General features: G+C 40.3%; 2 protein-coding genes across 3 annotated transcripts; both read right to left on the reverse strand.

Annotated features, from left to right (window-relative positions):
• Window positions 1–4425: 4425 nt before the first annotated feature.
• On the reverse strand, window positions 4426–12692 carry zgc:56493 (Thioredoxin-like). Its single transcript, XM_051703040.1, has 5 exons — window positions 12529–12692; window positions 10085–10189; window positions 9815–9880; window positions 4783–4848; window positions 4426–4612 (listed from the first exon to the last, which is right to left on the reverse strand). The coding sequence occupies exons 1-5, from the start codon at window positions 12550–12552 to the stop codon at window positions 4550–4552; spliced, it is 324 nt and encodes a 107-aa protein (XP_051559000.1). The 5' UTR covers window positions 12553–12692; the 3' UTR covers window positions 4426–4549.
• Window positions 12693–30600: 17908 nt separating this feature from the next.
• faah2a (fatty acid amide hydrolase 2a) lies at window positions 30601–52267 on the reverse strand. Of its 2 annotated transcripts, none has more exons than XM_051702948.1 (11): window positions 52003–52266; window positions 51310–51392; window positions 49734–49870; window positions 48919–49128; window positions 48487–48606; window positions 44740–44875; window positions 44334–44451; window positions 44148–44267; window positions 33544–33655; window positions 32868–33056; window positions 30601–31272 (listed from the first exon to the last, which is right to left on the reverse strand). In XM_051702948.1, exons 1-11 carry the CDS (start codon window positions 52189–52191, stop codon window positions 31085–31087), a joined length of 1602 nt encoding a protein of 533 aa, XP_051558908.1. In that variant the 5' UTR covers window positions 52192–52266; the 3' UTR covers window positions 30601–31084. The 2 variants fall into 2 exon arrangements, with proteins under 2 accessions (XP_051558908.1, XP_051558909.1); XM_051702949.1 differs by lacking the exon at window positions 30601–31272 and adding an exon at window positions 32065–32542 and having other exon boundaries at window positions 52003–52267.
• Window positions 52268–57639: the final 5372 nt, after the last annotated feature.

Below are 57639 nucleotides of genomic sequence, written 5' to 3' on the forward strand. Positions count from 1 at the left end.
AAAGATGATTCTGATTCATAATACATATTATCAAATCACTACTTCAGCTCTATTAAATTTGTCATAGGGTACATTAGGGGAGTGAGGTAATATAATACATTTTTGTTACAACTTATATTTAAATTTTGTATTTATTGTTTTTACATGTGTTTAGAGTAGGTCTACTGTTTAGAATTACAAAAATGCCATTGTTTGTTCTATAGAAATCATGTAACATCTATCCATGGTAGTGAAGGAGATCTGTGCTTCCATGTGCTTACTATGGTCTTGTTACAAATACCAGTTAAAACTATAAAAATAAATAATGAATTAATAAATTACAACTTTCAAAATGGCAAATGCAAAAAAAAAAATTTTTTTAAGATGAAATAGAAATGCACAAATCCTAAAAAAAATAAAATAAAATAAAAATAGGCAAAAATATTTTTGAGTATAAGAAAATATAACAGGTTTACTTTTTATGGATAACCTTACTGTTATTGATACAAGTAAATGTACATCTGCATCCAACTCAAAATCAATGCTGTAATGTAGAATGAGCATTTCAGTGGGACAAAATATGCAATATTATTGGTCTTCACTTATTTTTTAAATATATTAACAATATCACTTTTATTATTAGTTTCTGTCATCACATTTTCATTTTATAGGCCCCAGATATAGCCCTCCATCTGCGTAAATTTAAGAAATGCAAGGTTTGGTCTCACATTCATGATGCATAAGCCTGCTGAATTTATTAACAAAATTCAGCAATCAAGCAAATTAAACAAATAACAGAAATATTAAGTTTTGTCCTTTTTTTGGGGGGGGTGCTGCGGTTAACAAAGTCTCCGCTTTCAAATTATGTCACATAATTGGGGGGTGCTTGGGGTAAGGGAATGAAATAGGGGGGCGTTCATCAAAATAACCACTGATCTAAGGCATGTTTACATAGGCCAATCATTTTAAAAGGCGCAGTGTCAATAACAGCATCGATATTCCCATTGGTGAAGGTCATTAAACAATCAGAAATTACTTCTGTTGTCACACTTGACAATGCAAGACATATGAAACATATGTAACAATTGTGGGATTTCGTCTATTAGAAGACTGTCTAACATTATAAATGTTTTTTTCTCTTGATTAAGATCTGCAAAACATTCTTGTTATTGTATTATAGGATAACTGTAAATCAACAGATAAAGTGCCACAGACATTCTGTCACCTCGTGTGAAATTTCATGCTTACTGATAGTGGCACCTGGTGGCTGAGATTGGTAGCAAGAAAAAAACAAAAAATTCACAAACAATTTTCAGAGGAAAAAAAAAATTGAAGGCTCATGAAGGCACTAAGACACCTAGAAAAAAAATTCACCTAGTGAATTTTTTCCACCTTGTGGAAATTACTTTCAGGTGGGCCTCAATAAAAATGGATGAGCCAAGTTTTCATCCCAGTTTTTTATTTTTTTTTTTTTTTTTTACATTTTACCAAATTTTCCTTAACAACAGAAAAGCGGCATATTCAAACAGTTCTTTCACACTTTCAGAAATGAGAAAGTATGCATTTTTTGAACAGTTTTATAAATATATATTTGAAGTCAAAGAATAATCTGAAATATTCTGTGTGGGCCTAAATATTTGGGTGGGCCAGGCCCACCCCAGCTCACCCTTGGCTATGTCAGTGGTCTGAAGGCTCAAACAAACAACCCTGACTAGGCAAGTATTAGCAAAGAGTGTGTGGAAAGAGCTGGGGGACAAAATGCAAAGGGACTGAAGATATGAAGAACAGGCAAGGTCCGAGTGTGGTACAGGAGGTATAGGAGTGTGATAAGACTAGATGCAGATGAATGCACTTATATCAGTGCAAAAATATTTAGAACAAAGATAAATAAATCACCTCTACAAATATGTCAGTTCTGGAAAATAAATTGTCAACTGCATTCTTAGTTGCCTAAATAGCTCACACCTATGTCATTTTCTTACAGGCAGTGTAAAGTCTCGTCCCTAAGCAGAGCTTATGTCACGGCACACTTCTGCAGTCTTGCGTAAGATGGCGATCTGAGTGATTTCCTGATGAGTGAGGGAGCCATTAGAAGGGATGATAGGAAATGCTGCAGCCTTGAGTGGTTGAAATAGCGCCTCCCAGAGGGCAACTACAGCCAGTGAAGCCATGACTTGTCTTGGAGCTGCAGGAAAATTCACAACTTGGGTAAAAATCATCTATTTACCCCAACGTTGAACATCAATTGGATGGTTCAATGATTCATTTTCAAAATCATCAAAACGTATGTTTTGTATGAAATATGATGTGTTGTCTTTTTCTTGAATAAAACTGTAGTAATGTCACAAATCTGCAGTTTAAGTCCTCAAGTCTAGTCTTCAGTAAAGTGCTTGTCTACAAATTAATTCTTACTATACTAAACTATATGCTATAGTCCAGCTCCCGGAGATCAACATCTCTCTAATCAAACTCATCAAACACACCTAAACCCCCAAATCAAGGTCTTTAGGTTCACTTCAAAATGGCAGTAGGCTACACAGTCATGCTGTTTACCAGCTAATACAATTCTGATCAACCAGCATGGTCTTTATAATGAAGCTAATTTATCATGGAACTGCTGGTTTAAACACCTGGTGGGGACACCAGCAAACCAGCATCCAAAACACAACATATGTTGTTGACCAGCAATGCTTCTCAGACAGATAGTGGGGTTGGTCGTGTTTGATTAAACTCTGGACTCATCAGACCACATGACCTTTTTCCATTGCTCCACAGTCCAATCTTTATGCTCCTTAGCAAATTTAAGTAGTCTTTTCTGATTAGCCGCACTAAAAGTGGCTTTCTTGTGGCCACACAGCTGTTTAGACTCAATCCTGTAAGAAATGCTCTTTCACTATTAAACATAGCCGTGAGTTCTACTGTTGATTATTTACAATGTAGCGTCAAGTGTTTTAGTGATCTCCGATCACAATCATTCAAGATTTTTTTCCGACCACATTTCTTGCATGAACCTATCATAGATCTGCTTATTTGAATCCAATCGGCAACTTATTTGGAAATGAATGAAATTGGAATAGGGTCGATTTTGGTTTCATGTTGACTTTTAAGTATTAAATTCTGTTAAGTATTCTAAAGTGCTGCCATATAAAAAAGCACTGCAACCTCTTTAAACCAAATTCAAACAATATACTACACCAAATATGAAAGTCAAGAAACACATATTGATTTGATCATGAATAGGTGTGGCATTACCAAGTAATGTACCTGCTAGCATCATGAATAATCATTGAAACAGGGACACAATGAATTGCGTTTAGGGACATAAAGGCAAGCTTTTATGTACTCTAAATCATGAGGGTGTTTTTATGCTTTTAAGTACAAAAATGTATTTCTTGGATGTGCCAAACTTCAGGTACATGATATTGTGTGGCTAATTAGGTGTTTCCCATGTCTACCTGTCAGTGGATTACCAGCTTTGACAGACAGGCAGCAGCTAGTGAGACAGGGTAAATTCACTTCCAGCACCTGTACAATCAGCACAGGTGCCCCCCAGGGACGTATGCTCTCCCCACTACTCTTCTCCCTGTATACAAATCACTGCACTGCCAAGGACCCCTCTGTCAAGCTCCTGACGTTTGCAGATGACACCACTGTCATCGGCCTCTTCCAAGATGATGATGAGTCTGTATACAGAAGGGAGGTTAACAGTTGGCTGTCTGGCGCAGTCAAAACAACCTGGAGCTGAACACACTCGAAACGGTGGAGATGACTGTGGACTTTAGGAGGAAAACCCCAACACTGACCCCCCTCACCATTCTGAACAGCACTGTGGTAGCAGTGGAATTATTAAGGTTCCTGGGCACTACCATCTCACAGGACCTGAAGTGGGAGACACACATTGACTCCATTGTGAAAAAGGCCCAGCAGAGGTTGTACTTCATTCGCCAGTTGAAGAAGTTCAACCTGCTACAGGTGCTGCTGATACAGCTCTATTCAGCAGTCATTGAGTCTGTCCTCTGCACTTCAGTAACTGTCTGGTTTGGTGCAGCTATGAAACTGGATATCAGAAGACTACAAAGGACAGTTCGGGCTGCTGAGAGGATTATTGGTTGCCTTCTGCCCTCCCTTCAAGAACTGTACACTTCCAGAGTGTATACAAGTCTCTTTTTAATTTGAAAACTTTTAAAGCATAAAAACCAACATATTCTTCAAGAGTTCAGGTTTCAGAAGACTTATAAAATTGTATGGAGTAACACATTTTCCGAGACACAATAACAAATACATTAGGATATTTTTATCATTGTGTTCATTTATTGACCTTGATCTTTTAAAAAAAAAAAAAAAAAAAAAAAAACATTTGCTAAGTTGATAGTGAACACAGTTTAAGGAACATACAGACAGAGGTAATAATTAATTATGGAAGTGATGATGACTGGGTAAGGCAGATTTTACAAGCTAAAATAATTCTAAGAAAACCCTTCATTAGAAAATAAAATTCAGGGGGTTATTGTTAGTAAACTTGGAGATTGGGCTGCACAGGAAACTTATGAGGGTGTCTCATTAGGCCTGATCATTTGTAGTTGTTCACCATCTCTTCCAGTTTAGCTTGGTTGGACCCAGAGAAATCATCCACCTATGAAAGAGACAATGATATCAGTCAAACAATAATTGGAAGGAAAATAATCACTGCATATTGATAGAGATTCCTCAAGTTATCTGTATCTTTGTTAAGTTGAAATTGTGTGACAGTTATTGGTTTAAACTGGAGGCTTAATGCAGGACTGATTAAACAACAGAACAGACCTTTTTCCCATTCTTGTAGAAGTGGAATGTTGGCATACATTTGATCTCACAAGACTGGGCCACATCCTGCAAAGGATAAAACACAGAACATGTTTAAAGTTTAAAAAAAAAAAAAAAAAAGGTTGAAGGTAGGTTAGGAATTAAGTCAATGGAACATAAGAATATGACTCCATGACAAAAGGGTTTGCAAGGTGCATTAAGAGGAAGTAATCAATATCAAATTATGAAGGTATGTCAAAATCAAATCGAATCAAATCACTTTTATTGTCACACAGCCATATACACAAGTGCAATGGTGTGTGAAATTCTTGGGTGCAGTTCCGATGAACATAGCAGTCGTGACAGTGATGAGACATATACCAATTTACAATAACATCAAATTAACACAGCACAATTTAAAGTCTAATATACACATAATTACACACAACACAATATACAAATAATAACATACACTGTACAGTATACAATACACACAATATAGATACACATTATTCAATAAAAATAAAAAAGTATATATAGTAGTATATGTAGAATGTACAGTAGGTTGTATTGTACTGTATTGACATTCAGGCTGTCGGTTGATAGTAAGTTGTTAAGAGAGAATATAATATAATAATAATATAATTTATGACAGTCTGGGGTGAGATATAAGAGTAATAAGTGCAGTGCTGATGTATTTTGATCGTGGGAGATCAAGAGTTCAAAAGTCTGATTGCTTGGGGGAAGAAGCTATCATGGAGTCGGCTGGTGCGGGTCCTGATGCTGCGATACCGCCTGCCTGATGGTAGCAGTGAGAACAGCCCATGGCTCGGGTGGCTGGAGTCTCTGATGATCCTCCAAGCTTTTTTCACACACCGCCTGGCATATATGTCCTGGAGGGAGGGAAGCTCACCTCCGATGATGTGTCTGGCAGTTCGCACCACCCTTTGCAGTGCTTTGCGGTTGTGGGCGGTGCTATTGCCGTACCAGGCGGAGATGCAGCCAGTCAGGATGCTCTCTACAGTGCAGGTGTAGAACTGTGTGAGGATGTGGCGGTTCATTCCAAACTTCCTCAGCCGTCTCAGGAAGAAGAGGCGCTGATGAGCCTTCTTCACAACGACTTCAGTGTGGATGGACCATGTGAGTTCCTCAGTGATGTGGACACCCAGGAACTTGAAGCTGCTGACTCTCTCCACTGGTGCTCCATTGATGGTGATGAAACTGTGTTCTCTGTCTTTTCTTCTGAAGTCCACCACAAGCTCCTTTGTCTTACTGACGTTGAGGGAGAGGTTGTGCTCCTGACACCAGTGTGTCAGAGTGTGCACCTCCTCTCTGTAGGCTGTTTCATCATTGTCAGTGATCAGACCTACCACCGTCGTGTCATCAGCAAACTTAATGATGGCATTGGAGCTATGTGTTGCCACACAGTCATGTGTGTACAAGGAATACAAGAGTGGGCTGAGAACACAGCCCTGTGGGGCTCCAGTGTTGAGGGTCAGTGATGAGGAGATGTTGCTGCCTATTCTAACCACCTGGTGTCTGCTTGACAGGAAGTCCAGGATCCAGCTGCACAGCGAGCTGTTTAAGCCCAGAGCCTCTCATCTAGCTTGGAGGGCACTATGGTGTTGAATGCTGAGCTGTAGTCTACAAACAGCATTCTCACATAAGTGTTCATTTTTTCCAGGTGGGAGAGAGCAGTGTGTATTGTAGATGCAATGGCATCATCAGTGGAGCAGTTGTTGCGGTAAGCAAACAGCAATGGGTCTAGAGAGAGAGGCAGCACAGAGCAGAAGTAATCTCTGAATAGTCTCTCAAAGCATTTGCTGATGATGGGGGTCAGAGCAACAGGACCCCAGTCATTTAAGCAAGTTATTTTTGATTGCTTTGGAACAGGCACAATGGTGGATGTTTTAAAGCATGTGGGGACTACAGACAAAGAGAGAGAAAGGTCGAAAATGTCTGTAAAAACACCAGCCAGCTGGTTGCGCATGCTCTGATGACGCGGCCCGGAATGCCGTCTGGGCCCACGGCTTTGCGGATATTCACCCGTCGGAAGGATCGGGTTTCATCCGCTACAGAGACGGAGAGTGAACTAACCTCTGTAGCTTCGGCCGCGAGAGCTCTCTCCGCGAGGGCAGTGTTATTTCCCTCAAAACGAGCATAAAAAGTATTTCGCTCAACTGGGAGAGAGGCAGCGGTGTTCATGGCAGAGTTTTTATTCCCTTTAAAGTCCGTGATGATGTTAATTCCCTGCCACATGCTTCTAGAGTTGGTGGTGTTAAACTGTCCTGCAATCTTGTTCCTGTACTGGCGTTTTGCTGTTCTGATTTGCTTGTCTTTTCAGAGGGCATAACTGACTTGTTTATGCTCCTCCACGTTCCCGGAATTGAAAGCGGAGGTCTGCATATTAAGTGCCGCACGAACATCGCTATTTATCCATCGCTTCTGGTTCGGATAGATCCGTGTTGTTCTGGTCAAACGACGTCCTCCATGCACTTTTTGATGAAACACATTACGCTATCAGTGTAAAGCTCGATGTCGTCATCAGAGGCGGACCGGAACAACTCCCAGTCCGTGTGATCAAAACAGTCCTGTAGCGTAGAGTCTGATTGGTCCGACCAGCACTGGATCGTTCTGAGGGTGGGTGCTTCCTGTTTCAGTTTCTGCCTGTAAGCGGGCAGAAGCAGAATGGAAGAGTGGTCCGATTTGCCAAATGGTGGGCGAGGGAGGGATTTGTAGCCATCCCGGAAGGGAGAGTAGCAATGGTCCAAAACCCAGTCCCCTCGTGTGTTGAAACTAATGTGCTGGTGGTATTTTGGTGCGACTGATTTGAAACTGGCTTTATTAAAGTCCCCGGTCACAATGAACGCGGCCTCAGGGTGCGCGGTTTCCTGCTCACTTATACTCCCATACAGTTCCTTGATTGCCCGGTCTGTGTCGGCTTGTGGGGGGATGTACACAGAAGTGATAATGACCGCTGTGAATTCCCTCGGTAGCCAGAATGGTCGACACAGAAGCATGAGAAATTCCAGATCAGGAGAGCAGAAAAACTTGATAGAATGTACGTTCCTCTGATCACACCAGGATTTGTTGATCATAAAACATACACCACCACCTCTGCTTTTACCTGAGAGGTCTTTCACTCTGTCCGCTCGGTGCATGGAGAACTCCACGGGTTCAATGGATGAGTCTGGAATCTCCGCAGACATCCAAGTTTCTGTTAGGCAGATAATGCAGCAGTCCCTCGTCTCTCATTGGAAAGAGATCCGCGCTTTCAGCTCGCAGAGCTTGTTATCCAGAGACTGAACATTTGCCAGTAGAATACTGGGTAGCGGGGGTCGATTTGCGCAGTGTCTTACTCTGATGAGAACATCGGCTCTGTTTCCCCTTTTCCTCCTGCGTTTCCTCGTCCGGACTGCCCAGACAAAGGGCTCCGCTTGCGTGTTTGTAAACAGCGGGTCGGCATTGAGGAATTTGAAGTCCGGTTTACGGTGTGAAATTGCTGAACCAATGTCCAAAAGTGTTTGTCTGTCGTAGACAATAAGGCAGACAACATCCAAGACAAAAAAACATAAGAATTGTGAACAAAACAAACAAAACACTACCATGTTGTGTCGGAGCTCGCAACGCAGCAGCCATACTCGACGCCATCTTGAGTCCCTTGAGTCCCATGTTTGGAATGTACTGACAATATTTCTTACACCATGTAATTCTACTGCCCTCTACTGGCATTTCATGAACTAAAACAGCAAATTAAACTTAAGCACACAAACACAAGCGAGACATTTTCTCATGTTCCTACAATATAAAATTCTCATCTTGTGAATTAGTGCCAATGAAAATGCAAGGTATCCATTTAAACAGTATTACTGTTTTCATTTCATTCCAATTTGTTCCCTGTGAACAAGTGGGCAGAGTAGGTGTAGTAACTGATTCATGATCACCATTCTGCCAGTTAGAGAAACCTTCAAGTTAGCACTGTGTCTACCGCAATTGCCAAGTTTCCTATTCACACATTTTTCATTGTATTGCAAATAAACAATATCGGTTTTACTATACAGTCAGTATTTGCCAATCTATGGTGCAAAAGGGAACTGACTGACTAAAGTCCTGGGTATACTTCCAATTTGACGCAAAAGTTCAGCATCTGCGTACAGTTGAACACAAGCCTTTCAAAGTACACTCTATATACAGTAACTGTGTGTGCATACACAGGCGGTTGGTGCAAATAACTCCAGGCGCACGTGCATTCTGCACGTTCAAAGACGTGCAGTTACAAAAATCAGACTGCACTCCTTCAGTGCTCGAGCACTCTACTGATGACGAGATCAGCATCACGCATTGAAGTATACTTTGGGCTTAAAATCCAGGAAAGCAAACATGTTTCATCTAAAGGGATTAAACCATGCTTTACTCTGTACAATCACTTCAGCTCTATATTCAGCCTAAAAAATTGGACTTCTTAAATACATGCCGAACAAGAAAATGCAGTGGGTTTCAAGAAGGCCTTCCCTCAATATTACAAGATGAATTCTGACTGGTGACCAGTGATTCAATTACTGTGAAAAAAATCTTGCTAAATACTTGCTGGCTACAGCAAATTGTCTCAGTTTTAGCTTTGCTGGTCTGTGTTTTATACAAAAATACATTCTAATTGGTTTTCTTTCATACCAGCGCTGTATGATAAGGCAGCAACAGCAAGGTTTTTTCATACTGTTGTGATTCAACAGAAAATAATTTTGAGGAAGATATGCCTAACCAAAAACTGTTAAAAAGTGCATCATGAAACACACAGTTTTCAAACCATGAAGATGTACTGTATATCACAATTTTGTATTTGTTTTCATAGGCCTCAAATTGAGTTTACAACACTACAGTTGCAATACAGATTTAAAAGACAGACGGCTTTAGTCATTTTAGCACTCAGGTGCTGTTGTGTCTAGGGATGGGCACGAGATCCCAAATACTCCAATTTGACTAAAGAAATGAGCGGATCGAGTTTGCAATACTGCATACTAGGAATCAATTACTATATCTAAAACAGAAATCTCACCTGAGCATCATCCACGTCTACTTTGAGGAAGACCACATTAGAGTTGGCAGGATTTTCAGACAGACCCTTGTAGTGAGAGAGGACAATGAGAAAGTCGGTAAAATGACTAAATCCCATGAACCAATGAATACAGTTACTCAGATGTCTAAATGCTAAAAACAAAAAGGCAGTAAAAAAGCAGACTCCACAATAAAAAATTAAGTGTAAGCAATTACATTACCAGTAATAAAATTGAGCACAGTCTTTAAGATAAAACAAATGACCACTTACTTTGTAAAAAGGAGCTATGCTCTGACAAGGCCCACACCACGTAGCTGTAAAGTCGACCACTACCAGCTTATCGCCTGCCTCAGCCAGAGCTTTGTTAAAGGCATCCTGTAAACACAGGAGTCAAAGATGTTTCTGACATCTGATGGAAACAGAAGCCTGTTTTTGAAGCCTCATTTTGAACAAATCTTTTATATGACTTGGAAAAAACTAGCAGTCTCAGAGAGTGATTCATTCATTCTGTTGTGGCTAGGCATTAACATAAAAATGTATAGTTCGTCTTTAATTCATTTGACTCTGTTCCCTTTGAATTTACGTATAGTCATCAAAGACCATTTTACACTTATTATTATACACTTAAAAACATCTTGTAAACACTTCCTGCATTAAATACATGAAAATAAGTAATCGTGACCATTAGTATGATTTAAAAATTTTATTTTGTGTCACTCATGTGTTGATCACCACACAAACAACTGCAACACAATTAACTGTAAAGATTTTTTTATTTTATTTTTTTATAAAGACCAGTAATTGTCACTCGTAAATGAATCATTTGTCTTCTTGGCAAAGCCTAGTAACGGTCACATGACAAATTAATGAAAGACTCAGATCAAAAGACCCAGTTGGGAGGTGAACTAATCAGTTCTGTATCCTGTAGAGCCTATGCAGCAAAATGATTTGAATAAAGATGTTCATATTGCTGAATCCAAATCAGTAAAATGATCTTCCCATCACTACGGTTTTCGTTTCTTGTCTCCAGTGTTCACTCGCATCAACATAATGTTTTTAGTGGATAATGTGATGTTTAGCTTAATAAAATTTTAAAATTACATAGTGCTGAACGCTGATACTTTGAGTCACGTGACCAGCTTTTGACAGTGTTTCATCAGAGTGGGAAGATGACATGAAGCCATGGCCCAAGGTTAGTTACGTTGATATCATTAACTACTTTGAGTTATGACAACCAACAACTGCACAGGTTGAGCCTGCACTTATATTTACTTCAACTAACTTTGAAAAATGTTGTTGTTCTCCATCTAGTTTGCTCATCTTGTTAGTTTTGCATTGCTATTTATGGAGACTGTGACCAGAAAACAGTCCAGTGGCAATCATGGTGCCGCCTAGTGGTTGGTCAGAAAAACTGGGTATAATAGGATATAACAGTTAGTTTCGGTCCTCAAATCTGATTGGTTAAGAGATGTTCAAAGAGTGCTGATATACAGTCCAACAGCACTGGGATGCTTCACTATTTGTATCACTCCGCTTCTCTTGTGTTCACAGCTTTCTATACTGGTGAGGATTTTGACTGAACGAATCAGAATCAAAATGAGCGATGAGTGACCATTTATGGAGATTGCATATTTCTGCCAGTAGGTGGCGACAAATGAGCGACTTATATAATTATATTAAAATATTATAAGTCATTCACAAGCGACACAACCGATTCACACTTAAAAGATTTGTTCAAAAACACTCATTCGCTTACAAATGAAACTCCACTAGTCAAAACCTAGCTTGATGTTTTTTGCAACTATTTTCACTGGAAATGCACAAACTGCATCGTAGCTGCACATTTACTGACTGGAAACCATGCACACTGACTCCATCGCGGAATGTGAAACTGGTAGCTGCTCTGCACTGTTGATACTTTTTAATGATTACACATCATTTAATTGTAGCGTACGCTATCACAACGGAGGGTCTATCATCTGTCCCCGACTCGCATTAGAGTTAATGGAAAACATGCATAGTAAGTGCAAGTCAACGTGCTGCTGCTGAAATCTAAAGATGTCCTTCCATCTTTCTCTGCATTAAATGGGCAAATGCGGCTGTGCAAAGAGAACTCACAAGTCTTCGACCCGCGTGATGTGATGGCGCGCTTCAAGCATGTCGCATCGGGCCGTGAACACCAAGATGAGCAAATTAAATAGGAGTGATATAATGTTGTCTAAGTGAAACCTGTTAATGAGAACGCATCCTGTTCGACGGTAGGTTTAGACCACATTGTGTTCTCGTGGGACTCAACTGATGTAACATGTGGCAGCATGAACATATTTCACTACCGATGCAGTGGGTTATGATTTTACAATAAAACAGTTCCAATCCTAACAACCTGCTGTAGATTACGGGATTTTATTAGCTTAATCATTTTAGCTCTTTCTGCTGATAGTTAATAGCCGGTAGACGAAAATAATTGGTTAGCAGATACGCTAACAAACTAAGTCTCACCAATACGCCGCAAAATCACAACCTAAACTGACCTAATAAACACTTAAATGTCTTGCTGCTGCTTTGGGAAACGTCATACACAATTGTTAGATTCCTAACTAACTTGGCTTGCTTGAAAGCTACAGTTTTTCGTACAGTCAGCAAAAAGTGTCCATCGATCACTTTAAATAGAAAATTTGAAATGAATGGATGGTGAGTTAAAGCAGGGCACTCACCTGATCTTCAATGACGATGATCATTCTGTCGCTTTTCTGTTGCCTCGAGCTCAGAACTCAAACCTTCCTCACGCGCACTCGCCCCGCTCGCCCAGAAATGGATCTCCTCGCTTCCTCTAAATCAAGCTGTTAGTATAGACTAGAGCACAAAGCCCTTCCCCTAAACGCGTACCACTGGAGAACCAGAAATGGCCCCTATTTTGTAACTTGCCTAAATGTGGGAGTAACATTATGACGCATTGTAGACATTCTTGCTAAAATAAACTGCTGCAGCTTTATTCCTGGGAAAATACGGTCAGATATTTTATTAATGCGTTTGCTTAGGGCCAAGGGTAATATTTGTTAAGTGCAGATGTACTTTTGCCTAATTCAAGCAATCCTTCAAACCTGTTATTGATATGATATTAATTTATTCATTTTATTCCTCCCATTTGAAAACACCAGGCTCACATCAGATAGGTAGCATGAGGTAAATCCTAAATAAGCCCCTTTAGTGTTCAGGGGTGAGACAAATGTTGTTTTCTTTTATATATATATATATATATATATATATATATATACAGGTGCTGGTCATATAATTAGAATATCATCAAAAAGTTGATTTATTTCACTAATTCCATTCAAAAAGTGAAACTTGTATATTATATTCATTCATTACACACAGACTGATATATTTCAAATGTTTATTTCTTTTAATTTTGATGATTATAACTGACAACTAAGGAAAATCCCAAATTCAGTATCTCAGAAAATTAGAATATTACTTAAGACCAATACAAAGAAAGGATTTTTAGAAATCTTGGCCAACTGAAAAGTATGAACATGAAAAGTATGAGCATGTACAGCACTCAATACTTAGTTGGGGCTCCTTTTGCCTGAATTACTGCAGCAATGCGGCGTGGCATGGAGTCGATCAGTCTGTGGCACTGCTCAGGTGTTATGAGAGCCCAGGTTGCTCTGATAGATGGCCTTCAGCTCTTCTGCATTGTTGGGTCTGGCATATCGCATCTTCCTCTTCACAATACCCCATAGATTTTCTATGGGGTTAAGGTCAGGCGAGTTTGCTGGCCAATTAAGAACAGGGATACCATGGTCCTTAAACCAGATACTGGTTGCTTTGGCACTGTGTGCAGGTGCCAAGTCCTGTTGGAAAATGAAATCTGCATCTCCATAAAGTTGGTCAGCAGCAGGAAGTGCTCTAAAACGTCCTGGTATATGGCTGCGTTGACCTTGGACCTCAGAAAACACAGTGGACCAACACCAGCAGATGACATGGCACCCCAAACCATCACTGACTGTGGAAACTTTACACTGGACCTCAAGCAACGTGGATTGTGTGCCTCTCCTCTCTTCCTCCAGACTCTGGGACCCTGATTTCCAAAGGAAATGCAAAATTTACTTTCATCAGAGAACATAACTTTGGACCACTCAGCAGCAGTCCAGTCCTTTTTGTCTTTAGCCCAGGCGAGACGCTTCTGACGCTGTCTGTTGTTCAAGAGTGGCTTGACACAAGGAATGCGACAGCTGAAACCCATGTCTTGCATACGTCTGTGCGTAGTGGTTCTCCCCCACATTTTTGAATGGGTTTTGTTTCACAGTCCTCTCCAGGGTGCGGTTATCCCTATTGCTTGTACACTTTTTTCTACCACATCTTTTCCTTCCCTTCGCCTCTCTATTAATGTGCTTGGACACAGAGCTCTGTGAACAGCCAGCCTCTTTTGCAATGACCTTTTGTGTCTTGCCCTCCTTGTGCAACGTGTCAGTGGTTGTCTTTTGGACAACTGTCAAGTCAGCAGTCTTCCCCATGATTGTGTAGTGTACAGAACTAGACTGAGAGACCATTTAAAGGCCTTTGCAGGTGTTTTGAGTTAATTAGCTGATTAGAGTGTGGCACCAGTTGTCTTCAATATTGAACCTTTTCACAATATTCTAATTTTCTGAGATACTGAATTTGGGATTTTCCTTAGTTGTCAGTTATAATCATCAAAATTAAAAGAAATAAACATTTGAAATATATCAGTCTGTGTGTAATGAATGAATATAATATACAAGTTTCACTTTTTGAATGGAATTAGTGAAATAAATCAACTTTTTGATGATATTCTAATTATATGACCAGCACCTGTATATATATATATATATATATATATATACAGTTGTGCTCAAAAGTTTGCATACCCTTGGAGAATTGGTAATATATGTACCATTTTTAAAGAAAACATGAGTGACCAGGCAAAACACATTTCTTTTATTTCTTATGGGATTCATATTCAGCTGTATAATCTTCTGTTATAACAGAATGGCACAATCATAAAACAAAACATGGCAACAGAGAAAAAAATGAAATTACCCCTGTTCAAAAGTCTTCATACCCTTAGTTCTTAATACTGTGTATTGCCCCCTTTAGCATCAATGACAGCATGCAGTCTTTTGTACTAGTTGTCTATGAGGCCCCAAATTCTTGCAGGTGGAATAGCTGCCCATTCGTCTTGGCAAAATGCCTCCAGGTCATGCAAAGTCTTTGGTCGTCTTGCATGAACCGCGCATTTGAGATCTCCCCAGAGTGGCTCGATGATATTATGGTCAGGAGACTGTGATGGCCACTCTAGAACCTTCACCTTTTTCTGCTGTAACCACTGGAGGGTCAACTTGGCCTTGTGCTTAGGGTCACTGTCGTGCTGAAAAGTCCAAGAGCATCCCATGTGCAGCTTTCGTGCAGAAGAATGCAAATTGTCTGCCAGTATTTTCTAATAACATGCTGCATTCATCTTGCCATCAATTTTCACAAGATTCCCCATGCCTTTAGAGCTCACACACCCCCAAAACATCAGTGAGCCACCACCATGCTTCACAGTGGGGATGGTATTCTTTTCACTATAGGCCTTGTTGACACCTCTCCAAACATAGCACTTATGGTTGTGACCATAATGCTCTATTTTGGTCTCGTCACTCCAAATTACAGTGTGCCAGAAGCTGTGAGGCGTCAAGGTGTTGTTGGGCATATTGTAACAGGGCTTTTTTGTGGCATTGGTGCAGTAAAGGCTTCTTTCTGGCAACTCAACCATGCAGCTCATTTTTGTTCAAGTATCGTTGTATTGTGCTACTTGAAACAACCACACCGTCTTTTTCCAGAGCAGCCTGTATTTCTCCTGAGGTTACCTGTGGGTTTTCCTTTGTATCCTGAACAATTCTTCTGGCAGTTGTGGCTGAAATCTTTCTTGGTCTACCTGACCTTGGCTTAGTATCAAGAGATCCCCGAATTTTCAAGGCTTTGGATATCTTTTTATATCCTTTTCCATCTTTAAAAGTTCCATTATCTTGTTACGCAGGTCTTTTGACAGTTCTTTTCTGCTCCCCATGACTCAGTATCTAGCCTGCTCTGTGCATCCACGTGAGAGCTAAAAAACTCATTGACTATTTATACACAGGCACTAATTGCAATTTAAAAAGCCACAGGTGTGGGAAATTAACCTTTAATTGCCATTTAAACCTGTGTGTGTCACCTTGTGTCTGTAACAAGGCCAAACATTCAAGGGTATGTAAACTTTTGATCAGGGCCATTTGAGTGATTTCTGTTATCATTATGATTTAAAAAGGAGCCAAACAACTATGTGATGATAAATGGCTTCATATGATCACTATCCGTAAATAAAAGACTTTGTTTTTTTTGCATGATCAGTCATATTTTCAAAATCAATGCCATAATTTCACAATTTCTGCCAGGGTATGCAAACTTTTGAGCACAACTGTATATATATATTTATATATATATATATATATATATATATATATATATATATATACAGTACTGTGCAAAACTTTTAGGCACTTGTGAAAAATGTTGCATAGTGAGGATTTATTGACATAAATGGTTTTCATTTATCACTTAATGTCATACAAAGTCCAGTAAATATAAAAAAGCTAAATCAATATTCGGTGTGACCACCTTTGCCTTTAAAACAGCACCAATTCACCTAGGTACACCTGGACACAGTTTTTCTTGGTTGTTGGCAGATAGGATGTTCCAAGCTTCTTGGAGAATTTGCCACAGTTCTTCTGTCTATTTAGGCTCAATTGCTTCTGTCTCTTTATGTAATCTCAGACTGACACGATGTTCAGTGGGGGACTTTGTGGGGGCCATGACATCTGTTGCAGGGCTCCCTGTTCTTCTATTCTAATCTTTTCTATTTGCAAAAGTAATGTTTGGAGACTAACATTTATATTTCATATTGACACACTAAAGCTGAAGATATAAATAACCATCTTAAGACAAATGCTTTTGTGAAACATCTTATGTGCCTAAGATGTTTGCACAGTACTGTATATATATAGATATATACACAGTGCATCCGAAAGTATTCACAGTGCTTCACTTTTTCCACATTTTGTTATGTTACAGCCTTATTCCAAAATTGATTAAATTAATTATGTTCCTCAAAATTCTACAAACAATACCCCATAATGACAACGTGAAAGAAGTTTGTTTGAAATCTTTGCAAATTTATTTAAAAAAAAAAAAAAAAAACAAAAAAAAAACACATGTACATAAGTATTCACAGCCTTTGCTCAATACTTTGTTGAAGCACCTTTGGCACCAATTACAGCCTCAAGTCTTTTTGAGTATGATGCTACAAGCTTGGCACACCTATTTTTGGGCAGTTTCTCCCATTCTTCTTTCAGGACCTCTCAAGCTCCATCAGGTTGGCTGAGGAGCGTCGGTGCACAGCCATTTTCAGATCTCTCCAGAGATGTTCAATTGGGTTAAAGTCTGGGCTCTGGCTGGGCCACTCAAAGACATTCACAGAGTTGTCCCGGAGCCACTCCTTTGTTATCTTGGCTGTGTGCTTAGGGTCGTTGTCCTGTTGGAAGATGAACCTTCGCCCCAGTTTGAGGTCCAGAGCACTCTGGAGCAGGTTTTCATCAAGGATATCTCTGTACATTGCTGCATTCATCTTTCCCTCGATCCTGACTAGTCTCCCAGTTCCTGCCACTGAAAAACATCCCCACAGCATGATGCTGCCACCACCATGCTTCACTGTAGGGATGGTATTGGCCAGGTGATGAGCAGTGCCTGGTTTCCTCCAGACATGACGCTTGCCATTCAGGCCAAAGAGTTCAATCTTTGTTTTTCATGGTCTGAGAGTCCTTCAGGTGCTTTTTGGCAAACACCAGGCGGGCTGTCATGTGCCTTTTACTGAGGAGTGGCTTCCGTCTGGCCACTCTACCATATAGGCCTGATTGATAGAGTGCTGCAGAGATGGTTGTTCTTCTGGAAGTTTCTCCTCTCTCCACAGAGAAATGCTGGAGCTCTGTCTTGGTCACCTCCCTGACTAAGGCCCTTCTCCCCCGATCGCTCAGTTTGGCCGGGCGGCCAGCTCTAGGAAGAGTCCTGGTGGTTCCAAACTTCTTCCATTTACGAATGATGGAGGCCACTGTGCTCGTTGGGACCTTCAATGCTGCAGAAATTTTTCTGTACCCTTCCCCAGATCTGTGCCTCGATACAATCCTGTCTCGGAGGTCTACAGACAATTCCTTGGACTTCATGGCTTGGTTTGTGCTCTGACATGCACTGTTAACTGTGGGACCTTATATAGACAGGTGTGTGCCTTTACAAATCATGTCCAATCAACTGAATTTACCACAGGTGGACTCCAATCAAGTTGTAGATACATCTCAAGGATGATCAGTGGAAACAGGATGCAACTGAGCTCAATTTTGAGTGTCATGGCAAAGGCTGTGAATACTTATGTACATGTGATTTTTTTCATTTTTTATTTTTAATAAATTTGCAAAGATTTCAAACAAACTTCTTTCACGTTGTCATTATGGGGTATTGTTTGTAGAATTTTGAGGAAAATAATGAATTTAATCCATTTTGGAATAAGGCTGTAACATAACAAAATGTGGAAAAAGTGAAGCGCTGTGAATACTTTCCGGATGCACTGTATACAATGTATTGTTTTATATATAGGGGAGTCCCCTGTATATTTTACTTCAGTGATTATTTCTCAAGGTGGTTATTTTTTAAGGGAAATTTTGCATAGCCTCATACCTTAATGTCTCGGCTACAAAAAAGCTTTCAAACGTTAATGCTCAGGAAAAAAAGATACAGTTCACTGAACACACCTTGACCTTTTGTGACAACATGCCCCAACTGAAATAACATTATGGGGTCAGTTTATAGGTTTTATGATAGGCTTTTCAGAAAAATATAAAAAGTAAAACAAGTATGGGGCACAAAATGATTCATGAAACAACAAAAAAGAAAAAAGAAAAGGGAATGAACAAAAATATAAAAACATTGTTATGGCCATCAAATACTGGAACTGATACATTTATGGATTTTAAAACAAATGTAACAACATGCCCGGTAAAAATGTGACTTGACTTTTATGAAAAATACCTTTTGTCCTAAGAACACATTTAAACCTTTCGGTAAAAATCTGACTTCATAATCATGTTGACCCTTTCCTTAAAGGGATAGTTCACCCAAAAATTCCCTCATCATTTACTCACCCTCATGCCATCCCAGATGTGTATGACTTTCTTTCTTCTGCAGAACACAAACAAAGATTTTTAGAAGAATATTTCAGCTCTGTAGGTCCTCACAATGAGTGTGAATGGTGACCAGTACTTTGAAGCTACAAAAACCACATAAAGGCAGCGTAAAATGAATCCATACGACTCCAGTGGTTAAATCCACATCTTCAGAAGCGATATGATAGGTGTGGGTGAGAAACAGATCAATATTTAAGTCCTTTTTTACCATAAATCTCCACTTTCACTTTCACATTCTTCTTCTTTTGTTTTTGGCTATTCACATTCTTTGTGCAAATCGCCACCTACTGGGCAGGTAGAAGAATTTATAGTAAAAAAAGGACTGTTATTATAATGATATGTTTCTCTCCCACACATATCATATCACTTCTTAATATATAGATTTAACCACTGGAGTCTAATGGATTACTTTCATCCTGCCTTTATGTGCATTTTGGCACTTCAAAATGCTGGCTCCCAACATGGACCTACAGAGCTAAAATATTCTTCTAAAAATCTTTCATCTGTTCAGCAGAAGAAATAAAATTCACACACATGGCATGAAGGTGAGTACATGATGAGAGAGTTTTCATTTTTGGGTGAACTATCCCTTTAATGTATGCCAGTGTGGTTGATGATGTTTGCTTGTTTACCCAAAAGCTATAACAAAAATTATGGAAATTTATTTTGGAGGATAGAATTCACAAAATTATTCTAATTTAAGAGGGTGTTGAACTATGTGTTTAAAACTAACACACAAAACCACTGAGAAAACACATTTGTGCAATTTTAAAGACTTTGTTACTTCTTGTGAAATCTTATCATTACCAAGCTAGCCCTTGTAACAACTTCACCACGTGACATCTAGCCACGGTCTCCCCTTTCGCCTGATACATTTTCAGTGGCAATGTTGTAGTTCAATTACAAGCTTAAAGTATTTGTGTTCAGAAACACAATCATCATTTGAAAACTCCTGTAACATGTCACACCAAACTAAATCTTATTATAACCATGTTAGGTATTTAATATATCATACAAATTGATTCACATTTTGTGGAGCAAGTCATTGTCAATCAAGGTTTTAAAAGATGGGATAGGAGTATATTGAAAATTAGAGAGTGGAGACATTGGAGGCTTGCCAAATTTCTCAGATAATGAAATAGGTAGATTGACAGATATAAATCAGAATATAAATGGAAGTTTTGAGAACAATTAGTGATATCATATGCCAAATTGTGCCCAAAGGCACAACAGTTTATGCATATGCATGTTCACTTTGGAGTGGTTAAGATTACAGGTAAAATGGCATTTTGTAAACCTAAATAAGAATATATATTAGGAATTTGAAAACATTTATTTCTAACATTTACACATACATCTCCTCCATTGTTCATCTTAGACCTGAAAATTACATTTATGACACAACGTGATCCATGTCTTTTGAGAAAATATAGGGCTAAATACAGCAGTGGAGTAAAAATAACATGTTTATGAAACACACACACACACACACACACATATATATATATATATATATATATATATATATATATATATATATATATATATATATATATATATAAAAACTGATTATTTAATTGTCATTACCCTATTGAATAATTCATTTTATGACCATGGATTATCTAAGAAGACTGCTTAAAGACCATTAAGAAGCAGTTAAAATGAGAAACACCATTAAGTGACAAAGTAATTGTGAATATGCACAATAAATGGCCACATATGTTTAGGTAATTCTCATGTATAATGTAATTTGCTGTTCTTTTTTCCACTCTTTTCGACAGCCTTCCATTTCACACAGCCTGTTCTGTGATGTCTCATTCCATTCCATTCAATCACGTTAATCATTTTCTTTGAACACTGATGTAATATGCATGAGATTAGTGATGAGTGTGTTGCAATAGGATCTGCAATAATTAGACCTCGCCCTTTGAAGTTTCTGAATATTGTGTTGCCACAGATATGAAACAGTTCCTCTTTTTCTATTGCCTCCATCATGCCAGGAGCAATTCAGAGATTCCAGGTGTTTATGTATCCATCATTTGCATAAAAAGCCTTCCATTCACAACTGCTTAAAGGTCATATGAGGTGGTTGGATGCGGTCCTAAAAGTTTGACTGAAGCATAAACATCACGTTATAGTCAGTGCTGGGTAGTAACGGATCACATTTAATCTGGATTACATAACCAGATTACAAAAATCAAGTACTTGTAATTGGATTAAATTACATTTTTAAATACTCATAATCGTTTTACAGTTACTTTTTTTATAGATTACATGATTACATATTATCAAGGCAATAGCAGTAAACTGATAATAATTAATTGATCATTTTCATATCAATATCATCATATTCTTCGAAGCGCAATAATCTCACAGATGAACATTTTAAGGTTGTGCTCCTTTTACGTTACAACAGTAAAATATTCACCTCAGATAAGGAATAGGTGATGGACTAAGTAGTAAGGGTTAAAAGTGTGTCAGAGTTTTTAGCTGTTAGCTTTGACCTAGCAATGTCATTGCTGTTGATTTCAGGTTCATTACTGTTTGTTCATGTTATGTTTCTATTGTTTTATGCACTTAAAATGAACTAGATGTGTTTATATATATATATATATATATATATATATATATATATATATATATATATATAGCAATATGGAACAAAGCCCATCGCTCTACTGTTGCTGCTGATGCAGTGGAGTCCACTGCATGAAACTTAACATAAAATTTGACTTAATTGTTCCTTGTGTGACTGTGAAACTCTGCTGTTTTAGAATATTCTGCCCTTTTAGAATATTCTTGCTGTACAAAAGATAATATCTTGCACCTCAGCTTTGGAATAGGCAATGGACTATCAGTAAGCATAAAGATTACAAGTGTTTCAGTGTTTTTAGATTAAAGCTTTGACCTAGGCCATTGTTGCTGTTGATTTTATGGTCATTAAAGTTCTTCATGTTGCTATTGTTTTATGCACTTAAAATGAACTTGGTGTCTCAGTGTTTTGAATTATAAACTTTGGCCATGCACTATCATTGCTCTTTGATTTAATGTTTATTTCAATCATGTTATGTTTAATGCACTTTTTAAACATGTCAGAAGGAGCTCTTTTTGTGAGGTTCTTTTTGTTAGTATAAGAATGGAATACATTTTCTTCCTCTTTGTACTTTTATGTTAAAACGATTATCCTACTCAAATGCATGACATAAAAAAAACAGAATTAGGTTGAAAGTAATCCAAAAGTAATCGGATTAGATTACCCCAAAAATGTAATTTATGAGATTATGTTACTGATTGCATTTTTTGTCATGTAATTTGTAATCTGCCCAGCACTGGTTATAGTATAAGCACAGTACCAGTATGTTTACTTTAAAAAAAAGTCATTACATACCCATACGCTCTTCCAAAAAAAAAAAAAAAATAAATAAATAAAAAAAGAAATAAAAGTCCCAATCAGATCCATTGCTGGCAGCATAAACTCCATTGCACACAACATTTATACATTTAATAATTTAGCAGATGCTTTTATCCAAAGAGATTTTCAATTTGTCTTGTCATTAAACAGCCAACAATATCTGCAGTATCACACTGCCAAGTAGTACAGAAGTTAGATAAGTAAAATGCACAAAAGTATAGGTAAAAGAGAGAACAGATCTTTTTTTTTATTTTTTATTTTTTTTATTGCTGTGGTCTAGTTCAATGCTTTTGGAAGTGACACATTGCAACATCTGGCCCCTTTAATAGGCCACAACAATACAAAGTCTTCAAAGCTAACTAGAGCTATATTAGACTCTCCCCAAACCCTGGTTGAGAACCACTGATTTAGTGTAGGCATGCTGCTATCCTGTGGTGTAAACTCACATAATTTTAGTGGTGGACTTGATGTTTACAGAACTGCACATTTTCACTTTTTTTTTTTTTTTTTAGTGTAGTAGGGATATTGTAGAAAGTTTTGTTTGTGATTATTGCCATTAATAAAAAATATTGAACACTGGCATCTTTAAGCATAGCCTATTTTTTATTGTTGCCATCTTTTAAAACCAATAGGCTACTCCAGGCAAATTGCTTTATTTTACAATGATCTATAATTATTTAATCCTACATTATTTCAATTCCAGATATATTTGTTCATGTCTGGTTTATGGCTATTGCTTGTAAATATATAGCTAAATCAGAGAGAACAGATTTATTGAAATATTTTCTTTAAAGTTAAACCAAATCTACATAACAAACTTGTCAGATCCTATGGCACAGACTATTCTATTTTAACACTATATACATACACACATATATACATATTGTAACGAACTGGCCATGGAGACGGTGTTAGGATCCATGTGCAGGAAGTTTATTAAAAGAGACACAAGCAAACAATCCAAAACAGCAGGCAGAGAGACGTAGTCGTAAAGCAGGCAGATAAATCCAATAAACCAAACAGACAGTCCAACCAGGCAAAAAAAACAAACGGTAATCCGAAAAAGCAGTAAATCCAGAAAAACAGGCAATGGTCATAACATGAATCAATAAACAATGGCAATGGAAAGAGGCTCGGTAAGGCGGCGTAAACTGGCAATATGCCACAATGAACAATGAAACTGTATGGCTATATATACACACATGTGGTAAACAGGAAATGAGCGGTGAAGATCAGTATTCAGGAGAGGACTCCCCCTGGTGATCGGTAGGATGGGTAAAAACCTCAGATGTTACAGAACCCCCCCCCCCCAAACTGCTGGGACATCCCCTTGGTCGTGTTGCTGGACGATTAGGATGGGCTTGGTGGAACTCTTGGATCAGGGACGGGTCCAGTATATCCTTGGCGGCTACCCACGATCTCTCCTCCGGTCCGTAGCCTTCCCAGTCCTCCAAGTATTGCATCTGGCTCCCTCGTCGCCTTGAGTCCATGATCTCTCTGACCATATAATGCTGGTGCTCCATCAACCTCTAATGGAGGCAGAGGCTCAGGATTCGTGATTCGTAATTCCAGGGCCAGACGCCAGGTGGACCGGTTTCAGCAAGGACACATGGAATGAAGAAGAGATGCAGTAGTTAGCAGGAAGCTCTAATCGGTAAGTAACTGGGTTTATTTGACGGATAATTCTGAATGGACACACATACCTTGGACTGAGCTTCCTGCAGGGTAGCCACAGCCTGAGATCCCTTGTGGATAACCAGACCCTCTGTCAAGGCTGATAGTTGGGGTAAGGGTGCCTCCGCCGGTCAGCCTGAAAGCGTTGCGCTCTGACCGCTCGCTGTATGGACATGTGCGCTGTCCCACACGCTCTCGCTCTGCCTAATCCAATCCTCACCGCTGGCACTGTAGATGGTTCTCCTCACCAAGGGAACATCGGGGGTTGGTAGCCCAGCACGCATTGAAAGGGGGTTAGCCCCGTAGACTATGTGACAAGATAACAGTAATGTTCCGATAGCCACTTCTCCTTGTCCCGGCTGCCTTGGAACTGTTGAGAGGAGCTACCATCTTCACCAAGCTGGACCTATGCAGTGTGTATAACCTCATTCGAATCTGGAGGGAAAATGAATGGAAGATCGCCTTTGTAACTCCAACTGGCCACTACGAGTACCGGGTGATGCCGTATGGCCTGGTCAACGCCCCCACCGTGTTCCAGGGCTTCATGAATGAGGTGTTCCACGTGTACCTCCATCGATTCGTCCTCGTTTACATCGATGACATTCTGGTGTACTCCCAGAACGAAACTGACCATCGTCAACACGTCGCTCTAGTGTTGGAAAAGCTGAGGGAATACCATCTGTACCTCAAGGCTGAGAAATGTTCCTTTCATCAGTCATCCCTCCAGTTCCTAGGTTACAACATCAGCCCTGAGGGTATCCAGATGGACGAGGGGAAGGTAGAGGCTGTGCGATCCTGGCCCACTTCTACTACCATCAAGAAACTCCAGCGCTTCTTGGGTTTCGCCAACTTCTATCGTCGCCTTATCAGGTATTACAGCTCCCTCACAGCCCCCTAAACATCTTTTCTCCGATCCAAGCCTAAATCTCTGAACTGGAACTCCGAGGCTTCCTACGCCTTCCAACATCTGAAGGAGGCCTTCACCACGGCTCCATTTCTCATCCACCCCGATCCTAATAAGCCTTTTGTGGTTGAAGTAGATGCCTCCACTAATGGCATAGGAGCCATGCTTTCTCAGCAGCAGGGGAAACCATCTAAGCTCCATCCATGTGCCGCTTTCTCTCGAAAACTCTCCCCGGCGGAGCAAAATTATGACATCGGAAACCGGGAGCTCCTGGCTGTCAAGTTGGCCCTGGAAGAGTGGCGGCATTGGCTAGAGGGGGCCCAACACCCCTTCTAGGTACTAACAGACCACAAGAACCTCAAGTACCTTCAAGAGGCTCGTCATCTAAATCCTTGTCAAGCACGTTGGGCCCTCTTCTTCACACACTTCAGGTTCACCATCTCCTATCATTCGGGGAACAAGAACATCAAGGCGGATGCCCTTTCCTGAATTTACGCTCCAGAGGAAAGCCCTGAGAAGTCAGACACCATCCTTTCTCTTCACATAATTGTAAGCCCTATCCAATGGTCCCTGGACAATAGAATCTCTGATGCCACCACCACTGAACCTGCTTTGCTGGGTTGTCCTGCCAACAGAACCTTTGTACCTTCCTCTCAACGTTTACACTCATTGACTCTGTCCACTCCTCCTTGGGCACTGGCCACCCTGGGACCAATAGGACCCTCTCACTTATCCAGGACCGGCTCTGGTGGCGGCGCATGGACAAAGATGTCAGAAGGTTCGTCCAGGGATGCCCGGAATGTGCCATGTCCCGAACACCTCGGCATCTATCGACTGGCAAGCTCCTTCCGCTATCCATCCAACGCCGACCCTGGTCACACATTGGGTCGACTTTATCATGGACCTGCCATCCTCTGAGTGATTCACCTGTGTTTTGGTGGTCGTTGACCACTTCTCCAAAGCCTGCAAGTTGATACCCCTCAAGGGTCTTCCTACCGCCCTTGAATCTGCTGAAGCCCTCTTCAACCATGTGTTCTGAAACTATGGGATTCCCAAAGATATTGTCTCAGACAGAGGTCCCCAGTTCATTTCCAGAGTCTGGAGAGCTTTCTTTTCCATCATGGGAGTGACCATCAGCTTCTCTTATAGGTATTATCCTCAGAGCAATGGGCAGACTGAGAGGAAAATTCAGGAACCTTTCCTTCGAACCTTCTGTCACCACCGCCAGAACCGTTGGAGTCGTTTTCTGTCCTGGGCTGAGTACGCACAGAATTCCTTACGTCAACCCTCCACCAACTCAACACCCTTCCAGTGCATACTCGGCTACCAACCTCCTCTTTTTCCCTGGTCCGGAGAGCCATCTGATGTCCCAGCAGTCAACCATTGGTTTAGAGAGAGTGAGAGGGTCTGGGACTTAGCCCACCATCACCTGCAGAGGGCTGTGCGCCACCAGAAGATCTTTGCCGATGCCCGGAGATCGTCAACCCCCAGTTAACCAACCCGGGCAGAAGGTTTGGCTCTCCACTAAGGACATCCAGCTGCGCCTACCATGCAAAAAGCTAAGTACCCATTACACTGATCCCTTCACTATCACTAAACAAATTAATCCAGTCACCTACCAACTCCAACTACCCCCCCGAATACCGCATTCACCCTACTTTCCACGTCTCCCTCCTGAAACCTCACTATCGTCTCTCTCTCTCCTCACCCCTCAGAACCTGATCCAGCCGACGACCCCCCCCCCCAGCCGCTAATCCTGGAAGACATACCTGTCTATGCAGTTCATGACATCCTGGACTCCCGACGCCGCAGGGGTCACCTCGAGTACCTTGTAGACTGGGAGGGCTATAGTCCCGAAGAAAGATAATGGGTACCCCGAGACGACATCCTGGACCCGACCCTACTCACTAACTTCCACGACACTCAGCCAGACTGTCCAGCTCTTCGTGGACGAGGTCGGCCATGGCGTCGGGAGGCTCATCCCTCGGGGGGGGGTAATGTCACAGATCCACCTGACCTTCCCACCACAAACACTCAACCTTCCCGCTCCCCCGAATACTGATCACCCGCACCTGTCTCCAATCACCGTGTCTATCAGCTCCTCTATATAACACTCCACTCTCCCTTCAGTCTTCATCTGGTATCAAAGCAGTATACAGACTCACTTACCTTCTACTTACCTGACACTTCAGATGCCATTCCAGCGTGCTCCCTCAACGATTCCTCTCCAGCACTATTCCGAAGTTTGTTCCAAGTCTCCTCTCCTGCGTCTCCTTCCCTTGGTGTTATCCTCCAACCCAAGTAATACTTCTACCTGCAAATACAATAACCTCCATCAAGTACTGTTGTCTGTTCCTGAACCAATCTGCTCATTCACCACTCACCTGCCATTTGCTGTCTGTGTTTGTGTTTGTTCAAATAAATACCTGCTTTTGGGTTCACCACCAGCTTCGAGTCTGGGTTACCGTTACACATTTAGAGTCACCCACAGTGCCCTCATTTAGCTGGTGGTCAGGTGATTCAATGAAAAGATGTATCTTTCTGATGCTCAGCCTCCTCTACTCCATCAGAAACTGTACATGGTCCATCTCTAAATTACATTTTTGTTCTGCATTTCAATAGGGATCTTTTACAGCTTCCTATTAACAAGGAAGGGATGAGTTACTTTTCCCTAATGCTGAGATCTTGAACATCTGTTATGTATAGTCAGACACATGATCTTCAATTAAAACAACATAATTTAATTCTGTACCAAGTTGATGGAGGCAGATGGACCCTACAGTACATGACAACACAACATGACAATTTTTAATGCCTCATCAAATGAGAAAAGAACACAATGGACATGTAACTCCTATCACTGTCCACCTCTGTTACAGCAGATCTTCATCTAATAATGCACATGTGTGGCCTACTAAAAACATTACATTAAATCAATGGAAAATGATGACAACTGTGGGAGATCCTACAGTTGAAAGAGGGTCTGTTAATACAATGATACCATCAGCAACTGTGGGAAATTATAGGTGATATGATTCTAAGTTTTTAGAAACCCCAACTAGGTACATCAAATGGTATCAAAAATAAAGGAAATACATTCAGTTCACATGACAGTCAAATAAAATTAGCATGCACAGATAATGGTAAATACCATTAAAATTAATCTCAAAATAAAATATATATAAAACCTATAGCCTATTATTATAATATAAATAGAATATTAATGTTAATACTTATAATGAAGTTCAATGAAAACAAATAACATAACGGTCGGCCTATTAAACATTAATGTAGTTGAGAGAGCTCTAATATTAATGTTGAATTAATCTTTTGTATGTACGGTAGAACTTTATAGTTTTATTAATTTAAAAATTAACGCAATGATTCAGTATAATTTCTGTCAAGCAAACTCTCAGTCCTAAACCAATGTAGCTCCTATCGCTATTATGAGTGAAGATGAAGTAATGCTCGTTTGCAGTCATTAAAACTTCATGTTCTGCTTCACTGAAATATGGCGCGCCTTTCTTCTTAGCATGGTGACTCGTGGATTCGGCGATCAGCTGAGAACGCCTTTCTGAGTTCACCGTGAACGCGCACAAACTCTTGGTTGAGTGAACTAACCCCGAGCAGGTGTTCTGGAACCAACATACCCAGAGTAAGCAAGTAATGGGTTAATCAACCGAGAGTTCAGGGTATAAGGTCTTGTTCAGACTGCCACTAAAAATCAAATTTTTTTGCATATCCAGATTGTATCCAGATGAGTTTTTGATAGTCTGGACAGCAAAAAACCACATGAAATCTGAATTTTCCGAATCTGATTCAACCACATCGGGATGCGTTTTTAAATGCGACTGAAATCTGATTTTTTCAGATGCGTCTCAGTCCGGACACTCTGGCTGCTCAAATTGGATTTCAAATGGTCTTTTGCGTCACTCTTAACGCGACATACAACGATGACGTCAAAAATCGGTGACTGCAGCACGAACATCACAATATTTACCAGTCCCCTCCGTCGCTGAGTTTTTCTTGTGCGACGGAGGAGTTCTGCACCGCGAATGGACAGGGCGCTTATTTGGAAAGCGAGAAGATGCACCTCCATTTTTCCCGCATCTGTTTTGTAAGCATCGTCACGTGGGTACGCCTTCTTCGTTACCAAAGCAACCCATGCAGATAGGTTGGTTATGTCTGAACGGGCAAATCTGATTTGATCACTTGCAGTTAATAGTGCGGACAGTCTGCCTGAAAAGATCTGATTTGAGAAAAAAATCGGATATGCCTGCAGTCTGAACACAGCCTATGTGACGGTAAATTAACCCTGCTTTCTGGAATACGTCTCTGAGGGCAATCCACAAATAGGTGGACTCCACCCATCCTCTACTCAAGCCAATTAGATAATGGCTACATTACTCCGCTCAATCGTAGCACGTTCTATCTTCAACCAATCACACTTCGTTTTACTATCAACTGCCAAGAAGGAGATTTGCGTTTGTGTATATTATTTTAACTTTCTATTAGGGATGGGAAATGATGCAGAGTAGGGGTGTGACGATATTTCTCAAAAAAATAATTCTTGCTACACCCCTGCTACCTTGCAAAATTATTTAGCTCCTCTGAATTACAAATCATACATTTTTAGATTAAAAAATATTTGTCTATTTTTAAAGGAATAGTTCACCCAAAAATGAAAATTCTCTCATCATTTACTCACCCTTATGTCATCCTGGATGTGTATGACTTTCTTTCTTCACTGAATCTTCAGCAGAAAACAAATTAAGATTTTTATTGGAATGAAAATTATTTTGGTCCAAAATTTTGAAGCTCCAAAAATCACATAGGTCAGTATAAAAGTAATCCATATGACTCCAGTGGTTAAATCAGTGTCTTCAGAAGTGATATGATAGGTGTGGGTGAGAAACAGATAAAAAAAATTGGCAATTTGTACTATTAATTCTACTCCCTGCTCAGTTAATATCCACTTTAACGTTCACTTTGCTTTCTTCTTCTTGTGTTTTTGGTGATTCACATTCTTCATACATATGCACCCTACTGGGCCGGGAGAAGAATTTCTAGCAAAAATGGAATTAAATATTGATCTGTTTCTCACCCACACCTATCATATCACTTCTGAAGACATTGATTTAACCACTGGAGTCTTACGGATTACTTTCATACTGCCTTTATGTGCTTTTTGGACCATCAACATGTTGGCACCCATTCACTTGCATTGTATGGAACAAAATAATCATCATACCAATAAAAATTCATTGTTAGTTCATGTTAACTGATATAGTTAACTAGCATTAACAAATTGTAAAGTGTTACTCAAAATGTTTGACCTATTTTTTCTCCACTGCCGTGCAACTGGGGAACTAAGCAACTGAGGAACTTAAGCAACCCATGACCAAATAAGACAAAGGCATAAAAAAAAAAAAAAAACTCTGTCAATGTCCTGCATTTAAAATGCCCCAGGAAATTACATGATTGTTTTGTGTCTTTGCCAGTGTTACAACACTGCCTTTTGCTATTACAAGACTGAAACATTCTTATAACAAGAATATTCTAAACATATTCTGAACATTTTGTCACAAGAGCCTGCTTTAAAAAAAAAGTCAACAGCACAAATTTTTGTTCCAACATTTTAGTTTTAGTGCATGAAAGTAAACAAATACTGTTATGAAATGACTTAATTTGTCAATTATTTATCAAGTAATAAGCTGTCTCATGTACAGTAAATAGCTCTCATACACATATTTTCCCGGATCTGGCATCCACTCAATGTCATTAAGATGAAATACCCACCAAAATTTTTAATATTACCAAGCTTCCATATGATATCAAGGAAACACAAATGCAGCCCTCTAAAATATTTCAGTTAATGTAAAATGCATTCTGCATTTTTAAGACAGAACAAATATGACAAAGCTTTGGATGGCTACACACGCTGTGTGTGTGGTATGTGTTGTTGGTTATGTGGTCCTATTGTTGCATATGACGATGCATGAGATGGGTTAAGATTTGGCTGCTGTGCTGCCTGGTTCCCTCCAGCCACCAAAAGCTTTCTCCAGGTAGAGGGCAGTGGCCAAAGAGAGACGATCCTGTAGTTTTCCAGCCACAATTTGTACTCCTAGAGGCAAGCCCTCCGCACTCAACCCTAATGGACACTGGGTCACTGGTAGACCCAAGATATTAAAGATACCTGCAACAGAGAACAGAAAGTGAGAGGGTGACCTTTTCTAAGATCTGCACAAAGTGACAGCATTTCAGCACAGATAAGCCTGCTGGTCTTGAGTTTCATACAATCAATGTCACTGTGGAAACACTGATGTATTGGCACCAAACCTACCAGCTTCATATACAGTAATGTTATGCAACACTACACTTACAAATGTACACTCACTATGGTCCTAATAAAGTGCCCGGCGTGGTCTTCTGCTGTTGTAGCCCATTTGCCTCAAGGTTCAATATGTTGTGCATTCTGAGATGCTATTCTGCTTACTACAATTTACAGAGTAGTTATCTGAGTTACCGTAGCATTTCTGTCAGTTCGAACCAGTCTGGCCATTCTCTGTTGACCTCTCTCATCAACAAGGTGTTTCTGTCCGCAGAACTGCCGCTAACTGGATGTTTTTTGTTTTTGGCACCATTCTTAGTAAACTCTAGAGACTGTTGTGCATGGAAATCCCAGGAGATCAGCAGTTACAGAAATACTCAAACCAGCACCAACAATCATGCCACACTCAAAATCACTGAGATCACGTTTTTCCCCATTCTGATGGTTGATGTGAACATTAACTGAAACTCCTGACCCGTATCTGCATGATTTTATGAATGCAATGCTGCCACATGATTTGCTGATTACATAATTGCATGAATAAGTAGGTGTACAGGTGTTCCTAATAAGTGTCCGGTGAGTGTATATTTACAATGTAAAATGACATTTGTAGAGTTATGTTCATAATTAGGAACATGTCACTGTGGCTATGCAGTGTTTCAGACTTGATAATGTCACTTTTATTCATTTGTTTTTGTATTCTTAAAGGAATATTCTTGCATCGTTTATTCACTTTCATATCATTCCAAACCCATATGACTTTATTTCTTCTGTGGAACATAAAAGAATATGTAAGGCAGTATGTTAGGCTCAGATACCATGAAATGATATTGTATCTTTTTTCCATACAATAAAAGTGAATGGTGACTGAGACTGAACATTCTGCCTAAAATCTCCTTTTGTGTTCCACAGAAGAAAGTCATAAAGAACAACACGAGGGTGCGTAAATGATGACAGAATTGTCATTTTGGGTGGACTATCCTTTTAAGAACACTGGAATATTTGATTTTCCATCATATTTCATATACAAATACAAAATTCTACTCATTAAAGACCCCATAAAATCAAAGTTGAAGTGTTGTGGCTTTAAGTCTATGTCTGTTAGCTTTGATCTCTTCTATAGGGTTGTGTTCTCCTAGGAAAAAGAAAAGTTGACAAAATAAACGTTGACATTTTTTAAACGTTAAAATGTCGAAAACAGACAAACAATATTGATGACTCTTCTTGCACTTATTTTATTCATTTTATCCAATAGAATGGTCTCTACTGCTGAATGATTTCATAGCTGTGATGTAAACTAAAGGCTACTGGCTATTAAATAAGTCTTCAATACAATACCGCCCTGTAAACATAGGAAAGAAAACTGCACTTGAAACGCAATTTCATGTTGTCTTTACATTTTCGAGCTTTCCTGGTTGCATTAAAATCCTGGTGTAAGTTAAAGATAACGGCATGCCTACCAGTGTAAGAGAAGTTGAAAGGCGTGAAGATTGGGTGGTGGTGTTTGGGAGCAATGTGGGGATGAGAAGGGTACAGTAGCACTCCGTCTGTGCCCAATAACTCCTCTAATTCCTGTTGCAGACTGTCCTTCTGCTGTACAATGAATGGAGATGGATGGGAACTCTGGAATAGCTCAACTAGAGCCAGACCTGAGAAACACAGTGAGAGAATGACAATTACACTTTTGCAAACTATTGTCAACATTTATGAATGCATCTTCATATATAGTGCCAAAAACCAGTCTGTGTGCTTTAATTAAAATTTGAAAAACAAAGGGGATGAAGGACAGAGGGATTCAACAATGGTAAACCAGTCACATGAACACATGAAGGTAAAGTTAACAAAAAAATTAAAATTCTGTCTTCATTTACTCACCCTCATGTTGTTCAAAATTTGTATGACTTTCTTTCTTACATAGAACACAAAAGGAGATGTTCTCAGCCTCAGACACAACTCACTTTAATTATATGGAAAAAAAATCGAACGTTCTAACGAGACTAACATTCTACCTAACATATCCTTTGTATTCCAAGAAAGAAAGAAAGTCATATGAGTTTGGAACAAGATGGGTGAGTAAATTATGACAGAATTTTCATTTGTGGGTGAGCTATCCTTTTTAGTTGCTCTAAAACACACCTATTGCTGCCAAGGTGTGAGAAGAGAACCCTAGAAACCACTTGAACAGCTCCCAGGTAGGCCACACTTTCTTTCCGCCTTCACTCATTAGCTCAGCAAAGGTGGTGGGAGGCTGAGATAAAAAATAAAAAATAATAATAATTATAAAACCATTTGATAAAAAAAATTAAATATATATATTTCTTTAAACTTAAGTTGATGAAACAGGCAGGGACTCGTTTCTCAAAAGCATTGTAAGCCTAGATCGTAGAAACCACTGGCACCAATGGACTACTTGCACTGAGCCTCATGTATTTCCGCTCTGAAATAGTGCGGCCCGCTAGTTTCTGGTTAAATATGTTTACATGCACCGTAGTTTCCTAGTTCCTGAAACACCACTCAAAATGAGTGTTCAAAAGAGTATTTTAAAGTACAGATCTGTTCAGAGATAGGAGAAGAAATATTCTGAACATTACCGTGTACAGCTTTTTCAAAATTCAGTGGAAGAACAGTTTTCAGAGTTTAATTCAGTCCGAGCTGATCTGAGAAATCAATGGCTGGTATATACTCTACTCCAATCCAAGTGCATTTCACCATTTCTCCTAACACGGAGGTCTGTATCAGGTATTTAACCACAGATCAGCTCGAAACGCATTTGACAAAAGGTGGAAGGAGACAAAGGGTGTCAACAACAGCGGCACTCTTTGAATTAAACTACATGCTTCATCACTGCAATGTTCCATGTGTGAGGAAGGAGAAAGACGTGATGAACGCATGCATCACCCTATTTTTATTAAATGTATGTTTTAATCTTTATTTTGTGTCACTGTTTCACTGATAAGTACTGTATATCAATAAATTTTTTAAATGCAAATGCATAAGAGCTGCTAAAGATAATGAGTTATAACGTTTGAAATAGATTAAATATATGTTGTGTGGTTAAATATATTTTAGCGCAGTCATTTACAGTTGTGCTCAAAAGTTTGCATACCCTTGGAGAATTGGTAATATATGTACCATTTTTAAAGAAAACATGAGTGTGCAGGCAAAACACATTTCTTTTATTTCTTATGGGATTCATATTCAACTGCAGGTTATAACAGAATGGCACAATCATAAAACAAAACATGGCAACAAAGAAAAAAATGAAATGACCCCTGTTCAAAAGTCTGCATACCCATAGTTCTTAATACTGTGTATTGCGGAGGGGGTCACGTGAAGCCATGCAAGAAGCAGATGTGTGAGCAACGAGCTCTGCGCACTTTGCTAAATGTTTAATTATTTTCATGTTATAATCTGGTGAAATGTGATACACCCAGTTACACATTTGCTCTTTGACGCAAAACATGGCAAAGAAGTCAAAATCTTCGGGCTCTGGAGACATTAAAAGACACTTACATGTTCAGGATGAAAGCCCCGATAGGCCTAAAGACCGGGGACTCGATTTGGATGGCGCAGAGGGAGAGGAGATCCAGCGTCAGTTGTCCAACATGTCGGTGATGTTGACGAAGATTCTTGCTGACTTGGAGGATCTCGCTGTAACACGTCGATCGATTACGGCGATGGAAATAAAATTCTCTGAGCTAGTTACAAGAGTGACTGATGTTGAGAGACCAATCATTTTTTGGAATCGGAGAGGGAATTAACCGCTAATCTGCCCGCGACCAAAGTTGATTTGGAACATCTCCTTGAAAAGCTTGAAGATCTTGAGAATAGAAGCCGCAGGAATAACGTTCGAATTGTTGGAATTCATGAGCATGAGGAGGGCAGAGATATGGTGAAATTCCTAGACAAGTTTTTCTGGAGTCTGCTCGACATAACAGGCCACAAGCTGGAAATCGAGCGAGCTCACAGAGTCCCAGCTCACAGATTTGCTGAGGGAGATAGGCCCCGATTGATTCTGGACAGATTTCTGAGATCATCCAATAAAGATCTTGCATTGCGCCAGGCGAGGAGCAAAGGGAAGTTTTCTTGGAAGAACCATAATATTTTCTTGTTCGCGGACTTTGCGAGTTCGACAAGAGAGAAACGCGATCGGTTCAAGGAATGTAAGAAACTCTTACATCAGTGAAAGATCACTTTTGCTCTGATGTTTCCGGCCAAACTGAGAATAGAAACGAAGGACGGTCGCAAAGTATTTACGCGTCCCAATCAGGCAATGTCTTTTATTGAATCAATGGGTGAGTAAACCATTGGGTGTTTCTCATGTGAGTGGGTCGACTCGCTGTACTTACTCTGGCTTTTGAGGAAGCTGAGCATCATTTTGGTTTCTTTTTTTCTTTTTGCGTTAGCTCCGCTGAGCGGCTGGAGCTTGTTTTGTGAATAACACTTTTCCTTAAAGCTTTTGCATTGACGAAAGATTACTTTTGCATTGAAGTTCCCGGCCAGTTTGAGAGTGGACACTACGGATAACTACAAAATATCTACATGCTCACACAAAAGATGTCTTTTATAAAGTTGACTGATTGTGTAAGTCATGGTATATACTTTTATGCGGCCTCCGAGTGAATTGACCTGACCATCCGGGGAACCAGGATGCTGTTTTTGTTTCTTTTTGTATTGGTTCCGCCTAGCGGCTGGAGCTTGTTCTATTGAATAACACTCCTTTGGAACAGCTGTGGATTAATCTGTTCGTTCTTCATGCTTATTCCTGCTGCTGGCTGTAGTTTGTTTTGTTGAGTATTTTTACGGGACATTGGAATGATTATGTCATCCGCTGAACTCATAACAGCCGGCTCACTGAACATATCTGAACGGTTTTATATCAGCTGGAATTTGTTTTGTGGAAGATCACACCTTTGAGACAGTTCTGTGAATGAATCTACACATTCTTTGTGTTCATTCTTCCTATTGGCTGGGGTTTATTTTTCAAAGTATTTTCTGTTACGTAATTTTGCCTCACAAATTGAGCAAAGTTGTCGTGGGGGCTCGTGGGTGTTCATGGACCTTTTGAGTTTAGAGGGATTGTCGCCGGTTGGCGCTTTCGTGCGCGGGGTTAATGCGCACGTTTTTCTTTTTTCTGTTTGTGTTGTTCGGGGTTTGATTGTTGCACTAATGGGGAATGTGGTCTGTATAATTTTGTTTTTGACACACAATTTATTTTTTCTACTATATCAAAATGTCAAATGTTAATATGAGTATACTATCTCTCTCCACATGGAATGTAAATGGGTTGGGGCACCCCATAAAAAGAAGGAAGGTTATTACTTTTCTTAAACGTAAGAAATATGATACAGGTGCTTGTCATATAATTAGAATATCATCAAAAAGTTGATTTATTTCACTAATTCCATTCAAAAAGTGAAACTTGTATATTATATTCATTCATTACACACAGACTGATATATTTCAAATGTTTATTTCTTTTAATTTTGATGATTATAACTGACAACTAAGGAAAATCCCAAATTCAGTATCTCAGAAAATTAGAAGGTTCAATATTGAAGACAACTGGTGCCACACTCTAATCAGCTAATTAACTCAAAACACCTGCAAAGGCCTTTAAATGGTCTCTCAGTCTAGTTCTGTACGCTACACAATCATGGGGAAGACTGCTGACTTGACAGTTGTCCAAAAGACGACCATTGACACGTTGCACAAGGAGGGCAAGACACAAAAGGTCATTGCAAAAGAGGCTGGCTGTTCACAGAGCTCTGTGTCCAAGCACATTAATAGAGAGGCGAAGGGAAGGAAAAGATGTGGTAGAAAAAAGTGTATAAGCAATAGGGATAACCGCACCCTGGAGAGGACTGTGAAACAAAACCCATTCAAAAATGTGGGGGAGAACCACTACGCACAGACGTATGCAAGACATGGGTTTTAGCTGTCGCATTCCTTGTGTCAAGCCACTCTTGAACAACAGACAGCGTCTGAAGCGTCTCGCCTGGGCTAAAGACAAAAAGGACTGGACTGCTGCTGAGTGGTCCAAAGTTATGTTCTCTGATGAAAGTACATTTTGCATTTCCTTCGGAAATCAGGGTCCCAGAGTCTGGAGGAAGAGAGGAGAGGCACACAATCCACGTTGCTTGAGGTCCAGTGTAAAGTTTCCACAGTCAGTGATGGTTTGGGGTGCCATGTCATCTGCTGGTGTTGGTCCACTGTGTTTTCTGAGGTCCAAGGTCAACGCAGCCGTATACCAGGAAGTTTTAGAGCACTTCATGCTTCCTGCTGCTGACCAACTTTATGGAGATGCAGATTTCATTTTCCAACAGGACTTGGCACCTGCACACAGTGCCAAAGCAACCAGTATCTGGTTTAAGGACCATGGTATCCCTGTTCTTAATTGGCCAGCAAACTCGCCTGACCTTAACCCCATAGAAAATCTATGGGGTATTGTGAAGAGGAAGATGCGATATGCCAGACCCAACAATGCAGAAGAGCTGAAGGCCACTATCAGAGCAACCTGGGCTCTCATAACACCTGAGCAGTGCCGCAGACTGATCGACTCCATGTCACGCCGCATTGCTGCAGTAATTCAGGCAAAAGGAGCCCCAACTAAGTATTGAGTGCTATACATGCTCATACTTTTCATGTTCATACTTTTCAGTTGGCCAAGATTTCTAAAAATCCTTTCTTTGTACTGGTCTTAAGTAATATTCTAATTTTCTGAGATACTGAATTTGGGATTTTCCTTAGTTGTCAGTTATAATCATCAAAATTAAAAGAAATAAACATTTGAAATATATCAGTCTGTGTGTAATGAATGAATATAATATACAAGTTTCACTTTTTGAATGGAATTAGTGAAATAAATAAACTTTTTGATGATATTCTAATTATATGACCAGCACCTGTATAGTGTTTCTTCAAGAAACACATCTCTCCCCGCAGGAAGCTGAAAAATTTGGGAAGATATGGGGTGGACATGTTTTTTTTAGTGCTGGCTCAAGTAAGAGCAAGGGAGTCATTATATTGGTAAATAAACATCTACAATTCAAATGTCTCAAACAGACTAAAGATAAATTAGGGAGATTCATTATTGTTTTAGCTGAAATTCAAGGGCAAAGGTTGATTTTGGCTAATATTTACACACCTAACGCTGATGATCAGGCTTTTTTATAGATCTTGAAGGGATATTGCAAATCGCTGGCACCCCTCATGATATAATACTGGGAGGAGACTTTAATCTTTTGATGGACTCAGTCCTTGATCATAGTGAAGCAAAAGTGTGTAAACCCCCTAGCACAACATTGATGCTTCACAGGATGTGTAAAAAATCTTGGTCTTACAGATATTTGGAGACTTTTGAACCCATCTGGTAGGGACTATACATTTTTTTCATCAGTCCATAAGATTTATTCTAGAATAGATTTTGTTTTGATATCCAAATCAAAAATTTCATCTGTTGTTGATTGCTCAATTGGAAACATCTTAGTCTCAGATCATGCCCTGGTGAGTTTAGAGGTGTTGCCATATACAGAGAAAAATAAATCATATACTGTAGTTGGCGCCTTAATGTGTCCCTTTTGCAAAATCCTGATTTCCAACAAATGTTAAAGACTGAAATCAGTGTTTATATGGAGACCAACTGGTCCTCAGTATCCTTTGTGGGTGTGGCTTGGGAGGAACTTAAGGCGGTTTTTATGGGTCGGCTCATACAGTATGCCTCATTCATCAAAAAATCCAAAGCACGAGAACTCGTGGAGTTGGAAGAGAATATTAAAAGTGCAGAGGCAGAGCTGAAGCACCGTATGTCAGCTGATGGCCTCAGAGAATTGACCCGATTGAAATATAGATATAATACTATTTTCTCGTGGAAAGACTGTCATACTTTGAGACGGGTGACAAAGAAGGGAAGCATTTGGCTAGATATATAAAGCAGAGAGAGTCTCTTTCAATCATTCCCTCAGTGAAATCTGCTGGTGGTGAAATTTTTACCTCAGCCATTGATATTAATAATGCCTTTAAAGAGTTCTATCTTGATCTTTATAGCTCCACGTCTTCGTCTACTGATGAAGATATTAGAAACTTTGTGGAACCATTAGATCTTCATAAACTGACGATTGAGCAAAAAAACTCTCTTGATTCTGAGATAACCTTGGAGTTGCTTGACGAGGTAATTAAGTTCCTACCTACAGGCAAGGCTCCGGGGCCAGATGGTTTTGCTGCAGAATGTTTTAGATCCTATGCTACAGAACTGGCTCCACTTTTGTTATAAGTTTATACTGAATTATTAAAGAATGGAAAGCTTCCTCCAACCATGACACAAGCCCGGATCAGTCCGATTCTTAAAAAGGACAAAGATCCAAGCGAGTGTAAAAGTTACTGTCCAATCTTCTTATCCAACTAGATGTAAAAATATTGTCAAAAATTTTGGCTAACCAATTAAGTAAGGTTATGACATCTCTTATACATATAGATCAGGTGGGGTTTATTCCGGGCCGTAGCTCTTCTGATAACATCAGGCGTCTCATCAATATCATCTGGTCAGTAGCGAATGATCAATCTCTGGTCGCTGCCATCTCACTTGACGCCAAAAAGGCGTTTGATATGGTAGAATGGGATTATCTTTTTAAGATTTTGAAAATGTATGGGTTCGGGAGTACATATACTGGTTGGATTAAGTTACTTTATAGACACCCTGTAGCAGCGGTACAAACAAATGGATTAATTTCAGATTATTTTACTCTGGATAGGGGCACTCGGCAGGGTTGCCCTCTTTCCCCTTTATTGTTCTGTCTTGCCCTGGAACCATTAGTAGCCGCGATAAGTGGGGAGGATGATTTTCCAGGGGTGGTGGCGGGAGGTGTGGTGCATAAGCTTCTGCTTTACGCAGATGATATTTTATTATTTGTCTCTGAACCAACTAGATCTATGCCTTGCCTCCACAGAATTATTAATTCGTTTTCCAAGTTCTCAGGATACAAAGTTAATTGGTCTACATCCGAAGCTTTGGCTCTGACAGCGTACTGTCCAGTAACGGCTTTCCAGCCGGGCGCCTTCCAATGGCCCAAACAGGGCATTAAGTATTTGGGGATTTTATTCCCAGCAAATTTGTCTGATTTAGTTAGTCAATTTTGACCCTTTAATAAAAAGATTTGAGCGATGTGGGCAGGTGGGCTACATCACATGATGATTGGGAAGGTTAATGTTATTAAAATGAATTGTATTCCAAAATTTAACTACCTGCTACAATTTCTCCCTGTAGATGTCCCCCTCTCTTATTTCAAGCAATTTGATAGCATAGCGAAGTCCTTCATTTGGAATAGTAAACGTCCCAGATTGCATTTTAATAAGTTACATAGGCCGACTGACAAAGGAGGGCTAGGCCTACCCAAGATTTTATTTTATTACTATACGTTCAGTCTTAGACATTTGGCTCATTGGTCACTTTCACCTGAGAGAGCCCCTCCCTGGTTTGTTATTGAACAGGCAGTTCTTGCCCCTATTTCACCATTACAAAGCATCTCTATCAAACTAATCGGAAAAATTAAGTTACACCCCGTTATTTCGCATTTACACTCGGTATGGACTAAAGTGTCCAGATTGTTTAAACTGGACACTTATTTAAATGTTGCCTCGAGCATATGGCAGAACCCAAGATTATGTATAGGCAAGTCCCTTTTCTGCTGGCCAAAGTGGATTGTGAGGGGGGTTGCTACACTCAGTGACCTATATGAAAGTGGAGTGTTGAGATCGTTTGAAAACTTGGTCCAACATTTTGGGATCCCCAGACCTCAGTTTTATAGGTATTTACAATTGCGCCACCTGCTTTGTACTATTTTTAGGAGTAGCACACACCCCTCTAAGGAGGCAGATGCTTTGGGAGAGGTGATTGCAGCTTTTGGAAAAGGTCATGAGGCATCAGTGTACTACTCCCTGTTAATTCAGAGTATGGGTGATGGAGCTTTAACTTCTATTAAGAGATTATGGGAGAGAGATTTGATTTTGGTATTGGAGGATGGAGTGTGGACTAAGATTCTGAAAAATGTCAAGTCTGCATCTAGAGATGCAAGGGTTCGCCTTATGCAATTTAAGATTTTACAAAGATTTTATTGGACCCCTTCTAGATTATATAGGCTTGGTCTTAAAGACACACCCACCTGCTGGCAATGCCAATCAGAAGTTGGAGACACAACCAATGTTTTTTTGGGATGTGTTAAAATCCAAGATTTTTGGTTAAAGATTCAGAATTATTTGCATGACATTCTGGGCACTCAAATTTTACTTTGCCCCAGACTTTGCATTTTGGGCGATGGGGAAGTTATAAATTCTGGCGACAAATATATAAAAAATTGGGTTCTGACTGGCGTGATGATTGGTAAACAAATTATTTTAAGGGGATGGAAGTCAGACGGAGCGCCACCATTTCCGTAATGGTGTGCGGAGATGGGGAGGGTGGCGGCTTATGAGAAGATGATAGATGGAAGGCTGGGGCTGGAGGACTTATTTTTCAGGAAGTGGGGTAGGTATTTGGCAGTTTTGGAGGACTTTAGGGGAAGGGATGAGGAGGGAGACGTTTAGTTTAATTATGTATTAATGCATTATGCATTTATTTATTTTTTATTGTATTGTTTGTGTGTGTATTATTTTTTGTGACCACAGGGGTGTTCTTTGGGGTAGGGTGGGGTTGGTGTTTGGGGAGGGATGTTAATGAGGGTTAAAAGTTAAAAGTTGATTCAGTGTGTATATGTTGTTTTTCTCTGTTGTGTTTTTTCTCTGAATCAATAAAAAAATGTTAATTACAAAATACTATGTATTGCCCCCTTTAGCATCAATGACAGCATGCAGTCTTTTGTACTAGTTGTCTATGAGGCCCCAGATTCTTGCAGGTGGTATAGCTGCCTATTCGTCTTGGCAAAATGCCTCCAGGTCATGTAAAATCTTTGGTCGTCTTGCATGAACTGCACGTTTAAGATCTCCCCAGAGTGGCTCGATGATATTAAGGTCAGGAGACTGTGATGGCCACTCCAGAACCTTCACTTTTTTCTGCTGTAACCACTGGAGGGTCAACTTGGCCTTGTGCTTATGGTCACTGTTGTGCTGGAAAGTCCAAGAGTGTCCCGTGCACAGCTTTCGTGCAGAAGAATGCAAATTGTCTGCCAGTATTTTCTGATAACATGCTGCATTCATCTTGCCATCAATTTTCACAAGATTCCCCGTGCCTTTAGAGCTCACACACCCCCAAAACATCAGTGAGCCACCATCATGCTTCACAGTGGGGATGGTATTCTTTTCATTATAGGCCTTGTTGACCCCTCTCCAAACATAGCGCTTATGGTTGTGACCATAAAGCTCTATTTTGGTCTCTTCACTCCAAATTACAGTGTTCCAGAAGCTGTGAGGCGTGTCAAAGTGTTTTTTGTGGCATTGGCGCAGTAAAGGCTTCTTTCTGGCAAATCAACCATGCAGCTCATTTTTGTTCAAGTATTGTCATATTGTGCTCCTTGAAACAACCACACCGTCTTATTCCAGAGCAGCCTGTATTTCTCCTGAGGTTACCTGTGGGTTGTTCTTTGTATCCCGAACAATTCTTCTGGCAGTTGTGGCTGAAATCTTTCTTGGTCTACCTGACCTTATTAAGAAATTTTCCACTTCTTAATAAGTGATTGAACAGTACTGACTGGCATTTTCAAGGCTTTAGATATCTTTTTATATCCTTTTCCATCTTTATAAAGTTCCATTACCTTGTTACGAAGGTCTTTTGACAGTTCTTTTCTGCTCCCCATGGCTCAGTATCTAGCCTGCTCAGTGCATCCATGTGAGAGCTAACAAACTCATTGACTATTTATACACAGACATTGATTGCAATTTTAAAAGCAACAGGTGTGGGAAATTAACCTTTAATTGCGTGTGTCACCTTGTGTGTCTATAACAAGGCCAAACATTCAAGGGTATGCAAACTTTTGATCAGGGCCATTTGGGTGATTTCTGTTATCATTATGATTTAAAAAGGAGCCAAACAACTGTGATAATAAATGGCTTCATATGATCACTATCCTTAAATAAAAGACCGGTTTTTTGCATGATCAGTCATATTTTCAAAAATCAATGCCAAAATTTCACAATTTCTGCCAGGGTATGCAAATTCTGCCAGGGTTTTGAGCACAACTGTATTTATTTAATTTGATAATACAACTGCTTCATTCTGTTCTGAGTGATTTTTAAAGCATGGTCATTGTAAGATAACAGCTAATGTATTTATAAATAAAAACATTTGGGACATTTATCCAAAGAAAAGTCATTTGCAATCTGTCTGGTGGAATTTATCGTATAATCTCAACAGGTATGAAATATCATCAATGAATGAAACGGGTGTTAATAAGATGGCCAGACTGCTGCATGTTCTACTGTATATGTTTGATTTATCATTAAGGAGCTGAGTTTAGCTACATTTGGAAAGGAAAAAATATATTTAGAGGTAAATTTCAGCTAATTATAAAATTGAGACATCACGTTAGTGCCAGAAATGACAGCCTTAAAAAAATTAAATACTCTGCCTTCCCATTAATAAATCTCTGCATGTATGCGTGATGAACACTGTAACTGGAAACGCCTAAGCCGCACTACTTAGAACGCAGAAGCCGTTGTGCAAGTAGTCCATTGTCTCTACAATCAACTTAAGATTGCAATGCTTCAGGAAACGCAGACCAGACTAGCTTAATTGTTATAGGCAAAACACACACCTTTCCATCCTTGCCAGGTAAAGACATCATAGTTCCCCAGATCTGAAAGGAGTATTTGAACTGAGGGATGATTAGCTCTTGAACTTTGATGCCAAGGTCTGCCTCTAAATGTTTAACCACCTAACAAAACAAAAAACAATGATGAGATGAATGGCAACTAAATAAGATCCACACACACTTACTTACCATCCTCTGGGCCTGGAGCAGTTGTGCATCCACTGGGGAGACCAAAGGAGAGCCTCCATTGTGGGGAACAGAAAAGAATCTCATCTTTTTCAAATCTACATCAGCAGAGAGAGACAATCTACAGAGAGTAAAAACAGACACAGAGAGAGAGAGAGAGAGAATTTGGTTGCATTTAAAATTGTGATTGCATTGAAAGCAGTAGTGATTGCCAGCACGTTCATTGTTACCCCATAAAACAGACATATGCGGAAAGTAAAAATGATGACACAACTATCACAAAAATATGCCATATAAAAGTAGATTCTGATTGCTTTTCTGTTACGGTTATGTCAGACTCATAGTTTGCAGCAGTACTGTGTGATAAGCTGATCTATCTAGTCACTTTGTAAACAGTGTGGTAAATTACTTATGTGTACTGGGTCCTCCCATGATGTTTAGCATGGGAATCAGGTCTTCAGCATAGCGGCACATAGGCCCAGTGCATAGAAATCCCATCTGCTGCCCAGAGGCTGGAGGATACTGCCCATCATTACTTACAATACCTAAATGTACAGAGAAAATCAATTGTAGTTTGTATTCCTCATGGCATTAAAAGGAAATGCTCACCCAAAATAAAAATTCTGTCATAATTTACTCACCCTCATGCTGTTCTTTTTACTTTCTAAAGGCCCAGATATACACAAAATCGAAGAACGAATGGATATGACATCATTTAATGACGGTCAATGAGCCGGCGCCGATGCCTACCACGGTCAACGAGTCAGCGCCTGAAGCTTCGTCCGTCCCAGATCCAGCGTCTGAAGCCTTGTCCATCCCAGTGCCAGCATTCTCGGCCATGGAGGCCATTCCCACAGCAGTGCTCTCAGCCGTCCAGAAGAGGAGGAGGAGAAGGGCCACAAAGGCCGTTCCCGTCACTGCCAGCGTTCACGCCACGGAGGCCATTCCCCTGTCACTGCCAGCGCTCACGGCTACGGAGGCCGTGCCCCTGCCGGCATTCACTGCCATGGAGGCCGTTCCCCTGCCACTCCGGCCCCTGAGTCTCAGCCTCCTGCGGCTCCTCCTCCTGTGGCTCTGCCTCCTGTGGCTCCACCCCCTGAGTCTCTATTCCCTGAGACTCCTTCGACTCCACTCCCTGGGCCTCCGCGTCTCCGCCCCCTGGGTCTCCGTGTCCTGCGTCTTCGCCCCATGGGCCTCTGCCTCCTGCGGCTCAGGCCCCTGGGCTTCCGCCTCCTGCTCCTCCCATGAACTTTTTTTTGTTTATGTGTTAAGGAGTTTCTGGAGCCGCTCCTTAGATGGGGGGGGGGCTCTGCAAGGATTACCCGGGCGACCACCAGGGGTCACTATATATGATTATTGTTCTTTCATTTGTTTATGGGTTTTGTAGTTCTGTTTCATGGTCTTTGTTCTTTAGTCCTTGTGTTCATTAGTGTCAGGTGTCCCTCGTTTCATCATTAGTCTCTGTGTATTTAATCCCTGTGTTTTCCTCTGTTCATTGTCAGTTCTTGTTCTGTTTATTTCAGACTGTAATATAGCTATGTGTTCAAGTTTTGCGTTTTCTCCTGCGTTTTGCGATTATTCTCCAGTGTGTTGTGAGTCTTTGAGTTTTTTAATTAAAGAACTGCAACTGGATCCAGCTTTCTTCAGCCTGCTATTGTTATAATACTGTCAAGTGCCCATTCACTCATGTGCATCTGCAGCAAAACCCATCCACACATCTGCCCAAAGTAAGATATGCCTCTCTTATCATCATTCTTTTGTCTGTATTTTGCCCATTATTACTCTTTTATACATCCATCTTTGCAGTTGTATCAGTGTCATCATAAATTACAATAACAGAGTCTAATCTGAGCATATTATGTTATCGCATTAGTATCATTAATTCAGAATGTAAACGACAAATTAAACATTTTCTACTGCATATATATGATTTTAAATCATCAACAAGTGGTTTAAACAGCTTCTTTTACTGACCTCATGTGAATTCTACTATTGAATGAGGCAAAAATGCATTGATAACACATTTTAATGTCACATTAGTTTAGGTTTTACATACAGCATCCTAATATTTAAATGCTCTTCTAAATGCCTCCCACAGAGGTGTGAACGGTGTCTGAATGTTCACAAACACTATACAATTGCTCGGCTGTTTAGAACTTCTTTTTACTTCTGAACGAAGAATGAAGAAGAACATCTCCGGAAGTATATCGGGGCCTTTATGCGGAACTAGGGGTGTCGATTTAACTTATTAATTAAATGGGATTAATTATAGAAAAAAATGAATGCCATTAATCAAGTCCCTGGACCACAATGAGGAATATTCCTACAATCGGAGCAATTCAAGCTTGAAGCGCCACTTGTTTTCTCCAGGGGGCAGTAAGTGAAACTCCAGCTATATAGACAACGTGCAGCTGTATAGCGAACAAACCATGCTTACCTAGAGCAGACAGCACAAGATGAGAACACGCTCTTTCGTTCAAACGCAGCTAGATGGAGCGCAAATATGAACGCAGGGGTCTCAAGATGTGTTTTTCTAAGTTTCAAACTACATGTGACTTGATAGAGCCACCTAAAAACGGTATGTATATGATGCAACGCAACCAAAGTGAGACACCTTCAAAAGCATCTGTCTGATGCATGTGTATACTGATGTGTCCTTAGAAAAGCCCTTAATCTCAGACTGATTGAGGAATTAAATTGCAAAATGGATGGCTGTGAATTGTAGTTTAAGTATTGGCTTATGTTCATTAATATGGAAATAAACAATATATTGGATTCTTAAGCCAATTTTTGTATTGTCATATCAATGTAAATTGGTATATGTCCCATTACTGTCACAACTACTATGTTGCTTGGAACTGCACCCAAGAATTTCACACACTATTGCACTTGTGTATATGGTTGTGTGACAATAAAAGTGATTTGATTTGATTTGATGCTTTACTTGTCTGCAGCATTATAATGAGCTGAATTCTTATATATATATATATATATATATATATATATATATATATATATATATATATATATATATATATATATTTGTATTTATAATTATTTAAATATAACTATAATTATTTAATCATTATATATATAATTATTTTTATTTTAAGGGGCTATCTCAGCAAATATTTGTATATTCAATTAATTGCGATTAATTTGATTAATTAATGTAATTAATTCGCTAAAACGTTTTGATCGATTGATAGCCCTATGCGGAACACAACAGAAAATGTTTTAATGAATATTTTAAAAACACTGGCAGTTGATGGGGACTCCTTTTTAAAAGGACCCAAATGTTTCATAAAAGAAGTATAAGCAACTCATGCCATCATATTCCAACACATATTCATGATTTCAAACTCGATTACACTTTTCAGCACTTGACACATGCACAGAGCACTAGGAAGTGTAATCAAGCTTGAAATCATGATTGCCAAAGAGACTGCTGATGTAAGATTTACAGTGAAAAGGAAGTTAAATTTTGGTCTGTTTTCACCTAAAACCATATCGCTTCAGAAGACATGAATAAAACCACTTAAGTCATGCATTACCTTTATGCTGCTATTATGTCCGTTTTGGAGTTTTAATGTTTGGTCCCCATTCACTTGCATTGTTTGGATATATTCATATTATATCTCCATCAAAATATATTTGTTTGTGTTCCTCAGAAGAAAGAAAGTCATACAAGCTTGAAACGGCATGAAGGTGATTACATTTTGATAGAGTGAACTATTTTTGGGTGAACTACTCCATTAAATGTCACATGGCCACCTCAGAAGACTTGGAATTTGATGCATGAGTCGTATAAACTACTTTTATTGTACTTTTTTTTTTTTTTTAAAGCTTTAAAGTGAGGCACTGTCCACTGCCATTGTATTCCTTTTGTGTTCCGCATAATAAAGTCATAATAAAGTTGCACAACATGAGGGTGAGTAATTATGACAGAATTTCCATATTGGGATGAACTATTGCTTTAAGAAACTACACAACATAAAGTATATAAACTACATGCTGCCTCTTTTAATTATATATCACCATTACTCAACTTAGTAGACCTGGTGAAACAATATTTGGTTCCACTGTATACCTGTATATAGCTGAAATAAATAAAAAAGTTACACAATAAACACACAAATGCACCAACTCTTCTTACCTACTGATGGCTTGTGTCCAAAGATGCCATTGAAAAAGCAGGGAATGCGGATACTACCCCCAATATCTGACCCAATTCCAATCACAGAGGAACCTGCACCCAATATACTGCCCTCACCTCCTGCAAGTGAGTGTATTATTCACCACTTAAATTGAAAACAATAATAAAATGATTACCAATAAATACAATATTCTTAAGAAAACATGTTTTGTTCGAAACATTTCAATTATAGAAAGGAAAAACAAAGAAACACTTCATGCAAAATCCCTTAAATAATTTTCATTAAAATAATGAACTGTCAAATTTACAATTTAAGAATAAGAGTGAGTGCAGCTTGGATTTTTCTGCGTGTTTTACTATGGCTAAGACAAGTGTCAGAATGAGTGAGTGTGTGTGTGTTTGTGTGTGTGTGTGTGTGTGTGTGCTTCTGACCTGAGCTGCCACCGGCAATTCTGTCTAGGTCATAGGGGTTGTTAGTGATGCCATAGAGGTGGTTGTGAGACTCGAGCCACATACAGAGCTCACTGCAGTTAGTCACACCCAGTGGAATCGCTCCCGCCCTCTTCAACAGAGCAACAGATGGAGCATCTACCCCTGAAACTAGATCCCTTCTGGTCAACAACCCTGTCGAGTTCGGCATGCCTGGTAGGAAGGAATATGAAAGTGTCATCCTTAAGACATGGATCATTTTAAAGACCCCATGAAATCTAAATTTAAGTTTTGGTCAATTTCTAGTTTAACTTTGAAAATAAATATTTAAAATATATATTTTCTTATTTTTAACTATATAATAGTTTACTCTTAAAAGATGACAAGATGAACACTTGTCATGCTCTTCCCTGGAAAACGGACCAAAAATGTTAATGATTCATCTTGCACTACACAGATTTTAATCCAATCAAATGCTCTCCAATCAAATGCTCTCTTGGATGAGAGTGGCCCCTCCCCCTAATACCACCTACACCAAACTAGCAAACTGCAAGTCATGCTTCATGACTGTTCATGATAGAAGCCATGCTTCTATTGGCTAATGAAAAAAAGGGAGAGCTCTTCAATATGTCCCATCCAAATTTCCTGTTTCAATGGGACTGAATAGAAACTGAGCTCGTCAAGCGATTTCATGCTGTAGATGTCGGGTTTTTCATTCAAACTTTAAAAAACAACAACAAAAAACACATGCAAACAAGTAACATTGAATTTGTAGGGTCAACAAATGTAGAACACATCTGAAATCTGGTCACTGATACCTTGTAGGGCAAAAGCCTCTTTGACAGTGATGGGCACTCCAAGCAGAGGTAGTCTGTCCTCCAACACGTCCTCTCCTCCCGTCTCCTCCTCTATTAGTTTATCTACCTGTGCAGCCTCCTGAAGCGCTGAGGAAAACCTGATGAAGTGAGAGAGAATGAGTGTATAAAATTATGTGAGTGAATAAAATTTTTAAAATGTATGATGATTTAAAGGAATAGTTCACCCAAAAATGAAAAAATATCTCATTATTTACTCACGCTAATGCCATCCCAGATGTGTATGACTTTCTTTCTTCTGCTGAACACTAACAAAAGACTTTTAGAAAAATATCTCAGCTCTGTAGGTCCTTTCAATGCAAGTCAACAGGGTCCAAAAATCTGAAGCTCAAAAAAGCACATAAAGGCAGCATATACGACTCCAGTGGTTTAATCCATGTCTTCAGAAGCGATATGATAGGTCTGGGTGAGAAACAGATCAATATTAAGTTCTTTTTTTTTTACCTTAAATTCTCCTCCCTGCGCAGTAGGTGGCGATATGCACAAAGAATGCAAATCGCCAAAAACAAAAGAAGAAGAACTCTTAGGAGGGCTTTTTGAAGGTGGAGATTTACAGTGAAAAAGGACTTAAATACTGATCTGTAACTCTTTTGGATTACTTTTATGCTGCCTTTATGTGCTTTTTGAGCTTCAAAGTTTTGGACCCTTGTGGCGCCCCTCCCTCTCGTCATCATCGCCCCATCTTTGGGCCGTCCTTCAGACGAGAAGAGGTTCATAATTAATAAGCCTCGTTCTGACAGTGGTGGATGAACCACAACTGATGTGAATAATGCTTCATCACCGCTGTTCTCGGGGAGCCGGCTTCAAATCTCCATGTGTGCACACATTGGCATCCTCGCACACCCACTTACTTTTATGCTGCCTTTATGCGCTTTTTGAGCTTCAAAGTTTTGGACCCTTGTGGTACCCCTCCCTCTCGTCATCGTTGCCCTGCCTCTTAGGGCCGTCCTTCAGCCAGGCTCATGACGGGAGTTAGATTAGATGCGTCGCCGGACCCGCTCCTCGGACCCCTGGCGCGAGTTAGATGTGTCGCTGGGGGATTACAGCACGTGTCACGGCCGACGGGCAAGAGGCTGGGCTGCCTTCCCCTTTCACCTGCCGCAGGCCTGGGAAGACAGGCTGCCAAGGACGGCGCCGCCCCAGCCGCCACTTGGCGGCCTTGGCCACCATCGGACCCCGCTCATGCTTGGGCTATTCCTTGGACAATTCCCCGCCCTTCACGGAGCCCCGTCTCACTGCGAGAATGCCAGATTCCCCATGGACACTTTATTTTTTCCTTTTATAGACATTTTATGTTTATTATTATTTCTAATAAATGCCTCTCCAAGGCTTGACGCCACACCCACTGTGTCTGTCTCTTGCTCACCCTGCCACACCCTGCTGACTTTTGTTGTATGGACCTATAAAGATTAGATATTCTTCTTAAAATCTCTGTTTGTGTTCAGCAGAAGAAAGTCATACACATCTGAGAATTTTCATTTTTTGGTGAACTATCCCTTTAACATCTGCACTTACTCACCTGTCCTTGACCATTGCATTAATAAGTGGGTTGACTTCCTGAATGCGGTCAATGTAGGCCTGGACCACTTCAACACTAGTTACCTAGAGACAAATTGGAAGAAAATAAAACTGAATTTAGATTGCATAATGTGGTATAAATTACTAAAGCTCACAAATATATATATATATATATATATATATATATATATATATATATATATAAACCTTAAAGCAGATCAACTGTGAATATGAATACGGACTATTAACAGTCTGGGTTCTCCTATACGACTTGATTTTCACATAAAACCACTGATTTGTTTGGTTACTACATGGACCTAGGAGTAGTGAATAACACAACTCAGCCATAAACAATGGCTATATTGATTTTTATAACTGCTGCTGACATTTGAACAGCCAAAACTCGGGAATCCCTTTGAGCTAGAGTGCTAACACGTTTCCCAGCCTGATCATGCACTAATCAATGGACTATCAGCTCACAAACTGTAATATTAATAAAGTGTACAGTTTGGTACAGATGAAAATGAAACTACTACAACTCCCAGAATTCTTTCCTATTCACTTTGTCGCATCTCTTCCTAGAAGGGTGTAAGATCTCTGCCGCACCGTAATTCAAAGAGTAACTAATATGTCATTACAGTTATACTTCTAATGATCAAAGATAAGCCTATTAAGTTTTCTGTTTACATCTTACCTCTTTCCGACGAATCTTTCGGGCAAGCTGCATCGCTGAGAGCAGTAGGAGTGGGTTAGTGATAGGAGGGAGTCGGGAAACGCCGGCATGCCGTGGCTGGGGTGCAAATAACTTAAAAGCGGCGAACAGCATCCACATCACAGCCCGAAGCAAGCGGCCCAAGAACCTCTCGAACCGGGTCAAAGCCATCGTCAATGAGCAGCAATGACACCAGTGCGCAGGTTGATTTCAAAGTAGGCTAAAACAGGAGTTGGCTCTTCACTGCCCTCAGCATGCAGAGCGGTGTAACTGAATCACTCAACCTGATATTAAGACCTGAATATAACTTCTTGTTTAAAGTTAATTATTCATTAAGTAATTTCCTGTAATACAAACTCTCACATTTAAAATAGTGCAAAGCGCAGTGCACAAACAAATAACAGACCGGATTCAGCCTAGTCATACATATATATATATATATATATATATATACATACATACAAGATTGGGAGGGTTACTTTTTAAATGTATTCCTCTACAGATTACAGAATACATGCTGTAAAATATAATTTGTAACGTATTCTGTTAAATTACTCAAGGTCAGTAACGTATTATAAATACTTTGGATTACTTCTTCAGCACTGGTAGATTTTTTTTCACTTGTTTTGACTTTAAAAACACAGTAAGACAAAATAAACATGTTAAAAATACATTCACTGAAAAACAAATATCTTAAACAAGATAAAGCAAATTGATATTGTTTTAAGGATTTTTAGATATTTTTACAGGAAAATAATACAAAAATTATTATCAAGAATACAATTTTTGCCCTAATATCAAAGGTCTTACTAGATAAAAAAAAGAAATTATTATCCAACGTGAATTTTCTTGATAAAAAAATATGATCGTGCCTGGTAACATGTGCATGTAAAATGGATAGAAATAGCATTTTATCTTAGCATAAAGCTGACAATTTACACAAGGTTTATTTCTATTTCTTCTGCTCCAAACTTACTTCAAACTTACTTCTCTGTCTGCTCATATGAATGTAACACATCATAAGAAAGTGTATATAGTACTAATATACTAATATAGTATACACAAAATAAGAAGAATGTATACAATAAAATCAGTGGAAATAAATATGAAGTCTTGTGTTGTATAAATAACCATCTTAAGACAAATGTTTTTGTGAAACATCTTATGTGCCTAAAACTTTTGCACGGTACTATATATATATATATATATATATATATATATATACAGGTGCATCTCAATAAATTAGAATGTCGTGGAAAAGTTCATTTATTTCAGTAATTCAACTCAAATTGTGAAACTCGTGTATTAAATAAATTCAGTGCACACAGACTGAAGTAGTTTAAGTCTTTGGTTCTTTTAATTGTGATGATTTTGGCTCACATTTAACAAAAACCCACCAATTCACTATCTCAAAAAATTAGAATACATCATAAGACCAATAAAAAAAAACATTTTTAGTGAATTGTTGACCTTCTGGAAAGTATGTTCATTTACTGTATATGTACTCAACACTTGGTAGGGGCTCCTTTTGCTTTAATTACTGCCTCAATTCGGCGTGGCATGGAGGTGATCAGTTTGTGGCACTGCTGAGGTGGTATGGAAGTCCAGGTTTCTTTGACAGTGGCCTTCAGCTCATCTGCATTTTTTGGTCTCTTGTTTCTCATTTTCCTCTTGACAATACCCCATAGATTCTCTATGGGGTTCAGGTCTGGTGAGTTTGCTGGCCAGTCAAGCACACCAACACCATGGTCATTTAACCAACTTTTGATGCTTTCGGCAGTGTGGGCAGGTGCCAAATCCTGCTGGAAAATGAAATCAGCATCTTTAAAAAGCTGGTCAGCAGAAGGAAGCATGAAGTGCTCCAAAATTTCTTGGTAAACAGGTGCAGTGACTTTGGTTTTCAAAAAACACAATGGACCAACACCAGCAGATGACATTGCACCCCAAATAATCACAGACTGTGGAAACTTAACACTGGACTTCAAGCAACTTGGGCTATGAGCTTCTCCACCCTTCCTCCAGACTCTAGGACCTTGGTTTCCAAATGAAATACAAAACTTGCTCTCATCTGAAAAGAGGACTTCGGAACACTGGGCAACAGTCCAGTTCTTCTTCTCCTTAGCCCAGGTAAGACGCCTCTGACGTTGTCTGTGGTTCAGGAGTGGCTTAACAAGAGCAATACGACAACTGTAGCCAAATTCCTTGACATGTCTGTGTGTGGTGGCTCTTGATGCCTTGACCCCAGCCTCAGTCCATTCCTTGTGAAGTTCACCCAAATTCTTGAATCGATTTTGCTTGACAATCATAAGGCTGTGGTTCTCTTGGTTGGTTGTGCATCTTTTTCTTCCACACTTTTTCCTTCCACTCAACTTTCTGTTAACATGCTTGGATACAGCACTCTGTGAACAGCCAGCTTCTTTGGCAATGAATGTTTGTGGCTTACCCTCCTTGTGAAGGGTGTCAATGATTGTCTTCTGGACAACTGTCAGATCAGCAGTCTTCCCCATGATTGTGTAGCCTAGTGAACCAAACTGAGAGACCATTTTGAAGGCTCAGGAAACCTTTGCAGGTGTTTTGAGTTGATTAGCTGATTGGCATGTCACCATATTCTAATTTTTTGAGATAGTGAATTGGTGGGTTTTTGTTAAATGTGAGCCAAAATCATCACAATTAAAAGAACCAAAGACTTAAACTACTTCAGTCTGTGCGCATTGAATTTATTTAATACACGAGTTTCACAATTTGAGTTGAATTACTGAAATAAATGAACTTTTCCACGACATTCTAATTTATTGAGATGCACCTGTATGTATATGTTTAACTTCCTTCATAAATGCTAAGATCCTGCTGAAGAGCATACTGCAGTTATGGTACCTTGTCTGCATGTTAGGACCTGTAAAGAAGGAATGTCTTGATGGGATGGCAAGAATGAGAGGCAATGTAAAGGATCTGGTGTCCAGCTGCCCCACCACCAGGAGATGTTCCGGGGTTAATGAGGTGAAACATTTATAATGGGTGGCTCCAGGATGATGACCCCACAGCTGGAATGAAGTCACTGGCGGAGGTGCAGCACGCTATAACGCCCAGCAGGTTTTAACAGCTACCTGTGCACCTGATTATGCTAGAGTTAAGTAAGGCTAAATTTGAAGGCATGATATAAGCATATTAAGTATGATCAGACATCATTATGACAGCCAAATGTTTTCATTTACTGCAAACAAAATGCCAAATAAATGCAAAAGCTAAATGTTAGAGATTTAGCAGAATTTCCAAGCTGCTCTTTTCCATACAGTGGAAATGGATGGGGACTCGGGCTGTCAAGCTTCAAAAAGAACTGAAAAGTATTCTAAGTCTTCAAAACCATACAAGCTTTGTGTGAGAAACCAAAAATGCTGTCGCTATACACTGAAAATCTTGCCTTGTGCCCTTGCTCTTAAAGGAATATTCCGAGTTCAATACAAGTTAAGCTAAATAGACAGCATTTATTAATGTTGATAACCACAAAACTTTATTTAGACTCTGTGGCAGCGGGGGCGTGGTCAAGCATCTCTCTGGAGAGAGAGAAAGCGGTAAGGGCGCTTACACCTGAGTTAAATTATGTCTAACACCTGTCTCTAATTTCAGTGAGCACTGGGAGAGCGGCATAAATAGAGCCACACCGCAGGTAGACGGGAGAGAGAGCCTGGGCACCAGAGACCCGATTGTGAAGTCAAGAGTTTATTATTGCAAAGTTGAGAGTTTATTTTGTGAAGTAGTTTGTGGATTTTTAGACTGAGTTATTGAACAGCGTGAAAGCCTTGAAAGAGTGTATTTGCTGCAGTGAGGAAAATAAAATGCTTACCTGAACCAGGAAATCTGCTTCTCGCCTCCTCCTTCCACTGAGAAGTGTTACACTGGTGCCGAAACCTGGGAAAAAGGTTTGAAGATGGACGGAAGTTGCCCCGTAGAGTCCTCCCAGTTGGCTGAGATCCTCCAAGCCCTCGCTGGCTTACATCGGAGCCACCAGCAATCCCTGCTTGAGCTCCAGCAAGATCAAGACCGCCGGTTTGTGGAGCTCATGCGTGCTCAAGCAAAGGACCGACAGGTGATCTGGAGCCTCCTCAGCCAGGTGGCATCCCCAGCCGCGACCCCGGACACCCACACGCCATTACCCCCGCCTGCGCTACAGAAGATGGGGGTGGCGGACGAACCAGAGGCGTTCCTGGATCTCTTCGAGTGCACCGCCGAGATCTGGGGCTGGCCGCTCGGCCAGAGGGCGGCCCGACTCATACCGCTGCTGTCCGGGGAAGCCCAGCTCGCGGCTTAACAACTACCAGTGACGAGCCTCCTGGCTTACGAAGACTTAAAGAAAGCCATCCTGCAACGGGTTGGTCAGAGTCCAGAAGAAAGTCCTCAACTCTTACGGAGCCTGAAGCTGGAGAGCTCCGACCGCCCGTTTGCCTTCGCCCAATGACTCCGCGACGCCTGCTGAAGATGGTTACTAGCGGGGGACCGTGGCGTCGACGGGATCATCGACCAGATGGTACTGGAGCAATTAGTACATCAACTGCCAAAAGGGACGGCGGAGTGGGTCCAGCGCCACCGCCCGCCGTCGCTGGAGGAAGCCATCCGGCTTGCGGAGGTCCACATGGCGGCGATCCCGAGGGCGGAAGAGCCCTCCCACTCTCTCTCTCTTCCCCCTGTCTCATTTCCCTCCCCTCTCTCTTCTCATTCTGCTCTCTCTCCAGGTCCCGTTCCTGCCCCATGCAGACGAGGAGGACTTCAGCCACTGAGACCAGTTCCCTGGGTGTGGGAGCCGACACCTTCCCCTATCCCGATGCCCCGCCGCTCTCCCCCTCAGGGGGGGGGCGCCCGCCAACGCAAGTGCGGGCATAGCGCCTGGGCCAGTCTGCTGGAGGTGCGGGGACCCGGACCACTTCCGGGATCAGTGCCCTCTGATGGAGCTGAGGACAGCGGTGCGAGTCTCTGACCTCCCGCAGGCTGCCCCCGACCGGGCCGGAGTGTACCGGATACCGGTAAGTGTCAAGGGGGATACTCACCAAGCGTTGGTGTACACCGGGTGTAATCAAACCACTATCCACCAACGCTTGGTTCAACCCGAGGCATTGGACACCACTAAAACGGTGAGGGTGAAATGTGTGCATGGGGATATTCAGAAGTATCCGGTGGTGACCCTGACGAGGGGAAAAGCATAGAGTGCAGGCCACGGTTAGTTCCCACCTCACCCATCCACTGATTTTGGGGACTGATTGGCCTGATTTTAGAGTTTTATTGAAGGGAATTTGCGCGGATGGGTCCTGTATGAAGTCAGGGAGATGTGCAATGTGCGATGCTCTGGCAGGGGAGGCGGAGCCGGGGCTGTCCTCGACAGCTCCACGTCATAATGACGAGAGAGGGGGAGAGGCTGCAGCCCCTCCCCTTCTCAGGGAATTCCCTGAGGAGGATTTCCCTTTGGAGCAGTCGCTAGACGAAACTCTCAAACACGCCTTCGACCAAGTGAGAGTCATTGATGGTCAACGTCTCCAGCCGGACATCGCCCTTTCATACCCCTATTTTGCGATTATAAATGAGCGGTTGTATAGGGTGACACAGGACGCTCAGACTAAAGAAGATACAATC

The sequence above is a fragment of the Myxocyprinus asiaticus genome, chromosome 7, assembly GCF_019703515.2.
Source record: "Myxocyprinus asiaticus isolate MX2 ecotype Aquarium Trade chromosome 7, UBuf_Myxa_2, whole genome shotgun sequence".
NCBI lineage: Eukaryota > Metazoa > Chordata > Actinopteri > Cypriniformes > Catostomidae > Myxocyprinus > Myxocyprinus asiaticus.

Bases quoted from the DNA above. Each gene is read 5' to 3' on its own strand.
- faah2a (XM_051702948.1), bottom strand. From the start codon at position 52,191: ATGGCTTTGACCCGGTTCGAGAGGTTCTTGGGCCGCTTGCTTCGGGCT. The intron at 44,452-44,739 runs GTAATTTACCAC...TACTCTCTGTAG, and splicing joins GGAGGACCCAGTACACATAA to ATTGTCTCTCTCTGCTGATG. The intron at 33,656-44,147 runs GTGTGTGTTTTG...TTTTTATCTCAG, and splicing joins TACCTGGCAAGGATGGAAAG to CCTCCCACCACCTTTGCTGA.
- zgc:56493 (XM_051703040.1), bottom strand. From the start codon at position 12,552: ATGATCATCGTCATTGAAGATCAG. The intron at 4,849-9,814 runs GTGAGATTTCTG...TATCCTTTGCAG, and splicing joins TAGACGTGGATGATGCTCAG to GATGTGGCCCAGTCTTGTGA. The intron at 4,613-4,782 runs GTCTGTTCTGTT...TCTCTTTCATAG, and splicing joins TCTACAAGAATGGGAAAAAG to GTGGATGATTTCTCTGGGTC.